At 42.9% G+C, this 72,089-nt stretch overlaps 1 long non-coding RNA gene across 1 annotated transcript; it reads left to right on the top strand.

Moving 5' to 3' along the window:
- The first annotated feature begins 35,544 nt into the window (after positions 1 to 35,544).
- On the top strand, positions 35,545 to 64,542 carry LOC138745741 (uncharacterized). Its single transcript, XR_011346471.1, has 4 exons — positions 35,545 to 37,955; positions 43,107 to 43,248; positions 50,601 to 50,741; positions 63,187 to 64,542. It is a non-coding gene; the product is annotated as an uncharacterized lncRNA (long non-coding RNA).
- Positions 64,543 to 72,089: the final 7,547 nt, after the last annotated feature.

Raw genomic sequence — 72,089 nt, 5'->3', positions numbered from 1 at the left:
CGCTGATAAGGGGCCAGCGAGCCGGGTTAAAATTTGACACTGTCTCTGGGGAGTTGTACATTCTTCCTGTGTCTGCGTGCATTTCCACAAGTTGCTCCTGGTCCTTCCACCATTTAAAACGTACCGGGGTTTGTAGGTCATTGGTGTAATTGAGTGGTTGTGGCTCAGAGGCTGAAAGGGCCTGTTCCCGGGCTGCATGTGTCAATCTAAAATCTCCATCTAAAATGATAGTCCTGCCCGTCATGAATTATTTAAGGATTCAACTCAAAAGTGTGGACAAGATAGACAACGAAACCATCCTTTTGGCCCTTCTTTTCTGATGGCCAAGCTGCTTGCAAACAGTCCATATCCCTCTCATCCTTTTCATTCCACGGACCCATTCAACTCGCATTGCATTGTCAATCTCACGGCCTGTTAGAAGAAGTTATTTCCCTGTCTGGCAGCCTGATTTTGTTCCTCCATATCTCCTTCCTGATGGTAGTGGGTCAAAGATGCTGTGTGCTGGATGTCTGCGGGTCTATTTACAGGCCCCATCCCTGGACAATCAGAGGCCCCTTGTCTCGAAGTCCCATCCATGTGGCCCCTCACTCATCAATTCCTCGTCGGAACACAACTACCCCCTCCTTACCTACCTCTACCAGCCCTTAGTATCCTCATGACAGTTCCAGGCACCTGTTATGTCGACCCTTGATGACCTGCGCCAGCTCTAATTTGGACCCTGGCCTCACCTAAACCATTGGAATAACCTGCGCCTTCTACCCTCCAGAGCCCGAGGGAATCTGCACCCTCAGCAGTGTCCTGTTGGTGCACCATCGAATGCCCTCCATCCCCTTCCACAGGTTCCCTGCTGTTATCATGCTCCTGGATGGACCCCACCCTGGCAAAACTACCCATATTGTCACTGATCCCTCTGTGCCTCTACATTCCATCCAGGGGTCAGGGTTGTGCTGTGGGACTGGTGGAGAATAAAACAACAATATCAGGAGACAGGGAGCAGTGTAGAGACCCCCAGATCTGCAAGATGGGGACAGTGCAGAGACCCCCAGCTCCAGGAGACAGGGAGCAGCACAGAGACCCCCCAGTTCTGGGAGACCGGCTGAGTTGTACACAAGTGTGTAAGTGGCTGGACCAGGAAGTATACAAATCTATGTTCCAGGGTAAACTGGAACAAAAGCGAGGAATGCAGTTTGGTAAATCAGTCCGCTGTCCTCTTCACAGTCAGATCTGACTACCTGAAGGTGTTGGGGATCTGGCTTGGAGGGGCCAAGGCATGCAACAAAAAAATGGTCAGAGCCGATTGTAAAGGTCCACCAGAAATTGGGTCTGTGGGAATGACATTCCCTCTCAGTAATGGGGAAGAACCTGGTCATCAGGTGCAAGGTGTTCTCGGTACTGCTGCGTGTGATGCAGGCGTGGCCCATCCCACACACCTCTGCCCTGGCTATTACCAGAGCAGTTTCCCTCTTCATGTGGGGATCCAAAATGGATGGAGTGGGAAGGAGATCCATGTACATCGCCAGACTATGGTGTTATGAGCCCAAAGGACCCCAAACCCAGCAGCAATAGACATTCACCAGGACGAGTAGTTATATAAAGATAAGTTGTTTCTAATTATCTTTAAACATGAAAACAGAATCAAAGTTTAACTTATCTCTATTAACTTAACTAACCTTAATCCCCTTCTAAGTCTAAGTGCACGTGTATGATGTGTGTGTAAATTTAATAAAAGTTATTTGGTTCACAGTTCAATCTCACTTCTCATTCTTCCAAGTTCATTGGTTGTAGGCAATTCTGATACTGTGCACGGAATTGAACATGTATAAAGTTCACCAAACTTTGCCACCCAGGAAAGTTTTGTAGGGTTTGCAGAGAGAGGTTTGTTGTTCCAGGATTTTCACAACTGCCATTGTTCCAGGATTTCCACCATTAGTCAGCTCAATGTGTCGCTGATAAAACTTGGCCCATCAGGGTTCTATAGATGATAATATCTTTCTTTCAGGCTAGCACAGTGGTCCTTCCTGTTTCAACTAGAGTGGGAGCAGTGTTCGATCTGTTGTTTGGGAATGCAATGGGGCAGGTGACAGAGGTGAGCGTTAGGGAGAACTTTGGATCCAGTGATCATTTTGACATACTCTTAAGAACTTGAAGAGGGAAATTAGAAAGGCAAAAAGAAGGGATGAGGTGTCCATAGCTAATAAGGCGAAGGTGAATCCTCAGGATTTTTTCAGATATGTGAACAGTAAATGGAGGGTTAAACATAGAATAGGTCCACTGGATGATGGGACCGGTGAACTATGTAAGGAACCGTATGAGATGGAGAAATATTGAACAAATTTTTCTCGTCTGTATTCACGAGGGAAACGGACATTGGGCAATACAAGATAAGAGAGGCAAAGGGCTTAGTTATGGAAAGGATAGGGATTAGTAAAGTGAGAGGTTTGGAGCTTCTTGGGTCAATTAAAGTGGATAAGTCTCCTGGTCCTGATGGGATTTTTCCCAGGACTTTAAGGGAGGTCAGGGAACAAATAGCGGGGGCACTGACAGCGACTTTTCAAAGATCACTGGAGGAGGGTGTGGTGCTGCGGGATTGGAGGGTTGCAAATGTAGTTCTGTTGGTCAAAAAAGGCAATAGGTGTAGGCCAAGTAATTATCAGCCAGTAAGTTTGACTTCCGAGTGGGGATGGTTATGGATGGTATACTTCGAGATAGTATGTACAAATATCTGGATAGGCAGGGATAGGTCAGGGGCACCCAGCATGGGTTAGTGAAGTGTAAATCATGTTTGATGAATCTTGTTGATTTTTTAAAGAGGTAATAAGAAAAGTGCATGAAGGTAGGGCGGTTGACGAGATCTATTTAAATTTTAGTAAAGCTTTTGATAAGGTACTGCATGTAAGGTTAGTTAGGAAGGTTCAGTCACTAGGGATTAATAAATAGTGAGATGGGTTCAGAAGTGGCTGGGAGAAAGATAGCAGAGAGTCATGGTGGACAACTATATGTCATGTTGGAAGCCTGTGACAAGTGGAGTGCCTCAGGGATCGATGCTGGGTCCCTTGTTGTTTATCATTAATATTAATGATTTAGAGGAGGGTGTGGTTAACTGGGTAAGCAAATATGCGGACGATACGAAAATAGGGGGAGTGGTGGACAGTGAGGTAGATTTTCTTGGAATAAAGGATTTGGTTTGTTTGGAAAAGATTGCAGATGGAATTTAATGTTGACAAGTGTGAGGTGCTGCATTCCGGAAAAAAAAATACAAATAGAACATATGCAGTTAAGGGGAGGGGGTAGAGGAATGAAGAGGAACAGAGGGATCTTGGAGTTATGGTACAGAGTTCACTGAAGGTGGGTTCCCAGGTAGACAGGGTGGTTAAGAAGGCATATGACATGCTGGCCTTCATAAATCATAGCATAGGCTAGAGTGCAGCTGTTTAAGGCATTGGTGAGGCCATGTTTGGAGAATTGTGTTCCGTTCTGGTCTCCAAATTATAGGAAGAATATAGATAAGGTGGAGAAGGTGCAGAGATTTATAAGAATGTTGCCTGGCTTACAGCATCTGGATTACAGGGAGAGATTAAAGAGACTGGGACTTTATTCATTGGGACGTAGACGAATGAGAGGGGACAATATAGCTATTTAAAATTATGAAAGGAATAGATAGACGAGACATAGACAGACACTTTCCCGTGAGGGAAGGGAAGGTTGGAACAAGAGGCCATGAGTTAATGGTAAGGAGGCAAAACTTCTGGAGAAATTTTAGAGGATGCTTCTTCACTCAGAGAGTGGAGGCAGAATGGAATGATCTTCCGAATGAGATAGTTGCGGCAGGGTCCCTTCTGTCATTTAAGAGAAGGTTGGATGTGTAAATGGAGGTGAGGGGGTTGGAGGGATATTGACGGAAATCGGGAGGATTGAGCTAGTGGAGTTGTTCTAGTGAACCGGTGCAGTCTCAAAAGGCCGACATGGCCTGTTTCTGCTCTGTAAATGGTTATATGGTTACATGGTGACACAGTTTTCATTTCAATGTCCCATCTCTCGTTACACAACTCTCTGCTCTCCACGTTCATGCTGCACATTTCTTCACTGCAGTTATGGCTGGACTCAGAAAATGTTTTTGATATTTATTCAACTTCAGTTTTGTATCTGCTTCATATCTCTGACCAAGCACAAATATTCTCACATTCTTTTGTATTTTAATCTTCATAATTTGTCCTAATAATAGACTGAAATCCTTCCACTTTTACACAGGTCCAAACCGAATGGAAAGAAAAGTCTCAATCACCTGATTACATTGAAAACATTTCTCGGAATAATTGGCGATAAGTCCACTTAATTTATATGTAGTATAGCAGAATTGATGTGGAGATTTTTATTTTTATATCTGGCATTAATCATATTTGTAACACTCTTGACACAATCCTGACCCTTTTTCTTCTTGAATTTGTATATTTCAATCTTCACACCACTCTGAACAGCTTTTTTCTGAAATCGTTACATCCAAGCCCGACTCCCATCTTTCGCCTGACGTCTGCTATCCTGGTTTTGGATTTTCTCTCTGGAGAGCATCGTACATTTCATTGATAACTTTGGGTGTATTTCCCATCCAACTCTTTGTTCCATTTCACTAATTTTAGGTGGAGTCAATGTTGGTCCCTATCTTTCCCTTAAGAATGATCTAAGCGGGAGAAAACAGAAGAAGGTCCCACTTGCCTCTCCGTATTTGTGTTTAATTGTTTGAAGAATTTCTTCAATGTAGCATCTTCAAAGTATCTTATACTCTGTCATAACATAAATTTAATATTCTATTGCCTCTGTTCATAGGCAATAACACATTTTGACATACTTTGCTTCCCCTCTTCCATTGTTGTCACATTCGTGTGGGTCCCACAGATTAAGAACCAGACCAAAGCGGAGGTACAAAGCACACATTTATTTCGGGGATGGAAACAGGACAACAGGGTTGATATGTTAGGCAAGCCTCTACACTTCTAATTAGGAGGGAGAGACCGACAGAGACGGGGAAATTACATGAACATACACATTCAACATTCAGGATCAAGGTGATAAAAGGTGAGGAGGAATGCAGTGGTCATTGGGGACTCCATTGTCAGAGGTACAGACAAGAGATTCTGTGAACCAGATAGGTATACCCGCATGGCGTGCTGCCTCCCTGGTGCAAGGGTACGGGAATATCTCAAATCGGGTCCAGAGTATTCTGAAAGGAGACTGTGAGCAGCCTGATGTCTTGGTATATGCCTCATTGGGTACCAATGACATAGATAAAAAGAGGGAGGAGGTACTAAAAAAGGATTACAGAGAGCTGGGATAGAAGCTCAGAAAAAGGACCGCCAGGGTGGTGATCTCTGGATTGCTACCTGTGCCAAGTGCAACTGAGGACAAAAATGGAAGGTTAAGACAAATGAATGTGTGGCTGAGGGGCTGGTGTAAAAGACAGGGTTTTGGCTTCTTGGATCATTGGGATCTCTTTTGATGAAGTCATGACGTTTACAAGAAGGATGGGTTACACCTAGACCCAAAAGGGGTCAATATATTGGCAGCTAGGTTTGGTACAGCCGTCGGATGCGGTTTAAACTAATTTGGCAGGGGGATGGGAACCTGTATGATAGGGCAAAGGACAGGAAAGATAAAATAGGAAAAGTTAGGTTGGGCAGCGAAAGTAAAAAAAATCAGAAAGAGCAGGGAAGGTAAAAAAAGCACATTTGAAGGCTTTATATCTTAATGCAAGAAGCATTCGGAACAAGGTAGATGGATTGGCTGTGGACATTGAGACAAACAAATATGATTTGATTGGGATTACAGAAATATGGCTGCAAGGTGGGCAAGCCTGGAAACTTAACATCCCAGGGTATACGATATTTAGGAGGGATTGGCAAGAAAGAAAAGGGGGTGGGGTAGCATTGATGGTGAGAGAAGGGACCGACACGATTGACAGAAAGGATATTAACTCGGAAGATACCAAATCTATATGGGTAGAACTGAGGAATAGCAAGGGGCGGAAAACGTTAGTGGGGGTGGTATATAGGCCTCCAAATAGTAATGTAGAGGTGAGGGAAGGCATAAAAAGAGAAATTAGATAAGAGAACAGCTGTCGGAGACTTTAATTTACATATTGATTGGACAAGCCAAATTTGTAAAAATACTGAGGAGGAGGAGTTCCTTGAATGTTTACGGGACGGTTATCTCGACCAATATGTCGAGGAACCAGCTCAGGAGCAGGCCATTTTAGACTGGGTATTATGCAATGAAAAGGGGCTAATCAGCAATCTTGTTGTACGAGGTCCTTTGGGTAGGAGCGATCACAATATGATCGAATTCACACTCGACATGGAGAGTGAAGAAATTAAAACCGAGACTAAGGTCCTGAATTTAAATAAAGGGAATTATGATGGTATGTGATGGGAGTTGAGTAAGATTGATTGGGTGGTGTTTATGGGGGGCGGGGGGGTTGACGGTGGATAGACAATGGAAAGCATTCACAGATCTAATGGAAGAATTGCAGAAATCGTTTATACCGGTTTGGCATAAAAATAAACCAAAAAAGGTGACTCAACCGTTTATAACAAGGGAAATTAGAGACAGCATTAGGTCCAAAGAGAGAGCATATCAATTGGCCAAAAAAGTACCAAATCCGAAGACTGGGAACAGTTCAAGATGCAGCAAAGGAGGACAAAGGGATTAATCAAGAGGGTAAAAATAAATTACGAGAGTAAGCTTGCGGCAAACATAAAAACCAACTGCAAAAGCTTTTATAGATATGTCAAGAGGAAAAGATTGGTGAAATCCAGAGTAGGTCCTGTTAGAAATAGAAGTACCTTTAAAGAAATTGCTCGAGACAAATATTGAGAACAAAGAACATTTATTACAACAACAATGCAAAGTTGGGTGCTTCTCCTTACCCTGGAAATACACACATACACTGGGGATCACCCAACTTTTATACAGTAAATTTCAGTATCAGAATACCCTCCCCCTTCCATTCTTCTTCCCCCTGGATGGGTTTGGCAGAGGCAATCCTTCCTGCCTACATGCAGTTTCAGTATACTTGGAGGACCAGGGGGTATCCTGTCGGTGTCTTCTTATGCCATTAGTCCCATTGTACTTATTCACATCATAGCCCTTGTCCCCATTCACACCTTCCCGACTCCCAGGGCTTCAGTCCCTTCATCTGCAGGGTTCGTTAATCTTGTCTAGGGTTTACTAGTTAAATACGCATACTTGAAAAATCTGTTGTATGGCTTACTAATTATAGATGTATAACTTGCTAATACTGTCTAAGGTCTTCTAATTATTTATGCAAGCCTTGCTAATTCTATCTGGGGCTTGGCGACCCTTATCTCGTTCAGACTAACTCTACTTCTATTCTCAATTGTCTGTCCTTCTCTCCTTCATTCAGTGAACTTGCTGGTGTAGGAGATTCTTATCTTACTCAGACAGTGTCAGCTTCCTGCCTTCTAATATCCATGTCTCATGTTGTTTGCACTGACTTCATTCATTTACTTATGTATCAATATTATTTTCTTCATTTCTTCATGTTCATATTGCAATGTCAGTTTTTCTCATCTCTCACAATCCTCACTTTTCTTTTAGATCAGTAATACTGATCTCACACAATGATCAGTGTTACTGATCTCAGTGTTACTGGTCTCTCACAATCCTCCGTTTTCTTTTAGATCAATATTACTGATGCGGTAAAGTGGAACTTGTCGGTTTTCCCAGCTGGTCAATAAACGGATAGCAGTTTCTATGTCCTCAGAAAGATGTTGGGAATTGTACATCCTTTGGGTGTAAGTGTTCTGACGAAAGGGTTGATGAGTTAAACGATGTGTACCAGTCTGTATGTAGGGAAGCAGTAAGATGGTGAGAGTAATGAGTCCAGCTGTTAAAAGGGTTGCGAGTATCAGATTCCAGTAACCTGTGAAAAGTCCAGTCGATCCTGCAGAGGACCGAGGTGGCAAAGTCTGTCCCTGGGCATGGGAAATTTTTTGACGTCCTGAAGAAGTGTTCTTAACCGCCAGCCCATTGTGAGTAGTGTCTTTAAGGAGTCTTTCACAAGTGCTGCGTTCAGCAGCGAAGCTGTAATCGAGAGGCAGGCGGTGTTGTTGAAGTGTGTCTGCTAAACGTCGTTTATCTTCAGCCCGTAACCTCAGGGTCATTGTGTTGTGTTGGATGATAATGCCCAAGGCTGCATGGAGTCTGATTAGATGTTTCAGGTGGCAAGGAGCGTTAGCGATCTGTAGCCGCTGTTGCCGTTTATAACTGGAACTTCCCTTAACGATGCAGTAGTAAGGATTGTAAATGCCGGCGGAACCCAAAGGATGTTTGAGAAAAGACCAGTCTGGGGAGGATTGTGCATTACGATTAGAGATGTGTGTAACAGTCTGAGTAGAATTGAAGTTGTGAGTCGAAGCCTGTCTGTGTACATTAGCAAACGTCTTCTCTCTCTCTCTCTGACAGGTGCATTGGTTACTAACATTCAGTGTGTCTGTGTCATATCGCTCTCTTTGTGCTACAGGTTTAGAACTATTACCTTTAATATCTATGTGGGAAGTTAAGTGATGGTCTCTACAGCTGTTCTGGTCCCCTGGTCCGTATTGGAATCCCTTATTAAAACATATCTTACTATGGCTAAAAACTAAATCTACACCTTGTCTAAACTCTAAAGGAAAAAAATTGTGACCTCTGCTGCCCCTATTCCAGGAGGACTTAATACATTGTGAGTAATTAAGTGATGTCCCAGAAATGGAGAAGCAACAATTAAACAATACAATAAAGAATAAAAACAACATTACAGCACTTTTTCACGGCGTAGTGTAAGTTTCAGGTCAGATGGATGAGGCACTGCACGCCAGGTGGAGGGTTGAGTTTGAGTGTCTTGATCCTGTGGTTTGGTAGCTGGTTTAATCCGTTGGATGTGGGTCCAGCCTTTTTCTCTTGTTCGCACGGCAGCGTCAGAAATCAAAAGGACACAGTAGGGACTATCCCAGGCAGGTTTCAGTTGGTTATCTTGCCATGCTTTGACATAAACCCAATCACCAGGTTTAATAGAATGGATAGGAAATTCCAGGGGTGGAGTTTGGGCTAATAATCCCTTCTGTTTCAGGTCATGTATAGAAGTAGAAAGACCCTGTAGAAATTTTGAAATGTATTGATCATTAGCCTCAGGGATAGGGATATCAGTGTGGAATCCCATAAATGGAAGTCCAAACATCATTTCGTATGGTGAGACTGCAAGGTCTTTACGAGGGGCTGTGCGAATTCTAAGCAGGGCTAATGGTAAAGATTTAATCCAGGAGAGGCCAGTCTCTTCATGAAGTCGAGTAAGTTGATTTTTCAAAGTTTGATTCATTCTTTCAACTCGACCTGAACTTTGGGGGTGCCATGGGGTATGTAGTTGCCAGTCTATTCCCAGTTTCTTGCAGACACCCTGGAGAACCTGAGAGGTAAAATGTGTTCCTCGGTCTGAATCAATGGTTTGAATCAGACCATATCTTGGAATCACAGATTCAATAAGTATTCCGATTACAGTGATAGCTCGATCATTCGGGGTGGGGAAAGCTTCAACCCATCGTGTAAAATGATCTACCATGACTAGAAGGTATTTGTAAATACCAATTTTAGGAAGTTCTGTAAAATCAACTTGTATGCGTTGAAACGGGCGAACTGCGATGTTGCGACCGCCAGGCATTACAGGGCGCATAGATTTCTTATTGATTCTCTGACAGATCGGACAGCTGCGAGTAGTAAGTTTAGCAATTGTATATATACCGGAGCAGTATAAAGATCGTTGAAAGGCATCAACAAGCGCCTGAGTTCCCCAATGTGTCTGTTGGTGTAGCTGATCTACCACTTGGCGGGCTAATGCTTTGTTAAGGACTTGACGTCCGTCTGCTGTCCACCACAACCCGTCGGCAGTTTGGCGAAATCCCTGATCTTTCATTGAGACCTCCTCTTCCCGTGAAAAGATGGGGGTTTTTTAAATCTCTAGTGGTGTGGGCAGTAATAGGTGGATGTGAATCTTTTCCGCAAGTGCAGCCTGTTTGGCAGCTGCATCAGCCTGTCTGTTGCCGTTCGCTTCAGGACTGTCACCACTTTGATATCCTTGGACATGTACTACGGCTATTTCAGTCGGGAGCATCAGAGCATCTAGGGATTGGACAATTAAGTGTTCATGGGCTAACTTCTGTCCTTTACCAGTTATCATTCCTCGTTCTTTCCAGATCTTCCCAAAGGTGTGGACTACACCAAAAGCGTACTTAGAGTCAGTGTAGATAGTCTCTATTTTGTTCTCTAAGCCGTGGAGTGCTCTACATAGGGTGTATAATTCACAGGATTGCGCTGACCAATGACCAGGGAGGCGACCGGCTTCAATCACTAGTCCTTGCTTCCCATCCACTACACTGTACCCACTATAGCGAGTTCCTGCAATGCATCGTGAAGAGCCATCAATAAACCATCTTTCACCTTCTTTTAAAGGGACATCAGTAAGATCTTCCCTAATTTTGGTTTGTAGATCTATGACTTCTAAGCACTCATGTTCTAATTCATTTGTGGAATTGTCCAAATTTGGAGCAACGAGGAAGGCTGCTGGGTTAAGGGTTTTAGTCGTGAGCAAGGTCAAATCATCCCTATCCATTAGGATCGTTTCATATTTTAAAATTCTAGGGTCCGTGAGCCATCTCCCAGCACGTTGTAAGAGAATATTGCGGACTGTGTGAGGGGTGTGAACTATCATAGGGGTGCCGAAAGTAATTTTCCGTCCTTCCTCAACTAAAACAGCAGTGGCTGCTATGGCTTGTACACATTCTGGACAGCCACGACAAACGGGGTCTAAAATCTTTGATAGAAAAGCCACTGGTTGTCTATAGCCTGCCCTGTCCTGGGTTAGTACTCCGGTGGCTACACCTCCTTTGGCATTAGTATATAAATCAAAAGGCTTATTTAAGTCGGGTAGTGCCAAGACTGGGGCACGCGTAAGGCTATGTTTAACGAAGTCAAAATCTTTAATCTCATCGTCTGTCCAGACTAGAGCTTCGGTTTCTATAATCGTGAGTTTATCGTAAAGAAATTTGACAAGGCTAGAATAATTTTCCATCCAGATTCTACAGAATCCCACTAAGCCAAGGAATTTCCTAAGTTCCTTGGCATTTTTGGGAGGGGGAATCTGCAGAATACCACGTATCCTCTCTGGACTTATTTTCCTAGTTCCCTGACTTACCAGATGACCTAAGTATTTAACTTCTGATTGAACAAATTGTAATTTGGATTCGCTCACTCTAAGACCTTTTTTTTCTAAAAAATTTAAAAGTGCAACAGTAAATTCTTTAGCCAATTCGTATGTTCTTCCAATAATTAACAAGTCGTCTACGTATTGTATTAGCTGACAATTGTCTCTCCGAGGAGACTCATCTAGTATCTGTTCCAGGACGTGACCGAATAAATTTGGAGATTCTGTAAAGCCCTGAGGAAGGACAGTCCACTGGTATTGATTTTTACGTCCAGTAAAAGGGTTTTCCCATTCAAAGGCAAACATGTCTCTGCTTTCTGTTGCTAACGGGCAGGTCCAGAAAGCAACTTTGAGGTCAATCACACTAAACCATTTACTATGGGGATCGATTTTACTCATGATCGTATAGGGATTAGGTACAACAGGGTGACGGGTAAGAATGATTTTGTTCAACTCCCTTAAGTCCTGTACTAATCGATAGGTACCGTCTGGTTTCTGGACAGGTAAAATCGGGGTATTAAAGGGTGACATACAAGGATCGAGTATACCATCCTTAAGCAGCTGGTCAATTACGGGCTGCAGACCTTTGCGGCCAGCCATAGGAATTGGGTACTGTTTTCTTCTAATTGTTTGTTGCGAGTCTTTTAAAGTAACTTGGAGGGGAGGAATGTCTAAAACCCCTCTATTGCCTTTTTCTGCCCATACTCTTGGATTGATAAGTTCTCGATCTTCCTCGCTTAAAATATAAAATTGAACCCCGATGCCTGATTCTAGTGGTCTGGTACCGATAGCCAATTGGTCCTGTAAGTCTCATCCTAATAAGCATACTCCAGCCTGGGGAAGTAGTAGAAGATCCTCTACTATTACCTTATTTCCCATTTGGATTCTGACCTCTCTTAATACAGGGACTGTGAAGTCTCTTCCTCCCACCCCCGAAATTATCATTGTCCCTTCTATTTTAACCCCCTTTGGTTGGTGTAAAATACTAGATCGGGCTTCTCCAGAATCAACTAAAAATATCATGTTGTCACTGTGGGGTCCTATGCATAAATTAACTAATGGTTCTCCGTGCAGCCCCACAGTGTGTATTGACTGAGAACCGTGACCCCCCTATTCATAATCTGCTTCCATCAGGGCATAGGATCGTGTGTCACTGGCTCGCAGTGGGCAATCCTTTTTAAAGTGTCCTTCCTTTTTACAATGGAAACAGACAAATGTTCCCGTTTCCCAATCTCTACCTAGGTTTCTAAGGTCCCCGGAATCCTCCTCTACTCCTCCATCCACTGGGGTCCGCACTTCCCCACCCGTGGCTTCCCTCACCGCATACAGGAGCTGGCACACAGTCCCTATCCTTTTTATGTCGCTCATCTACTACCTCTCTGACTGCTTGGATTAATGTTTTTGCCTTCCCTATTTGCTTATCTTCAGACCTCTGGACAAATGCTTTCTGTGCAATCTGTAGTAGCTGGGTAATTCCTTGCTCATGCCAATTTTCTGTTTTTTGTAATTTTCTTCTAATGTCTGGGGCTGAGTTGGTAACAAAACCAGTTAGTACCAATTGTTGCCCTGCTGGGGATTCTATGTCGAGACCCCCATATTGCTGTATTGCCGTGCGCAATCTATTCAGAAATGCGGAGGGGGTCTCGTCGGGACCTTGGGGAACCTCAAAGGCTTTCTTGAAATTCTGTCCCTTTGGGACAGATTCCTTGATTCCTCTTATCAAATTAACCCTGTACTCTTCCTTCAATACCCGACCGTCATTGGTATTTTTATCCCAATTAGGTCTTGCCAAGGGAAATTTAGTTTCTCCGGGTACCGCATCTAGTCCCCCTTGGTGATCCCTATCCCAGACTTTAATCCCTGCCTGGCGGATCATTCCACGCTCATCCAAAGTAAACAGGGTCCTAAAGACAGATGTTAACTCCTCCCAAGTATATAGATTTGGTCCCAAAAATTGGTCTAACTGTTCGGCACATCCCTGGGGATCTTCTATCAGGGAGGTGAGTTCTTTCTTAAAGTTACACACTTCAGTACTGGTCAGGGGCACATTTATGAAACCGAGACCCTCTCCTACGGGAACTTCCCGCAGAGGTCGCATCCAGTTGGTTTCTGGCTTATTAAGTCTGGGTTCCTGCCCCCTGGGAGATGGATTGGGGGGCTCTGCCCTTTCTTCCTGAAGAGTCTCACACTGTTCTGAATTAAAGTTTCCTCTCTCTCCTGTCAACAGGGGTGGTAATCGAGTGCTTTGTGAGCGAGTCATCATACCACTCCTGCTCTCTTCTCTCTTCTCTAGTGGTGGGGGAGGTGGGGAAGGTGCAGAAGGGTAGGTTATAGGAGGGGGAGGAAAGATAGGAGCTGGCATAGGAGGAACATAAGGTGGAGAGAGGGAATGTAGCACATCCCACCCTTGTGGTTCAGGGACAAAAGGTTCCTCATCTCTCTTGTCCCTGTTCTCTTTTTCTTTCAAAACCAATTGATCACACGATCCCCTAAGCCAGCAGGCTGCATATTCCTTGCTCTCTAGGTTCTCTCTCTGGTTTTGATAGAGCCAGATGTTCAAAGCTTGACACATCCAGTCATCCTCGGATCCGAGTTTTGGCCAGTACACGGAGCTCCCTTTTATCGGGTATTTAACCCAGTCCCTACAACAATACCTGACCATGGTCAGTTTGTCCTTTCCACGGGTCCTTCCCGTGCCCCAGTCAGATAACATCAACCCAAGCGGGCTGTGTGTAGTTATCTGATCCTCACATCCTTTACCAGGACTCTCTTCCTTGCTACCCATATTTCCCATACTGATAGGCAAGTAAAATTCCTCTTACCGGGTTCCAGTAGCAAGGCTCTAGCGCGCTTCCTTAACGTTCTTCCGTTGTTTGTTCTCAATGCTTCTTCTCGGATATCACTCGCTTCTTCCACTGACCAGCCACCCGTCGTCCGTGAGTCCAGCTGAATCAGCTGGGATGCACCTACTCTCGTCGTCGGGCACTCTGTCAGTGGAGGGAGTGTGATCCCGGATGAGCCCCCATTTGTTAGAAATAGAAGTACCTTTAAAGAAATTGCTCGAGACAAATATTGAGAACAAAGAACATTTATTACAACAACAATGCAAAGTTGGGTGCTTCCCCTTACCCTGGGAATACACACATACACTGGGCTCACCCAACTTTTATACAGTAAATTTCAGTATCAGAATACCCTCCCCCTTACATTCTTCTGCCCCCTGGATGGGTTTGGCAGAGGCAATCCTTCCTGCCTACGTGCAGTTTCAGTATACTTGGAGGACCAGGGGGTATCCTGTCGGTGTCTTCTTATGCCATTATTCCCATTGTCCTTATTCACATCCTAGCCCTTGTCCCCATTCACACCTTCCCGACTCTCAGGGCTACAGTCCCTTCATATGGAGGGTTCGTTAATCTTGTCTAGGGTTTACTAGTTAAATATGCATACTTGAAAAATCTGTTGTATGGCTTACTAATTATATATGTATAACTTGCTAATACTGTCTAAGGTCTTCTAATTATTTATGCAAGCCTTGCTAATTCTATCTGGGGCTTGGCGACCCTTAACTCGTTCAGACTAACTCTACTTCTATTCTCAATTGTCTGTCCTTCTCTCCTTCATTCAGTGAACTTGCTGGTGGAGGAGATTCTTATCTTACTCAGACAGTGTCAGCTTCCTGCCTTCTAATATCCATGTCTCATGTTGTTTGCACTGGCTTCATTCATTTACTTATGTATCAATTTTATTTTCTTCATTTCTTCATGTTCATATTGCAATGTCAGTTTTTCTCATCTCTCACAGTCCCTTGCGGTCAGAATCAGGGGAATATATAATGGGGAATAAGGAAATGGCAGACCAATTAAATTCTTACTTTAGTTCTGTTTTCACAAGAGAGGATACAAATAACCTCCCAAGGATGTTGGGAAACATAGAGACTAATGTAAGGGAGGAGGTGAAAGAAATCAGTATCTCTAAGGACATGGTCTTGGGGAAATTGAAGGGATTGAAGGCCGATAAATCCCAAGGGCCTGATAATCTACATCCTAGTGTACTTAAGGAAGTGGACATTCTGAATTATTTTCCAGAACTCAATAGACTCAGGATCAGTGCCCATGGATTGGAGGGTAGCTAATGTTACCCCACTATTTAAAAAGGGGGGTAGAGAAAAAGCAGGGAATTATAGGCCGGTGAGGCTTACATCAGTAGTGGGCAAAATGATGGAATCCATTATTAAGGATGTAATAGCGGAGCCTATGACTAGCAGAGAAGGGATCGGACAGAGTCAACATGGATTTACAAAAGGAAAATCGTGCTTGACAAATCTATTGGAATTCTTTGAGATGGTGACAGGTAATATAGATGGGGGAGAGCCAGTGGATGTGGTGTACCTGGACTTCCAAAAGGCCTTCGATAAGGTCCCACATAAATGTCTGGCATGCAAAATCAAGGCTCATGGGATTAGGGGCAAGGTATTGATGTGGATTGAGAACTGGCTGGCAGATAGAAGACAGAGAGTTGGGATAAATGGCTCATTTTCTGAGTGGCAGGTGGTGACCAGTGGGGTGCCACAGGGATCTGTATTGGGACCCCAACTGTTCACAATTTACTTTAATGATCTAGATGAGGGGATTGGATGTAATATCTCCAAATTTGCAGACGACTCTAAGCTAGTGTGCACTGAAGATCGGGTCAGGAAGCTCCAGTGTGATTTGGATAAATTGGGGGACTGGGCAGATACATGGCAAATGCACTACAATGTGGATAAATGTCAGGTTATCCACTTTGGTAATACAAACCGGAGGGCAGATTACTATTTGAATGGCAATAGATTGGGAGATGGGGAAGTGCAGAGAGACCTAGGGGGTTCTTGAGCACCAGTCACTGAAGGTGAGCATGCAGGTACAGCAGGCGGTTAAAAAGGCAAATGGTATGTTGGCCTTCATATCAAGAGGGTTTGAGTATAGGAATAAGGAAACCTTACTGCAGCTGTACAGAGCCTTGGTGAGACCCCACCTGGAGTATTGTGTGCAGTTTTGGTCACCTTATCTAAGGAAGGATTTTCTTGCAATGGAGGGAGTGCAGAGGCGATTCACCAGGCTGATACCTGGAATGGCAGGAATGACTTATGAGGAAAGATTGCGCAATTTGGGATTGTACTCGCTGGAGTTTAGAAGATTGAGAGGGGATCTCATAGAGACATATAAAATTCTGGCAGGACTGGACAGAATGGATGCGGAAGGGATGTTTCAAATGGTGGGGGAGTCCAGAACCCAGGGCCATGGTTCGAGGATAATAGGCAAACCATTTATGACTGAGATGAGGAGGAATTTATTTACCAAGAGGGTGGTGAATCTGTGGAATTCATTGCCACAGAGGGCAGTAGAGGCAGGTTCATTGAATATATTTAAGAGGGATTTAGATATATTTCTTCAGTATAAGGGAATTAGGGGTTACGGAGAGAAGGCGGGGACGGGGTACTGCACTTTAAGATCAGCCATGATCTCATTGAATGGCGGAGCATGCTCGAAGGGCCAAATGACCTCCTCCTTCTCCTATCTTCTATGTATCTATGTAAGCTATATGGGGAAAACACCACTGTCAAGTCTTCTGCCTTAAAGGAGTAATTATATTCAAATGGGCAGTGGATCAAGAGATGGAAACAGTGAAATCAGTCAGAGGTGAGTCGCTGCTTAAAATTAGAAACATTCGTGTTCATGCTATAGAGTTTAAGGCTGCCCAGGAGGAATATAATGTGTTTTCTTTAAGATTGTTTGCCCTCACCTTGGCGAAGGATGGGGCCAACAGACATGTTGCAGGAAGGGTTCGAGAATTGATATGGTAGGTCACAGGAAGCTCAAGTTTAGATCCACAGAGCACAGGTGTTTAGCAAAATGGCCACCCAGTCTGTATTTGGTCTTGCTGATATTGAGGTCAACTGAGTCGACCAAATGTATTAGATTAGGTTGGATGGGGTGCATGTGAAACTCTGCCTCACCTGGAAGGCCTGATTGTGGCCTTGGATGGAGGTGAGAGGAGATGTAGGGACAAGTTTGGCAATTTCTGCAGTTCCAATGGGGAGTGCGTCAGGTGGAGGTGGGTGGAGAGGGAAGTGCCGTCGAGGGAGTCACAGAAAGACGTGCACCTATGAAAAAAGGATATGAGTGGAGCGGTTTAGATGTAGCAGGTTAGAGGATGGTGCTGAAGTTGGAAGTGTCCAAGGATAACGTGTCAGATGTGGCAGCTGATGGGTGGTAAGTGAGAAATCTGCGGGATTCTGTTCGTGTTCTGCCGGAAAGGAGGTGGGGTAAAGGCAAAAAGATAATTGGAGATATGGGTGCAGGGTTTATCAATGGGGGTCGGCAATTATTGAAGAAATAAGACATTTTGGGTACACTGGTATGAGGACCTAAACTTGGGGTTGTTACAGGTCCAGAGGACCCCAAAACCTAGCAGCAATAGAAAATCACCAAGACAAACAGATACTTCAACAAATGTCTTTTTAATTTCCTTGAAACAAAAAAACAGGATGAAACTTTAAACTATCACTATTAATGTAACTGCCTAACATTAACCCTTTCTAATTCTAAGCACAGGTGTATTTAATGTGTATAAAGTTCTTTGACACTCCTACAAGTTCACCGGTATCTATCAATTCTTATACTGTGCACAGCATTCAACATTTATGACTTTTCACCAAGCTCTGGTGCTTAAAAGTAAATGTTTACCCTCCAGGAAGGCTCTTGTTGGTTTCAGAGAGGGATTTCTTGCTCATTGGACACACAAAAACTGATTCCCTCTGATCAGCCACTTTGGTGTCTTGCCAAAGAAACTTTCACCATCAGAGTTTTCCAAATGATAACCTCTTCTGCAGGTCACCATTGAGTTCCTTTTGTTTCCCTTATTTCAGGTGAAACACCATTTCTAGCCAGCCATTTCCTCTTGTATGTAGAACAAGGTTTTTCAACAGGCTGAACTGAGAACTCACAACCCGTCTTCAAAATGGGGTTTCAACAAGATGCCAGCTTGCCATCTCTCTCTCTTTTAGCAAAAGGCCTATTTGGTGTCTCCTCTCTGCTTGCAAAAGCACATGACCTTCTTAGAACAGTTAACTTCTGAGTCCAATAATATGTTGTTTTAAAAACAATATTCCATTTTGCACCTGCTTTTGAAATTATTTAGCTAAACAGTCTTTGCAAAGGCTCTCGGCGGCTCTCAGCGCCTGCATGACTCTCTCTCGGCAAAGCTCTTGCATTTTACGTAAGAGCTGTTTTGCAAAGTGTTTGTATTTGTTTGTGACCTACACGACTCCTACAATCTATCCTTCAAAAACATATCTACATACAATATAAAATATAGATAATCTGTCACAGGACAGATGCAGCAGAGGAGTTGTGATAAAATCAATGGTGTCCTTGCAAAAAAATAAGTGGGAAGAGGTATAATCCAGGTAGCTCTGGTGAGTGGAGTTTATAATAGTTTGAAACTTGAACCTCTCTCTCTATTTCAGGAGACAATTTACTCTCATGTATTTAAAATGTGTCATAACACACAAAATTGTTTTTTTCTTGCTGAAAGACAGACAGATTCGCCATTGGCAGAAATTGCCTGAAATGCCTCTTGCAGCCAGAGAAGGAAGGAAATGAGAGTCACTCTCCCCCACCCCCACCATCCCGAATCCTGGGCCAAGTCACTGAGGGTCTGTGGATTCTCTTTCAGTGCTCACAGATCAATCCAAGCCATTGGTAATGCGAGCGTCAGTTTTGAACCTCTGACACGATTAGGAATCTTCAGCACCCACTCATATCCCAGGTCTGACACCCTTTTAGCCAGTCTTCAACCAGTCTCTAGGAATCCATGACCTGGTGTGAGTTCCTTGACTGCTTCTTTACACAGCCTGCGTGGGTTCCTCTCCTCAAGTCACCAACAGCCTGTCACCTGTGTGGGTCCTTCAGCTGCAGAACCCCTCACTGGTCTGCTTCCATTGTCACTGACCTGTGGATTGAATCCTCTGCTTCTAGATGTTGATGGGGTTTGGTCTTCTTGTTTTCTGGTGCCCTGCGCTAGTCCTGCGCTTCCCTAGAGTTCGCGGTGCCGAGGAAATTTAACACATCTAAATTAAAATTTTACAACTTAGAGGAGAATCTCCCATGTCTAGAGGCATGGAAAGGGCATTATTACAAATTGAAGCCTAATATTGGAATATTCATGTGCCAAATTTGGAAAAGCATAGAGTATATATTTCTCAAGCTATATGTAATTTTTTCCAAAAGAATACAACTTTGAATGTTTGCATGTCATCTTGGCATCCCTAAAAATATATCTGATTTCCAACTAATGAAATACATTTCCTCATCACCACTAAGGCTAATTTAACAAATTTCAATTGATATATTAATAGTTTTAATTTGGGTCTTGTTCATTCAATATTTCCTAATAAAAATAAAGTTTGATTTTGCGGAAAAACATCTCCTGTAGCTTGTTCCAAAAAATTTATAATTCTCCCTAAAAAGATCTTACATTAGGACAAAGATAAGTTGAATGCAAGAAAGTTGCTACATCTTCACCACACTTAAAACATTGATCTGATAATTCTGATTTTATTCTAATCAATTTCTCTAGTGTAAGAAGTAACTGTAGAAGAAAAACTAGTTGTGAATTCCTTCCTCACTGCTGTAGTGTGGAACTCTGGTCAATAGTTCCAGACTGCTGAGTTGAAGTGAATTAATACATCTCCCCTGGATCACGTGATCCCTATTGCCAAATCAGCTTCCTGCAGTGCTTTTCATATCCAACTGCGTGACTCACCTGATTCTAGGTGTAGCTTTCAGAAAAAATCCTTGCTGACATCTGGTACATGACTAATGTAAAAACAATTATACTGAACTAATTTATATCATACATTACTACAACATTCAAATCCATTTCCCACATTTGTCTAGACTTATGAACTCCTCATTTAAAAATTCCTACTAGTAATAAAGAATACATTATCGAAGTAAACATTTTAACAATACCTCTTTATAAGGAATTTCTATTTCAGTACAACATGGTTGGTCCTAACATATCCTTCAAATATGTCCTTAGTTGGAAAGAGCAAAAAAGATTGCGATGAGTTATACAATATTTATTTCTCAGTTGCTCAAATGACATTATTTTACCCCTTTCATCACAATCTTCAACATTTATAATCCCCTTACGAAACCAGCTATTCAGAAATTGATGATCCTTCGAATAAGAGACGAGGATTTGTATATCCACTTACACCAATTTCATAATTTATTTTATTCCATATATTAATCAAATGTTTCAACAGTGGTTTATCTTTATCACCAACCATTAATTTCAATTCCCACTTGGATATAAATTCTTCTGCTTTTCCTCTCTCCTATTTTATTTGATTCAAATTTAACCCATGGCAATTTTTTCCCTTTCAAAAATAGAAGCAAGAAATCTCATTTGAGCTGCTCGATACTAATTTTCAAAATGAGGAAGCTGTAGTCCTGTCAATGTAGAATTTGCATTGAGAGAAACGCAGCTGTCTTTAGCTATCTTATTGAATTGGCTAAAATGGCATAACATGAGAGCAAATATCCTGGAGGAGTGTGGGTCACTTGTAGCATGCGATTCAATCGGAAATGTGTTCACATGACATAAACTCATGATGCAGACTGTTTTCTAAGAATGGAAAACAAGAGGAAGGTTGTCTAGGTCTCCAGCAGGATATAGATCACAAGATAAAGGAGTAGAAGTACGCCCTTTGAGTCTATTCCACTATTCTTGCATTCAGCCCCACTGCCCAGCTCTCTCCCCATTACCCTTGATTCCTTGACTAATCAAATACCTTCAATCTCTGCCTGAAATACGCCCAATGACCTCAATTCCACAGATTCACGATCCACTGACAAAATAATTTGTTCCACATTTGTTTTAAATTGACACCCTTTTATCCTGAAATTATGCTCTCCTGTCCTAGAATCCCCTACCATGGGAAACATCATTGCCATATGTACTCTGCCTAGGGCATCCAGCATTTGAAATTCTTCTGAGGTCCCCCGTATCCTTCTGTACTCCAACTAGTACAGTCAAAGAGTCGACAATTGTTCCTCATACACTAACCCTTTCATTCCTGATATCATTCCAGTAAATCATCTCTGACCTTCTCCAACACCAGCACATCTTTTCTCAAATACGGCACCCAAAACTCTAAACCTGATTGAATGGAAAGGGAATTCTCCAACAACACAGACACAACAGTTACATGATATTATGTCTTGTTGATATTTACAATAATTATTGAAAAGTCAATTAATAATTTGCAAAAGATGCCGGGTCTCTTTTTTGGACTATTATCATAACCGGAAGCTTGTTGCTGAGTTACGAGACCAGAGGATCCCAAAACACAGCAGCAATAGATATTCACCAAGACAAATGGTTGCTTAAATAAAAGTTGATTTTAATTATCTTTAAACATGAAAACAGAATTACTCTTTAACTTATCACCATTTTACTAACTTACTTTACCTAACTTACCCCCCTTCTAATTCTAAGTGCACGTGTGTGTAATGTGTGTGTAAGTTCAGAAAAGTTCCTTGATTCACAGTCCAATCTCACTTCTCATTCCTCCAAGTCCACTGTATGCAGGCCATTCTTATACTGTGCACAGAATTGAACATATCAAAAGTTCACCAGACTTTGGTGCTCAAAAGGTGAATGATTACCACTCGGGAAGGTTCTTGTTGGTTTTCAGAGAGAGGTGCGTTGTTCAGGGAAGCATTAGTGTTTATTTGTGCTCAACGAATCAGCATCTGAAAACCGTTATATCATCAGAAAAGCTCTCATAGCTTTAGCATGGAGCAGAGCTGATCCAGGACTTTGCAGGTATTTAAGGGAGTGTGTGGGCAGGGTTTGTTCTGGACCAACAATCTCACCAAATGACACTGCTTGAAATCAAGATTCAAACCATTTTGAGGAATACAACAGGAATTGTTCAACAAGAGGCTGGTGTTCCCTGAGGAGTTTTCTTTCAATAGTGGAAATGATTTTTTTTTTAAAAAGCCCATTAATCTTCCTGATGCAAATCTTTGTATTTAACTTTCAGGTTGCTCTCTGTTGTTAACTTGGAGGCCTTTAATGTGGTGACAGGGTGGAATCTTTGCTTTAACCAAGCAGTTTTCTTGCAATTTTCCAGCTGTAGGATGCGGTGCAGTTGCTTGCAAGTTTAACAAGTGGGATTATGATGTGAAACTGCAAGTCACAGCGTGATTTTTGTTTTTGAAAATGCAGATGTGAAAATGTTAACTTTGGTCTCCTTGGTTTGATTAAGTTTACAGAGGAGACGTTGGGTCAAGCTGAGAAGACAGAGTTGGATGCCCATTAGGCGAATCTGCTGGGCAAAGCAGAAAGCACAAAACAAGGGACTGAAAAAATAATGAAGCAGACTGAAGTGACGTTGAACCAAACCCAGGTAAAGAATTTAATTTTGTGCAGTGTACTTAAGAGACCAAACAATTTGGGCTTTTAGTGGTGACCTATTTAAATGAACAAAATCTGATTAGAATAGAAGTTTATGGAATGTTTAGAAGTTGCCACAAAAAAATGGAGCATATAAATTAGATGTTGTAATTAAGATAAATGAACAATACAATGAGCCTGGTGTCACAGCATCTGACTCACTACCATACATCACCATTAAACCTTCTCCCCAATATGAACTTGATGACTGTAGAGCTTATTGAAAGAATCAAAGACTTGTTGATCCAAACCAAGGCTTTTATTAGCAAAAGACAGGAGCTCTTCACAGGTGGCCGACCAGTCCGGAATGATCTGACCTGGCTAGGGACACAACCCTTTAAGGCCCAGAGAGTAGGCGTGGCTAAGCTCTTAGCCAATCGCTGTAAGTGCAGTCTAGATACTGTAACTATATACACTATGTATATTGGTGATAGATCTGTACCATCACAATGTCAAAGTATATGCCAGAATTTATTGTACATCACTGTTAAACCTTCTCACTCCAGTGAATCTGGTGTCAGCATTATCTGTCTAAGCCTAAGTTAACCGTTCAACATTCTTCCCACTCTGAACCTGGGGTTACAGTATCTAACAGAGTTTATCGTGCAACACTGATAAACCTTATTAACCCTGTGAACCTGGGGTCACAGTATATTCCACAATTTATCGTACATCACCGCTAAACCTGCTCCCCACTGTGAACCTGGGGTTACAGTATCTTTTACAGTTTAGCGTACATCACTGATAAACTTTCTCCCAATTGTGAATTCGGTGTCACAGTATCTGCCTCAGTTTTCCGTACATCACCATTAAACCTCTCCCCAATGTGAACCTGGTGTCACTTTATCTGCCACATTTTATTTTACATCACCGTTAAACCTTTTTCTTACTGTGAAACTTTCGTCACTTTATCTGCCACAGTTTATTTTTTTTTTATCACCGTTAAACCTTATTCCCGTAGTAAACCTGCTTTCACAGTATCTGCCACAGTTTATTTTTTTTTATCACCGTTAAACCTTATTCCCATAGTAAACCTGCTTTCACAGTATCTGCCACAGTTTATTGTACATAAATTTTAAACCTTCTCACTACTGAAAACACGGAGAAACAGTATCTGACTCAGTTTACCGTACATCATCGTTAAACCTTATATCCACTGTGCACCTGGTGCCACAGTATCTGACACAGTTTATAGTACATCACTGTTAAACTTCTCACAAATGTGAATCCTGTCTCACAGTTTCTGCCTCAGTCTACTGTACATCACCATAAAACATTATCCCCACTGTGAACCTGGTGTCACAGAATCTTCCACGGTTTATCGTACATCAGTGATCAACCTCTCCCCATTGTGTCAAAGTATCTGCCACAGCCTTCCATACATCACTATTAAACCTGATATCCACTGTGAATCTGGTGTCTCGTTAACTGACAGTTTACTGTACATCACAGTTAAACATTCTTACTTCTGTAAACTCGGTGTCAGAGTATCTGCTAAAGTCTACCTTACATTACCATAAAACCTCCTCCCCGCTGTGAACCTGCTGTCACTGTATCTGCCTCAGTCTACAGTACATCACCATTAAACTTTATCCCCACTGTACACCTGGTGTCACATTATCTATCTCAACATACCATACATCACCGTTAAACCTTATTCCCATGTGAACCTGGTGTCACAATATCTACCTCAGTCTACCGTACATGACCGTTAAACTTTCTCCCCACTGTGAACCTAGTGTCACAGTATCTGACACAGTTTATCGGACATTACTATTCAACATTCTCACTGCTGTGAACCCAGTGTCACAGTATCTGTCTCAGTCTACTGTACATCATCGTTAAACCCTCTACAACTCTGAACCTGGTGTCACTGTATCTGCCTCAGTCTACAGTACATCACCATTAAACCTTATCCTCACTGTGCATCTGGTGTCACATTATCTCCCTCAACATACTGTACATCACTGTTAAATCTGATCCCCCTGTGAACCTGGTGTCACAGTATCTGACACAGTTCATAGTATATCACTGTTAAACCTTCTCACAAATGTGAATCCTACTATAAAATAATACTCCCCTTCTAAGTCTCGCTGTATTCGAATCCCCACCTATTTTAAAAATTCCAAAAAAAAGAGAAAAATCAATCCCAAAACAAACTAATCAAAAGTAGTAGCCCCCTAAAAATCTGGGTGTGGTAAAGTCCATAAGTGGGAGGTGACTAAAGGACTCAGTGTCACCCACCCCCAGTCAGACTTTCACAAAGTCCTGAAACAAAAACATTCAACCCAGTGATTCCAGTCCCAATGATTTTTCCGGATCTTCAATATCGAGAAGACTTTGCGTCAATTCAACTTTTTTTCCCATTCTTTCCATATTTTCCAATCTTCCCATTTCCATTCCCATTGACCCTTCCCTTCGATGACAATGGTGACGATCGCCCATTTCCTCGTACTTCTGGCAATGAATTAGAAAATATTAAAGCATCATGGTCATTTTCAAAAAACTGAGATTGAAAATTCCCATAAAAATCTTTCAATACTGCCGCATAACGAAAAGCAAATTTATATCCCTTTTGCCACGATACTTCTTAGGCTGAATTAAATTCTCGGTCTCTTCTGATAATTTCTTGACTCAGATCTGCATTAAAAAAAACCCTATTATTTTGAACCATCAGTGGAGCTTGATTTTGCCGTGTTTTCTGCACCACCAAACGGAGGATCATCTCTCTATCTTGATATTTAAAACAGCGAATCAAAACTGCTCGTGGTAATTGGCCTGGAAACAGTTTCTTCCTTAACGCTCTGTTTGCTCGATCTAATTCCAGTCCATCTGGAACGAATTACCTGCCCTACACTTCTGGGATCCATTTCTTCAAAACCTTTATCGGATCCGAACCTTCCATATCTTCCAGAAGACCCACTATCTTAACATTATTTCTACGACTTTGGTTTGCTAATAAGTCAAATTTCTTCAATAATTCCTTCTTCTGAATCCCCTAATCTACAAAAGGATCTTCCACTATTTCCATTTTTTCTCTATTACGCTCCACTTGACACTTGCATTCAAGAAAGCCTCCTCAATCTTTTTAACATGATCTTGCACAGTATCCACTGATCGTGTCCATCTCGTAACATCACTCTTAACTACATTAATATCTTGCTTCATAAAAGTTATCTTTTCAAACACAGTGTTCATTTTAGTTTTCATTTCTGAAAATCCTTAACTCATCTGATGAGTCATCTGCATTGATATATTTGCCATATCTTCCATGAGCTGATCAATCCCTTCTAGAATTGGAAACACAGAATCCAGTCCAGGATCCATCACCTCCCTTTGAGGCCGAACATCTTTTGCCTTAGTCCCCAGTTCTTCAAACTCAAATGAAGTTGAGCACTCTTCTTCCTCCAAAGCAGTAGGTCCTCTTCCAGTGCGGCTGCAGGTCTGGACACCCGACAACAGCATGCCTACCTCATCAGCTGGCATCACTTGGGTCCCCCATAGCCCACACCTTCTCCAAAGTTTCGTGGACACTCGACGCATGGAGCATGCCTGGTAGGGCCACCCACCGTGCAGGTGCATCTTCCGACGCTATACTGTGCACCCCCGGACCACCAGGCAATGCTGCAGGCACGCAGGCCTGTCCTCACTCAGCTGGCCCGCCCTCACGCCCGAGTTAACGAGCGTATGAGTTGAAACCGGCCGAACTCATCACTGAGCCTGCACCATCTTGCGATTCCACAAGATGGCGACGGTGTATTACTAAGTCGGGCAGGAGTCTTCTGAGGCTTGGGGACTCCAGTGAACAACTCCGTTGCTTCAACTTGAACTAGGCCTCGATTCTTCAACAATTTTGTAAGGTAATTTCTTCTGTAACTGTGTTTTCACTTTTTTTCACATTTGCAGCTATTTCGATCCTCCACTATTCCCAAGTCTATAAACAGTATTTTTAATCACTTTTACAACTTTTAAAATTGAGCATTTAATAGTCTAACTGGGGAAGGTTGGAACCACATGTCTACCCTCTGCGCCATCTTGTCACAGTATCTGACATAGTTTATAGTAAATCACTGTTAAACCTTCTCATTCCTCTGTTTCTGCCTCAGTCTACCTTTAATCAACATTAAATATTCTCCCCCTGTTAACTTGGTGTTAAAGTATCAGCCTAAGTTTACCACACATCACCATTAAACCTTCTTCCCAGTGTGAGACCGTTTTTACTGTATCTGCCATAGTTTATTGTAAATCACTGTTATACCTTCTCACTACTGTGAACTTGGTGTTACAGAGTCTGCCAAAGTCTACCTTACATCATCAGTAAACCTTCTCCCAAATGTGAGCCTGGTGTTATTGTATCTGCCACAATTTATTGTACATCACCGTTAAACATTCTCCACCATGTGAACCTGGTGTCACTGTGTTCACGAAAGGTTATCGTACAGCTCTGTAAAACATTTTCCCCACTATGAACCCAGTGTCACAGTAACTGCCTCAGTTTCCCATACATCACCAATAAAGCTTTTTTTTCCTACTCTGAGCCCAGTATCAACGTATCTACGTAGTCTCCCGTACATCACCATTAACCTCCTCCCCATTGTGCACCAGATTTCACAGTATCTGCCACAGTTTATTGTACATCATTTTAAAACCTTCTCACTACTGTAATCCAGGAGTCATATAATCTGCCTTATTCTACCGCACATCTCTGTTAACCCTTCTCAATACTGTGAACACGGTGTCACAGTGTCTGCCAAAGTCGACTGTACATCACATTCACCCCATGTTGACCCATTTTTCACTGTTTTTCCCACCATTTATCGTTCATCAGAGTTCAACCTTCTCCCCACTGTAAACTTGGAGTCACAGTATATTCCACAGTTTATTGTACATCACTGATATACCTTCTCCTCATTGTGAATGCAGTGTCACCGTATCTGCGTCAGTCTTCCGTACATCACCATAAACTTCTCCCCAATGTGAACTTGGTGTCACTTTATCTGCCACAGTTAATATTACATCACCATAAAACATTGTTCCAACTGTGTACCTGGTATCACGGTATCTACCACACCTTATCATGCATTACTGTTAAACCTTCTCACTACTGTGAACTTGATGTCACAGTATCTGCCAAACTCTACTGTATATCACTGTTAAATATTCTCCCCATTGTGAACCTCATGTCACAGTATCTGACACAGTTTATTGTACATTACTGTTAAACCTGCCGGATAAGCTCCAGATAGTGAAAGAGGACTTCTCGCATCTGCAGCAACTGGGGCCTCGCCGCTCCACCTGGTCCAGAGCCTCTGGTGGCTGGCGCCCCTGCAGAGATTATCGATGGCTTAATGACATGACAGTATCTGACCGTTACCCCATCCCTCTCATTCAGGATTTTACGGCCAATCTGCATGGCGCGAGGTTATTCTCCAAGGTCGATCTGGTGCGCGTGTGTCATCAATCCCATTGTCGCCTGAGGACATCCCCAAAACAGCCATCATCACCCCCTTCGGCTTGTTCAAATTTCTACGCATGCCTTTGGAGCTCAAAATCATCACCCAGACATTCCAGCACCTCATAAATACGTGGCGCAGGGATTTGAATTTCATGTTCATTTATCTGGATGACATTCTTGTCGCCAGCAGAGACTGGGCACAAATCAAGTCTCACCTGCACACCCTCTTCTCCCTACTGGCCGAATCTGGCCTAACAATCAACCTGGCCAAATGCCAGTTCCGGAAAGAGTCCATGCAGTTTCTGGGCCACATCATCATGGCCGAAGGAGCTACACCAGCTGCTATGAAGGTCACTGCATTCAGAGATTTTCCATGCCCGGACAACCACAAGGGGCTACAAGAGTTTGCAGGTATGGTCACCTTCTATAACCGATTCATTCCAGGAGCTGCACACATCATGCAGCCACTCTTCGCCAAGGACAAGATACTCGCCTGGACTCCAGAGGCCAACAGGGCATTCAAAGCCACGAAAGTTGCCTTCATGAAGGCTACCCTGCTCCTCCACCCACGCACCGACCTTCCTATGGTGCTCTCCATCGATGCCTCTGCCACTGCCATTGATGCAGGTTAAGGGACAGTGGAAACCACTGGAATTCTTTAGCCAACTTCTTCATCCGCCAGACCGCAAGTATAGTGTTTTCAACCGTGAGTTTCTGGGTATGTACCTTGCTGTGCCTCATTTTCGCTATTTCTTGGAGGGGAGGCCTTTCACAATTTATACCGACCACAAACCCCTCACTCAAGCTCTCGCTATAGCTAGAGATCCCTGGTCGGCCCACTTACACTGTCACCTGTCCTTTGTATCGGAGTTCACCACCCACATTCAGCACAAGGCAGGGAAAGACAATGTGGTGACTGAAGCGCTCTCCCAACCGGCCATTTGCTCGCTGATACCCAGCCTAGACTATGACCAGCTTGTCCCAGATCAGAAGTCCGATGAGGAGATGCAGGCCTTCAGGACTGCCATCATGGGCCTGCGGTTCCAGATCCTCCCGAATCCTCTCAGTGATGAGCACCCTGCGACCAATGGTTCCCTAGCAGTGGCGCAGGCAATTCTTTACCATATCCACGAGCTTTTCCACCCTTCCATCAGGTCCAAGGTTCATATGGTGGCAGAACACTTCGTCTGGCACAGGCTTCGAAAGCAGATTGTGGACTGGGCCAGAACCTGCACCCATTGCCAGCTTTCCAAGGTACACAGGCACACCAGAATGCCCGTGCAGGATTTTGAACACGTCCGAGAACGTTTCAGCCACATACATGTGGACATTGCCAGCTCCTTACCCGTTTCCCGAAGTAACTGTTACCTTTTCACAGTGGTAGACTGCACCACTCGTTGGCCTGAGGTGATCCCGATGCCAGATGCCTCCACGGACTCATACTCCCAAGCACTTTTGACAGGTTAGGTTACCTGGTTTGGCGTCCTGGCCCACCTCACCAGCGAATGTGGCACGCAGTTCACCTCTGCACTCTGGGCACAGCTCATCAACAGACTGGGAATTGAGCTGCATCACACAACGGTCTATCACCCACATACCAATGGACTGGTCGAACGATTGCATCGCCACCTTAAGTCGGCACTTGTGGCCTGCGTCACCGGCCCCAACTCAGTGGATAGGCTGCCTTGGGTAATCCTGGGAATCCGTTAGACACCCAAAGAAGACCTGCAGATGTCATCTGTTGATCTGGTCTACGGTAAACCACTAGCCCTACCTGGTGACTTTATCAATGCACCTCACAACCTGCAACAGTCACCGCACGATTTATTTCTCCGACTCCGGGCCCAGTTTGACTCATTCACACTCCCACCACCGCCCAGACATGGCACACAGGCCTCTTACATCCCCAGTGAGGCCCTTCCACAGCACTCCTTCAAAGACCATATGAAGAGCCGTACAGAGTCATCCATCATTCGGGATCAACCTTCACACCAGACATCAGTGGTAAGAGGGAACTGTTTACTGTGGACAGATTAAAGACAGCATACCTCGACCCCAACGAGCCAGTGGTCGCGGCTCAACCCAAGAAGTGAGGCTGCCCGGCAAAAAAGGCCATTGGTGCTGGTTCTGGGGGTCTGTGTGGCGGCAAGCCATGACGCAGGCAATCCAGCCCCTCATGTCACGCACGTGGCGGGGCAGCCAGCCAAAGTGGCGCTGTCGGGGGTTTCTCCCTGACCTCGGCACCAGACTCAGAAGCCCGCATCCTGCAGCCCACGTGACCCCCCCAGCGACGTCCGGTCCCCCGGTGTGCTTCTCAGTCAGGTCCGGGCTGGGAGCATAAGACCAGCCAGGCAGACCTGAATAAAGGAGTTTTTGCTCACTGAACTCAACCCATCTGGTTGTGAGGTCATTCAGTAACAGAGTAGCCGCCGCTACAGTAGTATCTTAATTTCTTTTCCTTTCTTTTCTCTTTTATATGTTATATACATATATTTGTAAACACTGTAACATTGTGATTTGATATTAATTGTTATAATATTTGATTTAAAGGAGGCTGGTCCAAAAAAGGCATAAAAAAGATTTTAATATGGGGACAGGAATAAAAGAAAAACAGAGGGTACTGGTGTGAGGGAGGGAAGGGTAATATTGTTGTGGGGTAGGTTCAGATGGGTCAGCTGAAGGGACTCGACCGATCCATCCATGATTTGTCCAGCATCTTCCTGCCATATAGTGGTGAACCAGGGCTTTGCCTGATGGGGACACGGTCCTCTGAGCTCTGCACAGATAGACTGTGCTTTTCTCGAAAACACACTTCTTCAGGTAAAGCAGAGGAAGTGTGTAGGGGTAGGGAGGGGGTGATGGGGGAAGAGTTGGGACCCTCCAAAATCATTATGATCAGGCCTCGGAGACAGCATCTCTATCACTCGTATTTCTCTTCCCAGGAGAAGGAGCGATCTCAGAGACAAGACACGAGTCCAGAAGAACCTCACATCCCAGATGAACAGAGGTCGGACAACATCATGATGGCCTGAATCTCTCCCCTTCTTCTCCCTCTGGGCCTGCCAACCCCATTCCCTGCATCTTCCATGTCCCTTCACCCATGCCCCCTTTCTTCCCTACCCCTCCTCCATCCCAACACCCTCCTGCTTACCTTCCCCTTCCCTCACACCTATGCCCTAATCCAAGCCCTCCTCCCTTCACCTCCCCTTCCCCCTCCCCCTTTCCCCTTACTACCCTAACCTAGGGGAAGGAGTGGTAGGGGAAGGGGGTAGGAGAAAGGGGGTAATGGAAGTGGGGTGAGTAAGGGGTAGGCTTGGGGGTGTGGGTATGGGATAGGGGTAAGGGGTATGGTTTGGGGAAGGGATAGGTGTAGGGTATAGGGGTAGGGTTTAGGGTTGGGTTGGGTGAGAGTAAGGGTTAGGGCCGGGATAGAGGTAACATCATGGTTAGGGTTAGGAGACATGGGCTAGGATTAGGTCTAGGTTTAGGGTGAGGTTTAGAGTTTGGGGATGTGGGTTTGTGATGGGTTTAGGGGAAGGGGGTAGGAGAAGGAGGTAGAGGTAGGGTGAGTGTTTGGGTTAGAGGAAGGTGGGTAGAATTAGGGTTGGGGTTAGGGGACAGCGTAGGGGTAGAGATAGAGTTAGGGGATGGGGTAGGGGTAGAGTTAGGGGACGTGGAATAGTGATGGGGGTATCGGTAGTGTTAAGGTTAGGGTTTGTTAGGGGTTAGAGTTAGGAGTAGGGGAATGGGAAGGGGGAGGGGAACTGGGAGGTGAAGGGGGAAGGAAATGGGGAGGGTAATGGGCAGGGGAATGGGGAGGGGAATGTAATGGAAGATTAAAACCGTTTTTTTTTACTTTTGCAACCTTTGCTTCTGCAAGGCTGAGAACCTGCTTGTTTTTTAGAATCTGCAGACTTAAGCTAAATTCCACCGAGGGGCCAGAGATGCAGTTATCTGACAAAAGGACATCTGTGTACCAAGAACATTTAATCTTCCTGCTTGTTTTGGTCACAGGCTGTCAGAGGCCTAGCCTTGATGCAAAATAACCATTGTATTCAAAGTGTTGGAAACAGAAGTACCTTCACAGAAATTGCTTGAGACAAACATTGAGAACAAAGAACATTTATTATACAACAGTGCAAAGTTGGGTGTTTCCCCTTAGCCTGGGAATATACACACACACTGGGGCTCACCCAACTTTTATACAGTTGATTTCAGTATAGGAATACCCTCCCCCTTACATTCTTCTGCCTCCTGGATAGGTTTTGCATTAGGCAATCCTGCCTGCCTACATTCTGTTTCTGTGAACTTGAAGGACCAGGGGGTATCCTGTTGGTGTCTCATCATGTCATTATCCTCATTGCCCTTATTCACAAACCTGTCTTTGTTCTAATTTACACCTTCCCAACTCTCAGCGACAACCTCTTCATATGTAGAACTTGCTAATACTGTCTAGGCCTTACTAATTACATATGCAAAACCTGCTAATTCTATCTAGGGCTAGGAGACCCTTATCTTATTCAGACTAACTCTGCTTCCTACATTCTATTATCTATTGTCTATCCTTATCTCATTCATTCGGTGAACTTGCTGATTCTGTCTAAAGGCTAGAAGATTCTTATCTTATTCTGACTAACTCTGCTTCCTACATTCTAATATCCATTTCTTATCCTGTTCATACTGGCTTTATTCATTTACACATATATCTATATTAGTTTCCTCATCTTCATATATTTATATCAGTTTTACTCATCTCTCACAATCCTCACTTTTCTTTTAGATCAGTGATACTGATCTCTCAACTGAAATGTATTACTTGCAAACTTGGTCTTTTTCCCAGCTGGTCAGTAAACGAACTGCAGTTTCAGTATCATTAGACAGAATTAGGGAAACATACATCCTTTGGGTTATAGTGTTCTGATGAGGGGTTCGATTAATTAAATACTGCACACAAGTCTTTAGGCAGGGGAGCACCATAATGGCCAGAATAGCGAGTCCAGCTGCTCTAAGGGCTGTGGGTATCAGACTCCAGTTACCAATAAAAAGTCTAGTTCATCCCACACCGGACCAATGTTGCCAAGTCTGAACCTGGGCATGGGAAGATTTTGGAACTCCTGAAGAAGTGTCTTTAACCGCCTGACCGTTGTGAGCATTGTCATTAACCAGTCTTTCACAAACGTTGCCTTCAGCAGGCCAACGAGTAATCGAGAGCCAGGCGGTTTTGTTGAACTGTGGCTCGTATCTGTCGTCTTTCTTCAGCCCATAAATGCAGGGCCATCGCTGTCTGTTCAGTGATGATCTCCAAGGCTGCCTGGAGTCTGATTAAACGATTTAAATGCCAAGCAGCTTTAGTATTCTGGACAGCTAAAGTCATTTACAACTGGAACTCCCCTTACAGTGGTGGTTTTTTAACATTCCGAATGTCTGTGTGACCCAAAAGATGCTTTACAGGAGACCAAGTTGGGGAGCGGTGTTTCTTGTCACTTAACCTGTGAGTTGCAGCTTGTCTGTGAACATTAGCATATGTATTAACTCTATCTCTGCCACATGTACCATCCTGACTACCATTCTGCCTGTCTTTGTCCCACCATCTCCTTTGTGCTATCCCTTTAAAACTCCTCTCTTTAATACCTGTAGAGGCCAAAATACAAATCAAATCTACTCCTCTAGAGCTGTTCTGTTCCCCTGGTCCATGTTGGGATCCTATATTAACCCATACCCCACTATGACTAGACTCTATACCTGCGCCCTGTCTACATTCTAAAGGTAAATAATTGTCACCTCTGCTGTCCCTGTTCCAGAAGGACTTAATACACTGTGAGCAATTTGGTGATTTCCCAAAAATTGGGAACCAACAAGTAAACAAAACAGCAAATGGTAAAAACAGCATTACAGCACTTTTTCCCGGCGTAATGTAACTTTCAGATCAGAAGGATGAAGGTCAGCACGCCAGGTGGAGGGTAGATTATCAATGTCGTTAGTCTGTGGTTCAGCAGCTCGTTTAATTTGTTGGATGTGGCTCCATCCCTTTTCTTTCATTCGCACTGCGGTGTCTGTAATCAAAAGTACACAATAGGAGCCATCCCAGACAGGTTTTAGTTGGTGATCTTGCCATGCTTTTACATATACCCAATCACCAGGTTTAATAGAATGAATAGGATACTCCAGGGGTGGGCAGTAACAGCTGCATGTCTATTTTCTCCGTGAGCGCAGCCTGTTTGGCAGCTGCATCTGCCTGTCTGTTCCCCTGTGCTTCAGGACTGTCACCACCTTGATGGCTCCGTACATGAACTACAGCTATTTCCTCAGGTAATGTAAGAGTATCTAGAGATTGGACAATTGAGTTTTCATGGATCAACTTTTGTCCTTCTCCAGTTATAATTCACCGCTCTTTTCAGTTCTTCCCAAAGGTGTGCACTACACCAAAAGCGTACTTTGAGTCTGTGTAGATCGTGCCCACCTTGTTCTCTAGACCCTGGAGAGCTCTACAGAGGATATACAATTCACAAGATTGTGCTGACCAATGACCGGGAAGGTGACCGGCTTCAATCATCATTCCTTCTTTCCCATCCACTACACTATACCCGCTATAGCAAGTGCCATCAATGCAATGGGAAGATCCATCAATAAACCACCTTTCACCCTCCTGTAAAGGCTTGTGAGAGATGAGGAAACTTGACATAAAATATGAAAGATGGGGAAACTAGTGCAGACATGTGGAGTGATGGATTAAACCAGTATGAACAGGCTAAGCATGGAAATTAGAATGCAGGAAGCAGAGTCAGCCTATGTCAGATAAGAACCTTCTAGTCTTTTCCACAGGATCAGTGAGCCCACCGTATGAATAAGATAAGGAGAGGTAAGGAATAATAGAATGTAGGAAGTAGAGGTAGTCTGGATGAGATAAGGGTCTCCTAGCCCTAGACAGAAGTACCAAGTTCTACATATATAATTAGTAAGCCTTACACAGATTTATCAAGTTATGCATATTAAATTAGTAAACCCTAGACAGGATTAGCGAACTCTGCATATGAAGAGACTGTAGCTCTGAGAGTTGGAAAGGTTTGAATGGGGACAAGGGCAAGGTTGTGATGATAATGACATGATGAGACACCGACAGGATACCCCCTGGTCCTCCAAGTTCACAGAAACTGCACGTAGGCAGGAAGGATTGCCTAATGCCACACCCATCCAGGGGGCAGAAGAATGTAAGGGGGAGGGCACTCTGATACTGAAATCAACTGTATAAAAGTTGGGTGAGCCCCAGTGTATGTGTGTATTCCCAGGGTAAGGGGAAGCACCCAACTTTGCATTGTTGTTTAATAAATGTTCTTTGTTCTCAATTTTTGTCTCGAGCAATTTCTGTGAAGGTACATCTATTTCTAACAAATGGGACCTCGTCCGGGATCACACTCCCTCCACTGACAGAGTGCCCAAAGACAGGGGTAGCTGCACCCCAGCTGATTCAGCTGGACTCACGGACAGAGGGTGACTGGTCAGTGGATGAAGCGATTGATATCTGAGAAGAGGCATTGAGAACAAACAACGGGAGGACGTTAAGGAAGCACGCTAGGATTAGCTACTGGATCCCGGTAAGAGGAATTTAAGGTACTTCTATTTCTAACAGGCTCATCACTTAAATCCTCTCTAATTTTAGTCTGTAAATCTATTACCTCTAAACATACATGCTCTAACTCATTTATGGTATTGTTAGAATTTGGAGAAACCAAGAAAGCTGCTGGATTGTGTTCTTTATTCGTAATCAGGGTCAAATCATCCCTATCCATTAGGATCGCTTCATATTTTAAAATTCTAGAGTCTGTGAGCCACCTTCCAGCATGTTGTAAGAGAATATTGCGGACTGTGGGAGGTGTGTGAACTATCATCGGGGCACCAAACATAATCTTTCGTCCTTCCTCAACTAAAATAGCAGTGGCTGCGATGGCTTGCACACACTCTGGCCAACCACGACAAATAGGGTCTAAAACTTTTGACAGAAAAGCAACTGGCTGTCTATAGCCTGCCCTCTCTTGTGTTAGTACTCCGGTGGCTACACCTCCTTTCGCATTGGTATATATGTCAAATGGCTTATTTAGGTTGGGTAAAGCCAACACTGGGGCACTAATAAGGTGCTGTTTCACCAAGTTAAAATCTTTAATCTCTTCCTCTGTCCAGACAACAGCTTCGCCCCCTAGAATCGTGAGTTTATCATAGAGAAATCTGACCAGGCTAGAATAATTTTCAATCCAGATTCTACAGTATCCCACTAAACCAAGGAATTTCCTAAGTTCTTGGGCATTCTTGGGAGGGGGGATCTGTAGAATACCACGTATCCTCTCTGGACTTATTTTCCTAGTTCCCTGACTTACCAGATGACCTAAGTATTTAACTTCTGATTGAACAAATTGTAATTTGGATTCGCTCACTCTGAGACCCTTATTCTCCAGAAAATTCAAAAGTTCAACAGTATACTGTTTAACTAATTCGTAAGTTTTTCCCATAATTAACAAATCATCAACATATTGTATCAACTGACAATTCTCTCTCCGAGGAGCCTCATCTAGTATTTGTTCTAAGACCTGACCGAATAAATTTGGTGATTCTGTAAAGCCCTGGGGAAGGACTGTCCACCGGTATTGATTCTTGCGTCCAGTAAAAGATTTTCCCATTCAAAGGCAAAAATGTCTCTGCTCTCTGTTGCTAACAGGCAAGTCCAGAAAGCATCTTTGAGGTCAATCACACTAAACCATTTACTATGGGGATTGATTTTACCCATTATCGTATAGGGATTAGGTACAACTGGGTGACGGGTGAGAATAATTTTGTTCAGCTCCCTCAAGTCCTGCACTAATCGATAGGTACCATCTGGTTTTTGGACAGGTAAAATTGGGGTATTAAAAGGTGACATACAAGGTTCGAGTATACCATCTTTCACCAACTGGTCAATTACTGGCTGCAGCCCCTTTCGGCCAGTTATAGGAATTGGATACTGTTTTCGTCTAATTACTTGTTCAGAATCTTTTAAAGTAACTTGCAGGGGAGGAATATCTAACACTCCTCTATTGCCTCTTTCTGCTCATACGCCAGGATTTATTACTTCTCAATCTTCCTCGCTTAATACATACAATTGAACCCCGATACCCTATTCCTGCGGTCTGGTGCCGATAGCCAATTGGTCCTGTAAATCTCGTCCTAACAAACAAACTCCAGCTTGGGGAACTAGTAAAATATCCTCTGTTATTACCTTTTCTCCCATTTGTATTCTTACATCTCTTAATACAGGGACTGTAAAGTCCCTTCCTCCTACTCCCGAAATCATCACGGTCCCCTCTATCTTAACACCCTCGGGTGGTTGTAAAATACTAGACTGGGCTGCCCCAGAATCTACTAAAAAGGTCATCTTGTCACTGTGGGGTTCTATGCTTAAATTTACCAGTGGTTCTCTGTGCAGCCCCACGGTGTGTATTGACTGAGAACCGTGACCCCCCCCATTCATAATCTGCTTCCATCTGTCGGACTCTGGCTTTACCCTACCCTTAATTTAGTCTATGTGTCGTCTGAGTCCAGCATGCTCGTTAAATGAAGTGATAGGAGAATCAGTTTATTACACAGCATAAGAATAAAGCTTAACAGAGCTCTGGTTCAGTTGTTAGTTCATAGCAGGGAGAGGAGAGGAGAGGAGAGAAGAGAAAAGGAGAGAAAAGGAGAGAGGAGAAGGACAGAAAAGAAAAGAGTCTGCGGCAGGTAAGAAAACTTTTTTAAAAGTCTCTTACCAGGGTCTGCGGGGAGGAGTCGGCGTCGGAGGCGGCCATTGGTTGAGCGAGCGTACAGGAGAGTGTGACGGGAAGATAAGGTCTTTTTAAAGACTCGTACTGGGGACAGAGCCTAGCAGTAGGGAGGGGAGAGGAGAGGAGAGAAGAGAAAAGGAGAGAAAAGGAGAGAGGAGAAGGACAGAAAAGAAAAGAGTCCGGGGCAGGTAAGAAAACTTTTTTAAAAGTCTCTTACCAGGGTCTGCGGGGAGGAGTCGGCGTCGGAGGCGGCCATTGGTCGAGCGAGCGTACAGGAGAGTGTGTAGGGGTTAATTGGTAAAAGGCCAATAAATAAGAGGGACAGCGAGCGGCCCAGCGAGTGAGTGGCACAGTGAAGGAGTGGGACTTCCAGGCTTTGGCTCCTCAGGCTTCGGCGAAAGCAGGCGGAGAGAAAGCTAAGATAGTCTTTATTACTACTTCATTGGGGTAAGGGATGAGTGTTAAGGCTGTGTGTTGTCGGGAGTGCCGGATGTGGGAGGTCCTGGAGTCTTCCAGACTCCCGGATGTCCATATCTGCACTAGGTGTGTCGAGCTGCAGATTCTCAGGGACCGTGTTAGGGAACTAGAGCTACAGCTCGATGACCTCAGGCTGGTTAGGGAAACAGAGGAAGTCATAGACAGGAGTTACAGCCAGGTGGTCACGCCAGGGCCACGGGAGGATGAAAGGTGGGTAACTGTTAGGAGAGGGACAAAAGAACGTAAGGTGCCAGAGAGGAGCCCTGTGAATGTAACCCTCAGCAATAAGTATGCCTCTTTGAGCACTGTTGAGGGGGACATCAAGGTTGGGGGGAGTGACAGTGGCTGTGCCTCCGGCACGAGGTCAGCCCCTGTAGCTCAGAAAGGGAGGGAAAGGAAGAGGAGGGCAATTGTGGTAGGAGACTCCATAGTTAAGAGGACGGATAGGGGATTCTGCGGACGCTGCAAGGAGAACCGGATGGTGGTTTGCCTCCCTGGTGCCAGGGTCCGAGATGTTGCTGCTCGTGTCCCAGATATCCTAAAGTGGGAGGGACAGGAGCCAGAGGTCGTGGTACATGTAGGTACCAATGACATAGGGAGAATTAGAGAAGAGGTCCTAAAAAGTGAGTACAGGCAGTTAGGTAAGGAGTTAAAAAGAAGGACCGCGAAGGGGGTAATCTCTGGATTACTCCCTGTGCCACGTGACAGTGTGAATAGAAATAGAATGAGGTGGAGGATTAACACGTGGCTGAAGGGGTGGAGTAAGGGGCAGGGTTTTAAGTTTCTGGATAACTGGGACCTTTTTTGGGGGAGATGTGACCTGTACAGTAAGGACGGGTTACACTTAAATCCCAGGGGGACCAGAATCCTGGCAGAGGTATTTGCTAGGGCTACTCAGGATCCTTTAAACTAGAATGATTGAGGGGAGGGAACAAAATAGTACAGAGCAGTAAGGAGAAGGTTAGAATGCAAACAAAGAAAGTTTGTAGTAAGTATTTGAATATGGATGGGCAGGTGATAGAGAAGGGAAATGCTCTGGAAGAAGATGAAGGGCAATTGGCAGGAAAAGTAAATAATGTTGTTCTTAAAGATGAGGGAAAACAGGGATTAAAAATTGGGAAATCCCTGAAATTCATATATTTTAATGCCAGGAGTATTGTAAAAAAGGTGGATGAGCTGAAGGTGTGGATTGATACTTGAAAGTATGATGTGGTAGCGATTAGTGAGACATGGTTGCAGGAGGGATGTGATTGGCAACTGAATATCCCTGGGTTTCGTTTTTTTAGGTGTGATAGAGTCGGAGGGGCAAGAGGAGGTGGGGTTGCATTGCTTGTCAGGGAAAATATTACAGCGGTGCCTAGGAAGGATAGATTAGAGGGCACATCCACGGAGGCTATTTGGGTGGAACTGAGGAGTAGGAAAGGAGAGGTTACACTTGTAGGGGTGTATTATAGACCACCCGGAGGGGACCGAGACCTAGAGGAGCAAATTTGTAGGGAGATAGTAGATATTTGTGATAAGCACAGGGTTGTAATTATGGGAGATTTTAATTTTCCACATATAGATTGGGAAACACATTCTGTGAAAGGAATGGATGGGTTAGAGTTTGTGAAATGTGTGCAAGATAGTTTTTTACAACAATATGTAGAGGTGCCGACCAGAGAAGGAGCAGTGTTAGATCTACTGTTGGCAAATGGGATGGGTCAAGTGACGGAGGTTAGTGTTGGCGAGCACTTCGGGTCCAGTGATCATAATGCCATCAGCTTCAATGTCATTATGGAAAGAGAGAAATCAGGGCCAAGGATTGAGGTTTTTGATTGGGGAAAAGCTAGATTTGAGGAGATGCGAAAGGACTTGCAGGGTGTGCATTGGGACAATTTGTTTTATGGGCAGGATGTAGTAGAGAGATGGAAGTCTTTTAAAGATCAGATTTTGAGAGTGCAAAAGCTTTATGTTCCTGTTAGGTTAAAAGGAGGGGCAAAAGGTTTGAGAGAGCCGTGGTTTTCAAGGAATATTGGAAACTTGGTTCGAAGAAAAAGGGAGGCGTACATTAGATATAAGAAGCATGGAGTTAAGGAGATGTTTGAAAGATACATTGAATGTAAGAGGAATCTTAAGAGAGGAATTAGGAAAGCTAAAAGAAGGTACGAGAAAACTATGGCAAGCAGGGTGAAAACTAATCCAAAAGAGTTCTACAAATATGTTAATGGTAAGAGGAAAGCTAGAGACAAAATTGGTCCCTTAGAAAATCAGAGTGGAAAACTGTGTGTGGAGCCTAGAGAATTGGGGGAGATATTGAACAGTTTCTTTTCTTCGGTATTCACTAAGGAGAAGGATATTGGGAGATGTGGGATAAAAAAAGCAAATTGGGTAAATATGGGGAATATAGAGATTACAAAAGGTGTAGTTTTAAGGCTTTTGAAGAATATAAAGGTGGATAAGTCTCCGGGACCAGACGGGATCTTCCCCAGGACATTGAGAGAAGTGAAGGAGGAAATAGCAGAGGCTCTGGCGGTAATTTTCGAAATGTCATTAGATATGGGGATAGTGCCGGAGGATTGGCGCATTGCGCATGTGGTTCCGTTATTTAAAAAGGGTTCAAGGAGGAAGCCTGGCAACTATCGGCCTGTAAGTTTGATGTCTGTGGTAGGTAAATTAATGGAGAAAATTCTTAGAGATAGTACTTATAAACATCTGGATAGACAGGGTCTGATCAGGAGCACTCAACATGGATTTGTGGGAGGAAGGTCATGTTTGACCAATCTGATTGAATTTTTTGAAGAGGTGACTAGGAATGTGGATGAGGGTAGCGCAGTGGATGTTGTCTATATGGACTTCAGTAAGGCCTTCGATAAGGTACCACATGGAAGGTTAGTTAGGAAGGTGCAGTCTTTAGGTATAAATTTTAAGATAGTCAAATGGATTGAACATTGGCTGAAAGGGAGAGGCCAGAGAGTAGTAGTGGATAATTGTCTGTCAGGTTGGAGGCCGGTGACCAGTGGTGTGCCTCAAGGATCTGTATTGGGCCCATTGTTGTTCGTTATATACATTAATGATCTAAATGATGGGGTGGTGAATTGGATTAGTAAATATGCAGACGATACTAAGATAGGTGGAATAGTGGATAATGAAGAAGGTTTTCAAGGATTGCAGAGGGATTTGGGCTGCTTAGAAAAGTGGGCTGAAAAATGGCAGATGGAATTTAATGCTGATAAGTGTGAGGTGCTTCATTTTGGTAAGAAGAATCAGAATAGGACATATGTGGTAAATGGGAGAGCATTGAGGAATACAGAAGAGCAGAAAGATTTAGGAGTAACGGTACATCGTTCCCTGAAGGTAGAAACTCATGTGAATAGGGTGGTGAAGAAGGCTTTTAGTATGCTGGCCTTTATCAATCATTGCATTGAATATAGGAGTTGGGAGGTGATGTTGAGATTGTATAAGACGTTGGTGCGGCCTAATTTGGAGTTCTGTGTGCAGTTCTGGTCGCCTAATTATAGGAAGGATATAAACAGAGTGGAGAGAGTGCAGAGAAGTTTTACCAGAATGTTGCCTGGGTTTAAGCATCTGGAGTATGGGGAGAGATTGGACAGATTGGGTCTTTATTCTTTGGAGCGTAGAAGGTTGAGAGGGGATTTGATAGAAGTATTTAAGATTATGAAAGGGATAGACAGAATGGATGTGGATAGACTATTTCCGTTAAGAGGAGGAAAGATTAAAACAAGAGGACATGAGTTAAGAATTAAGGGGCAGAGGTTTAGAGGTAACATGAGGGGGAACTTCTTTACTCAGAGAGTGGTAGCTGTGTGGAATGATCTTCCGGGAGAAATAGTGGCGACGGAGTCAATTGTATTATTTAAGAAAAGGTTGGACAGGTATATGGATGAGAAGAAGATGGAGGGTTATGGGCATTGTGCAGGGAGGTGGGACTAGAAAGGGGTGTTTGGTTCGGTGCGGACTAGAAGGGCCTAATGGCCTGTTTCCGTGCTGTAATTGTTATGTTATGTTATGTTAACTGATAATTAACTAATAGTTTAATGAATAATTCTGAAAATGAGGCCATTGTCGTCTCAAAGCATATTTCCCTGTCAATGTTTGCAATAATACTCTAGTCAATATACTTTTCTATAAAAATATTCTGATTGCTGCATAACTCTTTAAAAAAATATGTTTGGAAGTGAATATGGAATTGATTGAAAAAGATATTGAATACAAGGAAAAATATTCATTTTAACACACTTCACATGTGTCATTTATGTCAAAGGAAGACCTTTCCTTTTAATTAAATCAGCTTTAATTTTTGTCTTTAGTAAAACATAATTCAACGTACACAAATATTGATAAGCTGCATCAACCAATACCCATAAATATTTAATTTTCTTAGTCCATCTAAGCTGTGTAATCTGTTTACCAGCAGTATAATCTTCCTCTGTAATTGATAATATGTTCCTCTTATCCCAATTAACCTTATAAGCAGACATTTCTCCATATTGTACCAAACAGGTTTGCAGATGTCATAATGATTGCTGAGGATTTGTTAAATATATTAGTACGTCATCTGCAAACAAATGAATCTTACATTCCTCTTCATTTATTTTAATCCCACTAATTTTATCATTTTATCTTTTAGCCTGGGCTACCGGTTCTATCACCAATGGCGACAAAGGACAGCATTGCCTTGTGGAGCGTGTTAAATTAAACGTATCTGAAATTTGTCCATTCGTCACCATACTCGCCAAAGGATTTTTATACAAGGCTTTAGCCCAAAAAAGGTAAAAAAGGTCCAAACTTAAACCTTTCAAGTATTTTAAATAAAAAATACCTTTCAACTCGATCAAAGGCTTTTTCCGCATCTAATGCCACTATCACTGATTGATACAAACAATGTCTTGACACATTAATCAACGTCAAAAGTCAAACAATATTTTCAGAAGAAAATCTATTCTTAATGAAACCTGCTTGATCAACGTATTAAACGTGTCAAATACTTTGCAAGTCTATTAGCTACTATCTTATAATCTACATTTAAAAAAGAAATTGGTCGATATGAGACAACTTTCAATGGGGCTCTTTCTTTTTCCCGAACCAACACCAGCCTATTCCTGTTGGGCATCTCAGCTACTTCATTGCACATTTGCTCTTCTAGTTCCCTCTTCCCATTTGGCGGCCTATACTATACCCTTATAATAATAACCTCACCCTTCTTATTTTTTAGTTTTACCCACACTGCCTCCCTCGAAAAGCATTTCTGTCAAAGAAGGATGAACACGCTGTCGGGCGGCAAGAATGGTGTTTTTACCATCGCCATTGGGGAGAAAATGCCCATAAATGTGTCCTGCCATGTACCTATTACAGAAGAAAGGCAGGAAATGAAAAACCAGCTTCTATTATTGGCTTCGGCAGCTGGTACAAGAATGGGCCTATTTTATCTTCAAGATGACATTTTTCTTGTAGACACAAGTGCTGAGGTCCGTTTGCTCCCACCCAACCTATTTTGAAATATAAACCACATCAATAACAACACCTGGCTCTTCAAACAGCAAATGGGACGATAAGTCCCTGCTTTGGCACATGACGGGTCATGTTTGGGATAGGAGGTGTGACATTCCATTGGAATTGCGTATTGGCTTCCATTGCACAACCCATTATGGGTGCAGATTTTTTAAGCTCCCATGACTTGCTAGTAGACGTGAAGTGGAGGAAATTAGTTCACGCTACCACTTTTCAAACATACCCACTGGTCTGCAGCAAAGGGAGAGTTTCCATCTCGGGGTCCAGACCCTGCACAAAGATGCCTACGCTGCCCTGCTCAATGAATTTCCCGGTATTATCTCTCCGAATTTCAATACCTCGAAAACAGTACATCGAGGGCCATTGCCAACATCTCACATTCTTTAGCCGTCCTTTATGGCCATTGGAGATGAAATATCGTGCATTGTATCGAGCCACACGGCACTTCCAATTTGTTTTGGAGGGTCGGCATTTCACTGTGTTCACAGACCACCAGCCACTCATTTTTGCCTTCAGCAAAATAACGGATCCATGGTCAGCAAGACAGTGGGTGTTTTAGTTTCTGGTGACGGTTCTGTGGGGGGGATATAGCAGTTGTCTTGTGGGCCGAGTGGGCAAGGTTCTTTGGCATGCGCGTGAAGTCATAAGACAGATAGCTTGGAACTAATTCATTTAATTCACTGCCCTAACTGCCCACGCGTGGTGCTGTGTGCTGAGGAATGGCACATTGATCTGTGGATTCTCCTGCCGAAAGGCGTGGGACACTCTCAGGGCTTAATTTAAACCTGTGGTCCTGTGGATTGGCAGCAAACTCATAATGCCTTGAGCCCTATTTGAACAACACTCCCAGTAAATGTCATCTACAGAAGGAAGGGACACCCCAGTGATCCTCACAACTCTTTGCATCATTCCTGACTGATGCTTTACAGCTACTAGACCATCCAAAGGTTTAGCCAGACAGGAGACTCAACTGCGCTCCTGTAAAATCTCAGGATGAGAGGCGTTAGCCTTGACCTCCTCAGCCTCCTTGGGAAGTGTAGGCCCTTCCTGACCAATAAGGAGGAGTGATTGTTTGGTGTAGTAATACGTGTGCTGTGTGGATAAGAATTTTATGTGATTGTATTGACTATTCTTGCTCTTTAACAATCTTTAGTGGATAGAAGTAGTCATTGTACTTTAGGATGTACAATCATGTACAGATTGTCATAAAATAGCCATTTGGCCCAGATGTCTATTCAGTCCAAGAATACTTTCGACCACAGGCAGATTTTGAACAATAACACCATTCATTCTGCAACAACTGCCACTTAATTTTGCCAGTTGTTCAATGGTAAACTATATGGGGAAAACACCACTGTCAACTCTTCTACCTTAAAGGAGTAAATATATTCAAATGGGCAGTAGATCAAGAGGTGGAAACAGTGAAATCAGACAGAGGTGAGTGGCTGCTTAAAATTAGAAACATTTGTGTTCATGCTATAGAGTTTAAGGCTGCCCAGGAGGAATATAATCTGTTTTCTATAAGTTTGTTTGCCCTCACCCTGGCGAAGGATGGGGCCAACGGACATGTTGCTGGAAGGGTTCGAGAATTGATATGGTAGGTCACAGGAAGCTCAAGTTTAGATCCACAGAGCCCAGGTGTTTAGCAGAATGGCCACCCAGTCTGTATTTGGTTTTGCTGATATCGAGGTCAACTGAGTCATCCAAATGTAGGAGATTAGGATGGATGGGGTTCATGTGAAACTCTGCCTCAACTGGAAGGTCTGATTGTGGCCTTGGATGGAGGTGAGAGGAGATGTAGGGACAAGTTTGGCAATTTCTACAGTTCCAATGGGGAGTGCATGAGATGGTGGTGGTTGGAGAGGGTAGTGCCGTCGAGGGAGTCACAGAAAGATGTGCCCCTGTGAAAAGTTGATATGAGTGGAGCGGGTTAGATGTTGCAGGTTAGAGGATGGTGCTGAAGTTGGAAGTTTCCAAGGATAACGTGTCAGATGTGGCAGCTGATGGGTGGTAAGTGAGAAACCTGTGTGATTCTGTCCTTGTTGTGCCGGAGAGGAGGTGGGGTAAGGGCAGAAAGAGAATTGGAGATATAGGTGCAGGCTTTTTCAATGACAGTATGGGGGAATTTGCATTTATTGAAGAAATAAGACATTTTGTGTGTTCTGGAGTAGAAGACTTCATCTTGGGACTGTTACAGGCCCAGGGGACCCCAAAACCTAGCAGCAATAGAAAATCACCAAGACAAATGGATACTTAAGCAAACGTAATTTTTAATTTTCTTTAAACAAAAAAAACAATCAACCTTTAACTTATCACTATTAATGTAACTGCCTAACATTAACCCCTCCTAATTCTGAACGCAGGTGTATTTAAAGTGTATAAAGTTCTTTGACACTCCTACAAGTTCACCGGTATCTATTAATTCTTATACTGTGCACAGAATTCAACATTTATGACTTTTCACCAAGATCTGGTGCTTAAAAGTAAATGGTTACCCTCCAGGAAGGCTCTTGTTGGTTTCAGAAAGGGATTTCTTGCTCATTGGACACACAAAACTGATTCCCTCTGATCAGCCACTTTGGTGTCTTGCCAAAGAAACTTGCCCCATCAGGGTTTTCCAAATGATAACCTCTTCTGCAGGTCACCATTGAGTTCTTTTTGTTTCCCTTATTTCAAGTGAAACACCATTTCTAGCCAGCCATTTCCTCTTGTATGTAAAACAAGGTTTTTCAACAGGCTGAACTGAGAACTCACAACCCATCTTCAAAATGGGGTTTCAACAAGATGCCAGCTTGCCATCTCACTCTCTCTCTCTTTTAGAAAAAAACCTATTTGGTGTCTCCTCTCTGCTTGCAAAAGCACATGACCTTAGAACAGAAAATTTCTGAGTCCATGTATTTGTTGCTTTAAAAACAATAATTCATTTACACCTGCTTTTGAAATTATTTAGCAAAACACACAGTCATGCTCTCCCCCACTACCCCAAACCCTGGGCCAAGTCACTGAGGGTCTGTGGATTCTCTTTCAATGCTCACAGACCAATCTAAGTCATTGGCAATGTGAGCTCCAATTTTGATATTCTGACACGATTAGGAACCCATTAGGACCCACTCTTATCCCAGGTCTGATACCTGACACCCTTTTAGCCAATTTCCAACCAGTATTTAGCAATCCACAGTGTAGTGTAGGTTCCTTGACTTCTTTGTCCAGAAGCCCACAGCCTCAAGTTACCAACAGCCTGTCACCTATGTTGGTCCTTCAGTTGCAGAACCCCTCACTGGTCTGCTTCCATGGTCACTGACCCGTGTATTGAATCCTCTGCTTCTCAAATGTTGATGGGGTGTGGTCTTCATGTTTTCTTGTGCCCTGTGCTAGTCCTCTACTTCCCCAAAGTTCGCAGTGGCAAGGAAATCTAACACACCTAATTAAAAAATTTACATCTTAGAGGAGAATCTCACATGTGTGGAGGGATGGAAAGGGCATTATTACAAATTGAAGCCTAATATTTGAATATTCATGTGCCAAATTTGCAAAAGCATAGAGTATATATTTCTTAAGCTCTATGTAATTTTTTCTAAAGGAAGACAATTTTGAAATTTTGCATGTCATCTTGGCATCCCTAAAAATTTATCTGATTTCCGATTAAGTTCAATACATTTCCACATCCCTGCTAATGCTAATTTAACAAATTTCAATTGATATATTACTAGTTTTAATTTGGGCCTTATTCACTCAATATTACTAATAAAAATAATGTTGGATTTTGCAGATAAACAACTGTAACTTATTCCAAAAAATTTGTAATTCTCACCAAAAAGATCTTGCATTAGGACAAAGCTAAGTTGAATGCAAGAAAGTTGCTACATCTTCACCACACTTCAAACATCGATCTGATAATTCTGATTTTATTCTATTCAATTTCTCTGGTGTAAGAAGTAACTGTAGAAGAAAAACGAGTTGTGAATTCCTTCCTCACTGCTGCAGTGTGGAACTCTGGTCAATAGTTCCAGACTGCTGAGTTGAAGTGAATTAATACAACTCCCCTGGATCAAGTGATCTCTGTTGCCAAATCAGCTTCCTGTCGAGCTTTTCAAATCCAACTGCCTGAGTCAACTGACTCCAGATGCAGCTTTCAGATAAATCCTTGCTGACATTTGCTACATTACTAATGTAAAAACAATTATGCTGAACTAATTTGTGTCAAACATTGAGAAACTTATATGGATCTGCCCATATTTGCCAATCAACTACAATATTCAGATCCATTTCCCATATTTGTCTATACTTATGAACTCCTCATTTAAAAGTTCCTACTTGTAATCAAGAGGACATCATAGAAGTAAACTTTTTAACAATTCCTCTTTATAAGGAATTTCTATTTCAATACAACATGGTTGGTCGCAACTTATCCTTCAAATATGCTCTAAGTTGGAAATAGCAAAAATGATTGCAATGAGTTATACGATATTTATTTCTCAGTTGCTCAAATAACATTAATTGACTCCTTTCATAACAATCTTCAACATTTATAATCCTCTTACGAAACCAGCTGTCCAGAAATTGATGATCCTTTGAAAAAGATACGAGGATTTTGAATCAAAGCCATTCTGGGTGATGTACATCCACTTACACCAATTTCATCATTTATTTTAATCCATATATTAATCAAATGTTTCAACAATGGTGTATCTTTTTCAATTCCCACTTGTATATAAATTCTTCTGCCTTTCTCTCTCTTATTTTATACATTTTAAAGGCAATTTTTCCCATTCACAAAAAGAAGCAAGAAATCTCATTTGAGCTGCTCGATAACAATGTTTAAAATGAGGAAGCTGCAATCCTCTGAATGCAGAATTTGGTTTGGGTCACATGTAACATGGGATTCAATCAGAAATGGGTTCACGTGATGTAAACTCATGATGCAGACTTTTTTCTTAAAATGGAATACAAGAGGAGGGTTGTCTAGGTCTTTCACAGGATATAGATCACAAGATAAAGGGGAAAAGTAGGCATATTGAGTCTGCTCCACCATTCTTCCACTCACCCCCACTCCCCAGCTCTCTCCCCATTACCCTTGGTTCCTTGACTAATCAACTACCTGTCAATCTCTGCTTTAAATACACCCAATGACCTCAGTTCCACAGATTCACAACCCACTGACAAAATCAATTTTGCCACATCTGTTTTAAATTGACACCCTTTTATCCTGAAATTATTCTCTCCTGTCCTAGAATCTCCTACCATGGGAATCATCTTTGCCATATGTACTCTGTCCAGGCCTTCCAGCATTTGAAATGCCTCTGAGGTCCCCCTTATCCTTCTGTATTCCAACTAGTACAGTCGAAGAGTCGACAATTTTTCCTCATGCACTAACCCTTTCATTCCTGATATCGTTCCAGTAAATCATCTCTGACCTTCTCCAACACCAGCACATCTTTTCTCAAATACGGCACCCAAAACTCTAAACCTGATTGAATGGGAAGGCAATTCTCTAACGACACAAACACAACAGTGAAATGATATTATGCCTTGTTGATATTTACAAAAATTATTGAAGAGTCAATTCACAGTGATGTACAATAAATTCTGGCCTATAATTCTAGCCCATTAATGGACTATTATCATAACCTAAAGAATGAGGGTTGTTCTGAAGCTTGGTTCTGTGTTACGAGACCAGAGGATCCCAAAACCCAGCAGCAATAGATATTCACCAAGACAAATGGTTACTTAAACAAAAGCTGATTTTAATTATCTTTAAACATGAAAACAGATAACACTTTAACTTATCACTATTTTACTATTTTAACTTACTTTATCTAACTTACCCCCCTTCTAATTCTAAGTGGACGTGTGTGTAATGTGTGTGTAAGTTCAGAAAAGTTCTTTGGTTCACAGTCCAATCTCACTTCTCATTCCTCCAAGTCCACTGTTTGCAGGCCATTCTTATACTGTGCACAGAATTTAACATTTATCAAGTTCACCAGATTTTGGTGCTCAAAATGTGAATGATTACCACTGGGAAGTTTTTTGTTGGTTTTCAGAGAGAGGTGTGTTGTTCAGGGAAGCATTAGTGTTTTTGTGACTCAATGTACCAGCATCTGAAGTCCGCTATCTCTTCAGAAAAGCTCTGATAGCTTTAGCATGGAACAGAGCTGAACCAGGACTTTGCAGGTATTTAAGGGAGTGTGTGTGCAGGGTTTGTTCTAGACCAAAAATCTCACCAAATGACTCTGCTTGAAATCAAGATTCAAAGCATTTTGAGGAATACAACAGGAATTGTTCAACAAGAGCCTGGTTTTCCCTGAGGAGTTTTCTTTCAATAGTGGAAATGATTTTTTTTTAAAGCCCATTAATCTTCCTGATACAAATCTTTGCATTTAACTTTCAGGTTGCTATCTGTTGTTAACTTGGAGGCCTTTAATGGGGTGTCTGGGTGGAATCTTTGCTTTAACCAAGCAGTTCGCTTGCAATTTTCCAGCTGTAGGATGCGGTGCAGTTGCTTGCAAGTTTAGCAAGTGGGATTATGATGTGAAACTGCAAATCACAGCGTCATTTTTGTTTTTGAAAATGCAAATGTGAAAATGTTAACTTTGGTCTCCTTGGTTTCCTTAAGTTTACAGAGGAGACGTTGGGTCAAGCTGAGAAGACAGAGTTGGATGCCCATTTGGCGTATCGGCTGGGCAAAGCAGAAAGCACAAAACAAGGGACTGAAAAAATAATGAAGCAGACTGAAGTGCCGTTGAACCAAACCCAGGTAAAGAATTTAATTTTGTGCAGTGTACTTAAGAGACCAAACGATTTGGGCTTTTAGTGGTGACCTATTTAAATGAACAAAATCTGATTAGAATAGAAGTTTATGGAATGTTTGGGAGTTGCCACAACAAAATGGAGCATATAAATTAGATGTTGTAATTAAGATAAATGAACAATGCAATGAGCCTGGTGTCACAGTATCTGCCTCCCTCTACCGTATATCACCATTAATCCTTCTCCCCAATATGAACCTGATATCACAGTATAGACGAGAATTTATTGTACATCACTGTTAAACCTTCTCATGACAGTGAATCCGGTGTCAGAAGTATCTGTCAAAGTTAACTGTACACCACCTTCAGCATTCTTCCCACTCTGAACCCCGTTTCACAGTATCTGCCACAGTTTATCGTACATCACTTTTAAACCTTCTCAGTACTGTAAACCTGGTGTCACAGTACCTGCAACAGTTCATTGAACCTGACTGTTAAACCTTCTCATGAATCTAAATCCTGTCTCATAGATTCTGTCTCTGTCTATCGGACATCAACGTTAAACTTTCTCCCCCCTGTGAACCTGGTGTAATAGTATTTGTCTCAGTCTACCGTCCATCACCGTTTAACATTCTCCCCACTGTAAACCTGGTGTCACAGCATCTACCTCAGTCTCCCATACATCACCCTTAAATCTCCTCCCTACTGTGAACCTGGTGTAAATGTATCTGCAATAGTGTTATATGCATCACTTTTAAACCTTCTTCCCACTGTGAGCCTGGTTTCACAATATCTGCCACAGTTTATCGTATATCACTTTAAAACCTTCTCAGTACTGTAAACCGGGTGTCACAGTACCTGCCACAGTTCATTGAACCTGACTGTTAAACCTTCTCACTAATGTAAAATGGTGTCACATTATCCTTGTCACACCTCCATACATCACCGTTAAAGCTTCAACCCACTGTGAACCCGGTGTCCACAGTATCTACCACAGTTTATCGTACATCACTGACACAACTCCCTACTGTGAACACAGTGTCACAGAATATGCCTCAGTCTACCGAACATCACCATAAAACCTTCTCTCAACTGAGAAACCGGTGTCACCCGATCTGCCACAATTTATCCTCCATCAATGTTAAACATTCTCCCCACTTTGAACGCAGTGTCACAGTATCTGCCTCAGTCTCCCATACAGGACACTTAAACCTTCTCCCCACTGTGAACCTGGAGTCACAATATCCGCCTGAATATACCTTACATCACCCATAGACTTTCTCTCCACTGTGAACCTGATGTAACAGTATCTGCCTCAGTCTCCCATCTATCACCATTAAACATTCTCTCCACTGTGATCCTGTATATGCCAGAGTTTATTTATACATCACTGTTAAACCTTTTCACTGCTCTGAAACCGGTGTCACAGTTTCTGTCCCAGTCTACTGGACATCAGCATTAAACGTTCTCCACACTGTGAACTCAGTGTCACATTATATGCCACAGTTTATTGTACATCTCGTTAAACATTCTCCTCACTGTGAACCTGGTGTCACAGTATCTGACACAGTTTATCGTACATTAATGTTAAACATTTTCACTCCCGTGAACCCATTGTCTCAGTATCTATCTCAGTCCACCGTACATCACCGATAAAATTCTCCCCCCAGTGAAGCTGGTGTCAGATTATCTGCGTACGTCTATCGTACATCACCATTAAACATTCTCCCAACAGTGAAAACAGTGTCACTTTCTCTGCCACAGTTTATCATACAGAACTGTTAAACGTTCTCCCCAACGTCAACCCCGTCAGTGTCATAGCATCTGCCTCAGTTTCTCGTACATCACCAGTAAACCTTTTCCCCACTGTGAGGCTGGTTTTACTGTACCTACCACAGTTTATCGTACATCACCATTAAACCTTCTCCTCACTGTGCACCTAGAGTCATGGTATCTACCTCAATTCACCATATATCATCATTAAATCTTCTCCCCACTGTGAACACAGTGTCACAGTATCTGTCTCAGTCTTCCGTACATCACTGTTAAACCTTATTCCCCACTGTGCACCTGGTGTCACAGTATCTATCTCAATTTACCATACATCACCATTAAACCTTATCCCCAATGTGAACCATTTGTCAAAGTTTCTGCCAGTGTTTATCGTACATCACCGTTAAACCTTCTCCTCACTGTGAACACGGTGTCACAGTATCTGCCTCAGTCTACCATATATCTCCCGTATATCTCAATTAACCCTTTTCCCATTGTGAACCTGGTTTCACAGTATCTGACACAATTTATCGTACACTGTTAAACATTCTCAAAACTGTTAACCTGGCATCAAAGAATCTGCCTTACTCTATCGAACATCACTGACAAAACTTCTGCCCACTACAAACCCAGTGTCACCGTATCTGCATCAGTCTACAGTATATCACCATTAGAACTTCTTTCCACTGTTAACCTAGTGCCACAGCATCTGCTATATTGTTCATCAATGTTAAACTTTCTCACTACTGCTGGAAACCAGGTGTCACAGTATCTGCCTCAGTCTGCTGTACCTCACCGTTAAACCATCTCATTACTGTGATCTCGGTGTCTGATTACCTGCCTCAATCTACTGTACATCACTGTTAAACATTCTCCCCACTGTGAACCTGGTGTCACATTATCCACCACAGTTTATTGTACATCATTGATAAACTTTCTCATTGCTGTGAACCTGGTGTTACAGTATCTGCCACAGTTTATCGTACATCTCTGATGAACCTCCTCTCCAGTGTGAACCTAGTGTCACAGTATCTGTCTCAGTCTACCGTACATCACTGTTGGTCTATCTCTCAACTGTTAATCCAGTGTCACAGTATTTACCACATTATATTGTACATCACCGTTAAACCTTTTCCCCACTGATGACCTGATGCCACAGCATCTGCTGTAGTTTATTGTACATCACTGTTAAACCTACTAATTACTGCTGTGAAACCAGTCACACAGTATCTTCCTCATTCTTCTGTATAGCACCGTTCGCACATCTGTTTTAAACCTTCTCTCTTCTGTGAACTAATTTTCATGGTATCTGCCAAAGTTTACCATACATCACTGTTAATCCTTCTCACTACTGTGAATGCGGTGTCACTTTATCTGACCCAGTTTAATGTACATCACTTTTAAACCTTCTCCACACTGTGAACCCAGTGTCACAGTATCTGCCTTAGTCTCCCGTGTATCACCATTAAACCTTCTCATCTCTGTGAACCTGTGTCACATTTTGTGCCAGAGTTCGTTGTACATCACTGTTAAACCTTCTCCCCACTGTGAATCTGGTGTCACAGTATCTACCTCAGTCAACCATACATCACCATTAAACCTCCCTTCTGTGAACCCAGTGAAATAATATCTGCCTCATTCTCGAGAAAACACCATTAAAATTTCTCCCCACTGTTTACTCTATGTCTCTGTATCTGCAACATTGTATAGCGTGTCACCTTTACACCTCTTCCGCACTGTGAACCTGGTGTCACAGTACCAGCCACAGTTAATTGAACCTGACTGTTAAACCTTCTCACTAATGTGAACCCGGTTTCACAGCATCCGTCTCAGTCTCCCATACATCACACTTAAACCTTCTCCCCTCTGTGAATTCATTAAAACAGTATATGCCCGAGTTTATTATACATCACTGATAAACCTCCCCACTGTGATCCGGGTGTCATAAATCTGTCTCCATGCACTGTACATCAGCATTAAAGCTTCCCCCCACTGTGAACCTCATGAAACATTATCTGACACATTTTATCATACAACACTGTTAAACCTCTCATTGCTATATAACCATATAACCATATAAAGCACACAAAAGGCCAGTGTGGCCCTACTAATCCATGCCGGAACAAAATCTCCACCCTCCTAGTTCCACTGACCAGCACCTGGTCCATACCCTCCAAGTCATCATCCAGTCTTTCCTTAAATGTAAATAATGTCCCTGCTTCAACCACCTCCGCCGAAAGCTTATTCCACATCCCAACCACCCTTTGCATGAAGAAATTTCCCTCTCATATTCCCCATATAATTTTCCCCAGTCAACTCAAACCATGGCCTCTGGTTTGAATATCTCCCACTCTTAATTGAAAAAGCCTATCCATGTTGACTCTGTCCCTTTTAAAATCTTGAACACCTCCATCAATCCCCCCTTCAATCTTCTATGCTCCAGAGAAAAAAGCCTCAGGCTGCTCAACCTTTCTCTGTAACTCAAACCCTGACATCCTGTCAACATTCTCGTGAACCTTCTCTGCACTCTCTCTATTTTGTTTATATCCTTCCTATAATTTGGTGACCAAAACTGCACACAGTATTCCAAACTTGGCCTCACCAATGCTTTGTACAATTTCATCATAACTTCCTAACTCTTGAATTCAATACTCCAATTTATGAAGGCCAACATTCCAAATGCCTTCTTCACCACTCTATCTACCCGAGTATCAACTTTGAGGGTACTATTTACCATAACTCCTAAATCCCTTTGTTGCTCTGCTCTCCTCAATTGTCTACCATTCAATGTATATGACCTATTTAGATTTGCCTTTCCAAAATGCAACACTTCACACTTATCTGTATTAAATTCCATCAGCCATTTCTCAGCTCATTCCTCTAGCTTTCCTACATCTCTTTTTAAGCTATGGTAATCTTCCTCACTGTCCACAATACCACTAATCTTTATATCATCTGCAAACTTACTTATCCAATTCACCACCCCTTCTTCCAGATCTTTAATATATATAACAAACAATAGTGGACCCAGGACCGATGCCTGAGGAACTCCACTAGTCACCGGCCTCCAATTTGACAAACAATTTTCTACCACTACTCTATGACACTTCCCATCCAACCATTGCTGAATCCATTTCACTACCTCCTTATTTATACCTAATGCCTCTACCTTTTCACCTAACCTCCTGTGGGGAACTTTGTCAAAAGCATTACTAAAGTCTAAGTAGACAACATCCACAGCTTTCCCTTCATCAACCTTTTTTGTAAGCCCCTAGAAAAACTCTATAAGGTTTGTTAAGCATGATCTACCCCTGTCAAAACCATGCTGACTACTACCTATCAATCCCTGTTTTTCCAAATATTTGTAAATGCCATCCCTCAGAACACTTACCATTAACTTACCCACCACAGACGTCAGAACTAAGTGGGAAGGAGGATGCAGGGCATTCGATAGCAGGACATTGTGAGAGAATGGATTCCTCGAACTCTTGAGGGGAGAAGGTGCGGATCGATCCATCGGTTTAGGTGGGGCAGGGTATAGACATGGCAGCTGACTGGAATTGTCAGCGGGTTACTGAGACCTGGGAGAGGAGGGGAAGGAGGGTGCAGTAGTATTCTGACGAGAGAGTGCTGAGGGAGAGGCAACATGGGTGGAACCTCAAGGCAAGGGACCCTTGATTGTTTGCAAGGATGGGATTTGTAAATAGATATCCAGCACAGAGCCTCTTTGTCCCCCTGCCATCAGGAAGGAGATATGGAGGAATAAAATCGGGACAGCCAGGCAGCTTCCTCCCACAGGCCATGAGATTGACAAGGCAACATGAGCTGGCTGGGAGCAAAGAATGAAAAGGGGGAGAGGAATATGGACTGATTACAACAGCTCAGCCAGCAGGAGAGAGGGGCTGAAGGGCCTGTTTCTGTGTTGTCTATCTGGACCAGCATTTTGAGTTCAAGCTTAAAAAACCCAACCATTTTTTAATTTAATAATAATGGTACAGAATGAATCAAGAGACAAGATGTCTGTCCAGCAGCAAGCATCGAAGGCACTTTCTGAAACGGAGGCTCTGAAACCACAGGGAGATTCTGGCTGGAATGAGGCCCGACTTCTGCTAGAAGGAGGAGAGGAGAAGCAGGGATAATGTAGGGGAAGGGGTGGGGAAGGGAGGGGGTAGAGATACCTTCCTCCATTCACCTCCCCTTTCCTCCACCCTGTTCCCTGTCCTGGGTAAACTTGTACCTCTCACTTTGTTCGTTTGAGATTGGTCACAGTGTTTGAGCTACCATAAGAAAATAGACACCCACACTGAGAGCAGTTCAGTTTAAACAAATGTTTATTACAAATTCAAAAGCTGATTTCAAACTAAATTATGCAAGCCCTTCCCAATTATACTTATCAACGCCTGGACTGGTCCCAACTGCCGAAGCAAGGCAATGACTGCACACGTGTCATAGGTTGTCGGGGAACCGATAGCAGCTTCTCCACCTCCCTCGACCGGGACGTTAGCTGGACTCTAGAAGTTCTTCTTGCTGAAAGATGTTGCCACCTCTCGGAGAGTCTCTCTCTTCAGCAGCGGGACCATGGCTTATATTACCCAAAAACTGCTTACCCAAGCACCTATTCCCAGCACAGTAAGAAAGATAAGCGAGCAAGCTAGCATGCTAGGCTTCTAGCAAATAACATAATTTTCAGCTTATCACTTTGAATACAATGGTTATTTTGCATCAAGGCTAGACCTCTGACAGTCTGTGACCAAAACAAGCAGGAAGATTAAATGTTCTTGGTCTACAGATGTCCTGTTGTCAGATAACTGCATCTCTGGCCCCTCGGTGGAATTTAGCTTAAGTCTGCTGATTCTAAAAAACAAGCAGGTTCTCAGTCTTGCAGAAGCAAAGGTTGCAAAAGTAAAAAAAAAAACACGGTTTAAATCTTCCATTACATTCCCCTCCCAATTCCCCTCCCCATTTCCTTCCCCCGCTCACCTCCCGGTTCCTCTCCCTCTTCCCATTCTCCTACTCCTAACTCTAACCCCTAACAAACCCTAACCTTAACACTACCGATACCCCCTATCACTACTCCACGTCCCTTAACTCTACCCCTACCCCGTCCCCTAACTCTATCTCTACCCCTACTCCGTCCCCTAACCCCAACCCTAATACTACCCACCTTCCTCTACCCCAAACACTCACCCCACCTCTACCTCCTACTCCTACCCCCTTCCCCTAAACCTAATACAAACCCACTTCCCTGAACTCTAAACCTAACCCTAAACCTAGACCTAATCCTAGCCCATGTCTCCTAACCCTAACCATGATGTTGTTAGAAATAGAAGTACCTTAACAGAAATTGCTCGAGACAAAAATTGAGAACAAAGAACATTTATTATAACAACAATGCAAAGTTGTGTGCTTCCCCTTATCCTGGGAATACACACACACACACTGGGGCTCACCCAACTTTTATACAGTGAATTTCAGTATAGGAATACCCTCCCCCTTACATTCTTCTGCCCCCTGGATGGGTTTGGCATAAGGCAATCCTGCCTGCCTACGTGCTGTTTCTGTGCACTTGGAGTATCCTGTCAGTGTCTCATCATGTTATTGTCCTTATTCACACCTTCCTGATTCTCGGAGCTACAGTCCCTTCATATGCAGAGTTCGCTAATCCTGTCTAGGGTTGACTAATTTAATATGTATAACTTTGTAAATCTATGTAAGGTTAACTAATTATATATGTAGAACTTGGTACTTCTGTCTAGGGCTAGGAGACCCTTATCTCATCCAGACGACCTCTACTTCCTACATTCTATTATTCCTTACCTCTCCTTATCTTATTCATACGGTGGGCTCACTGATCCTGTTGAAAAGACTAGAAGATTCTTATCTGACAGAGGCTGACTCTGCTTCCTGCATTCTAATTTCCATGCTTAGCCTGTTCATACTGGTTTAATCCATCACTCCACATGTCTGCACTAGTTTCCCCATCTTTCATATTTTATGTCAAGTTTCCTCATCTCTCACAATGTTACCTCTATCCCGGTCCTTGCCCTTACTCTCATCCAACCCAAGCCTAAACCCTACCCCTATCCCCTACACCTAACTCCTTCCTCAAAACATACCCCTTACCCCTATCCCATACCCACACCCCCAAGCCTACCCCTTACTCACCCCACTTCCATTACCCCCTTTCTCCTACCCCCATTCCCCTACCACTCCTTCCCCTAGGTTAGGGTAGTGTGAGAGATGGGAAAATTGATCTAAAATTATGAACATGGAAGAAACTAAAATTCATCAGTTAATGGCTGTAACCAGTACAAACAGGATAAGCTTGGGGGTTAGGATGCAGGAAAGCAGAGTCAGCACGATTAACATAAGAATCTTCTAGTCTTTGTGACAAGAGCCACCATAAGACTAAGAAAAGGAGTGGTAAGGAACAATAGAATGTAGGAAGTTGAGGTAGTCTGGATCAGATAAAGGTCTCCTAGCCCTGGACAGAAGTACCAAGTCCTACATATCTAATTAGCTAACCATACACAGATTTATACATATGAAATTAGCCAACCCTAGATAGAATGAGTCAACTCCGCATACCAAGAGATTGTAGCCCCGAGAATCAGGAAGGTGTGAATAAGGACAATGACATGATGGGGCACCCACAGGATACCCCCTGGTCCTCCAAGTGTACTGAAACTGCACGTAGGCAGGAAGGATTACCTATGCCAAACCCATCCAGGGGGCAGAAGAATGTAAGGGGGAGGGCACTCTGATACTGAAATTGACTGTATAAAAGTTGGGTGAGCCCCAGTATGTGTGTGTATTCCCAGGGTAAGGGGAAGCACCCAACTTTGCATTGTTGTTGTAATAAATGTTCTTTGTTCTCAATTTTTGTCTCGAGCAATTTCTTTAAAGGTACTTTAATTTCTAACAAATGGGGGCTCGTCCGGGATCACACTCCCTCCACTGACAGAGTACCCCGACGACGAGAGTAGGTGCACCCCGGCTGATTCAGCTGGACTCACGGGCGACGGGTGGCTGGTCAGTGGAAGAAGCGAGTGATATCCGAGAAGAGGCATTGAGAACAAACGACGGAAGGAAGCGCGCTAGAGCATTGCTACTGGAACACGGTAAGAGTAATTTTACTTGTTTATAAGTATGGGAATAATGAGTAGCAAGGAAGAGAGTCCTGGTTCAGGATGTGAACACCAGATAGCTACGTACAGCCCGCTTGGGTTGATGTTATCTGAGTGGGGCACGGGAAAGACCCGTGGGAAAGACAAACTGACAATGGTCGGGTATTGTTGTATTGAATGGGTTAAATACCCGGTTAAAGGGAGGTCCGTGTACTGGCCAAAGTTCGGATCCGAGGATGAATGGATGTGTCAAGCTTTGAACATCTGGCTCTATCAAAACCAGAAAGACAATGTTGAGAGCAGGGAATATGCAGCCTGCTGGCTCAAGGGACCCATTGAACAACTGGTTTTGAATGAGAAAGAATTCAGGGATAAGAGAGAGGAGGAACCTTTTGTCCCTGAATCACAGGGTTGGGATGTGTTACATTCCCTCCCTCCACCTTATGTTCCTCCTATGCCGGCTCCTATCTTTCCTTCCCCTCCTATGACCTACCCTTCTGCACCTCCCCCTCCTCCCCCACCACTAGAGTAGAAAGAGGAGAACCGGAGTGGTATGGTGACTCGCTCACAAAGCGCTCGATTACCACCTCCGTTGACAGTAGAGGTAGAACATTGTAATTCAGAACAGCGTGAGATCCCTCAGGAAGAAGTGGCAGAACCCTGCGATTCACTTCTCAGGGAACAGGAACACAAATCTAAGAAACCAGAAATTAGCTGGATGCGACCCCTGCGGGAGGTTCCCGTGGGAGAAGGTCTGGGGATCGTAAATGTGCCCCTGACCAGCACTGAAGTACGTAATTTCAAGAAAGAATTAATCTCCCTGATAGAAGATCCCCAGGGATGTGCCGAACAGTTAGACCAATTTTTGGGACCAAATATATATATAATATGGGGGTCTCGACATAGAATCCCCAGCAGGGGAACATTTGGTACTAACAGGTTTTGTTACCAACTCAGCCCCAGACATTAGGAGAAAATTACAAAAGACAGAAAATTGGCATGAGCAGGGAATAACCCAGCTTCTACAGATCACACAAAAAGCATTTGTCCAGACATCTGAGGATAAGCAGAAAGCAAAGGCTAACATTTTGATGCAAGCAGTTAAAGGAATAGTAGATGAGTAACATGAAAAAGGCAGGGACCGTGTGCCAGCTCCTCAATGTTGGGAGAAGCGTCGGGAGTGGGAGAGTAGAGACCAGAGATAATTTCATAAATCACGACTTCCCACTTCAGTCACTGACCAATATTGATTAAAATTCATGCTAAAAATTAAATGTCATAAATGATCGTTTTTCAATACTGTAGAATTAGCGAATTTAACTACCAGTTAATTCCAATTTATGAAATAAATTGTATTCAAATGTGATTTTGCACAGAGAGTACCTGAGAGTTGAGTGATGTTATAACATTTGCAGGGAGAAATGTTTGCGCAAATAGGGTGAGTTCGACACATCTTATTTTAAGTGTATGTAAGATAAAGAAAGGATCTGATGTGTAAAGTGGCTGGATCAGCCAGTTGAAGGGGGAGTGTGCATGTCCCTTTAAGTGCACTGTGGCACTTGAAACTGAGGCTCCAGGCTCCTCTCTTGCAGTTAGAGGTATTTCTTCTACACATTCAGCAGTCAAGGTCCGTGAGTTTAAAGATCACCCACCTCTGGAGAATAAAGATACCTCTGGGGATTCCTATGGGGATTCCTATAAGTTTAATCATTCATTTCTCTGGTGCATTTTCCTCCGGAGTGAAATTAATGCCTCAGCACAATTTCTCTGTATTGCCGCTGTTATTTAATTCATGATAACTTTCCCCATTCATCAGGTTTATATTTAAATCCGGTAGTGCGGAAGTTACATTGTAAATAATCACGGAGGTAAACCCTGCGCGACTGGATTCAGCTTAATGGAGAAATAAACCTGCGAACTGGTCTATGGTGGTGTGTGAGTACTGCAATAGGTGGAATATGATTTACATTGGTGGCATCGTTCAGAACAATTGGGCGCATAGGAATAATAATAGCATTAATTACTCACAGATCTTGTACCTGATACTATTCACTACGTCCCGGCTTCAGGACTGGGAAATTGGCATGGTACAGAGAAATTGGCATGGCACCAATATTTCTTGATTCACTAATGACTCCACAAGCTCCAGGATTCATGCAGCTAAACTTTAAGTGCAATATTATAGAAACTAGCCGGTACTTAAATGATTATGTGTGCAATCAACATTGGAAAAATATGAAAGGTAATACAGGTGCTCCCCTACTTATGATTTTACGATGACACAATAGCATGACTGTCATTTACTTTCATATAATGTGTTAAAGGTCATCACAAGCATCATTGATTTTTCCAATAAACTTTGATAATTTCTCTAAGGTGAATTTTTTGTAGCCTCGTTGGTTAATCACATTTTCGGAAAGCTTACAGGGACTGTTGGGAGAGAGCAGGGTAGTGAGATCAGTATGAGGACTGATACAGTGCTGTTAATGTTAGACAAGGTACGTCTCCAATTAAGATTTTTTTTCAACTTAAGCTGGGTCTGCTGGAACGCAACCCTATCGTAAATTGAGGAGCACCTGTGATGTTCTTCTATCTAAAGCCAGCTTTAGATAAACTCTTATCATTCTGACAAATCCAGGTCTAAGTCTAATTTTCCTCCAGCCTTTGAGCAAGCGCTTCCACTGCTGCATCTTACTGATCACCTCCTCACCAATGAATCAGGAGACCATGGTGTATGGCACTCACTGCACAAGCAGTCTGAAAATGTGTACAAGCCTGTTCAACTTCATTTTACAAAATCAACAATCGGTTCCAGGCTCCCCAATGCTCTCTGTGGAGAGAAAATTGCCAGATTTTTACCCTTTTAATGCCCTTGGTTATGTTTGCCTCTTCTCAAAGATTACATGGCTGCACAGAGGAGCAAGGCTGAAAATGCCTTGAAGTAATCTGTTGGCTGCACTTGTGACCTTTAGTCAGAAAATGCATGGGCTCTTGTCTCACTTTGGGTAGTGCAGCGGTTAGTTCAACTATATTACAGTGGCACTGATGAGTACATGGATGTGAGGGGGTTGGAGGGTTATGGGCAGGGAGTAGGTAGGTGGAACTAGTTGGAGTTTCATGTAAATCGGTGCGGACTAGAAGGGCCAATATGGCCTGTTTCAGTACTGTTATTGCTATATGGTTATTATATGGAATATGGTTGTGAGCTGTGGCACAAGGCATTTTACTTAAGGCAGAACTAAAGGTTGAATATGTTTCAAGTTCTCTTGCAGAGGCTCTTGTGCTACAATGTCTGTTATGTACTCTAACAAATTGGAGGGTTGTGCCCCATACAGACAAGCAGCTCCAACTGCATTTTAATAAGGTCTAACATATTCAAAACCCATGCAAATATGGTTTGTGTTTCATTTTACAATTTTTACACTAACACAAAGGAAAGTCAGATTGTTATTCATTTTATTAAAATCTAGTGATTGGTTATATGTAAAAGCATGGCAAGAGGATCAACTAAAACCTGCCTGGGATGGTCCCTGCTGTGTACTTTTAATTACAGACACCGCAGTAAGAACAAGAGAGAAAGGCTGGACCCACATTCAAAGAATTAAACCAGCTTCTGAACCACAACATCACGACACACAGATTCAACCCTCAACCTGGCGTGCAGTTCCTCATCCTTCAGACCTGAAACTTACACTGCGCCGTGACAACGTGCCGTAATGTTACATTTATTGTTGTATTTTTTAACTGTTTATACATTTATTGTTGTATTTTTAACTGTTTATTTTTTTAACTGTTTATTCATTTATTGGGGTATTGTTTGTTAACTGTTTATGTCACTTCATTACTCGCTATGTTTTAAGTCCTCCTGGAATAGTGGCAGCAGAGGTTACAATTGTGCTCCTTTAGAATGTAGACAGGGCATAGATTTAATGTATAGTCATAGTGGGATATGGGTTAACAAGGGATTCCAATACGGACCAGGGGAACTGAACAGCTTTAGTGGAGTACATCTAATTTGTTTCTTAGCCTACACAGGTATTAAAGACAGAAGTTTTGAGGCGATAGCACAAAGGACATGGTGGGACAAAGACAGACAGAATGGTAGTCAGGATTGTACATGTAGCAGAGAGAGAGAGTTAATACATATGCTAATGTACACAGACAGGCTGCAACTCACAAGTTCAATGATACCCATGCTAATGTTAGCAGACAAGCTGCAACACACAGTTAAATCACAAGAAACAATCCCCCCCCAGCTTGGTCTCTTTTCATCACCCTGTGAAGGGGAGCACCAGTTACCAACAACGTGAGCTGCTTGACACTGTGAGAGATGGGAAAATTGACCTAAAATTATGAACATGGAAGAAACTAAAGTTCATCAGTAAAATGGCTGAAACCAGTTCAAACAGGATAAGTTTGGGGCTTAGGATGCAGGAAAGCAGAGTCAGCACGATTAACATAAGAATCTTCTAGTCTTTGTGACAAGACCATAGGACTAAGATAAGGAATGGTAAGGTACAATAGAATGTAGGAAGTTGAGGTAGTCTGGATCAGATAAGGGTCTCCTAGCCCTGGACAGAAGTACCAAGTCATACATTTCTAATTAGCTAACCATACACAGATTTATACATATGAAATTAGCCAACCCTAGATAGAATGAGTCAACTCTGCATATCAAGAGACTGTAGCCCCGAGAATCAGGAAGGTGTGAATAAGGACAATGACATGAAGGGACACCGACAGGATACCCCCCCCGGTTCTCCAAGTATACTGAAATTGCACGTAGGCAGGCAGGATTGCCTAATGCCAAACCTCTCCAGCAGGAGGCAGAAGAATGTAAGGGGGAGGGTATTCCTACACTGAAATCAACTGTATAAAAGTTGGGTGAGCCCCAGTGTGTGTGTGTATTCCCAGGGTAAGGGGAAGCACCCAACTTTGCATTGTTGTAGTAATAAATGTTCTTTGTTCTCAATTTTTGTCTCGAGCAATTTCTTTAAAGGTACTTTAATTCCTAACAAATGGGGGCTCGTCCGGGATCACACTCCCTCCACTGACAGAGTACCCCGACGACGAGAGTAGGTGCACCCCGGCTGATTCAGCTGGACTCACGGGCGACGGGTGGCTGGTCAGTGGAAGAAGCGAGTGATATCCGAGAAGAGGCATTGAGAACAAACGGCGGAAGGACGCGCGCTAGAGCAGTACTGCCAGAACTCGGTAAGAGTATTTTACTTGTTCCTAAGTATGGGAATAGCGGGCAGTAGAGATGAGAGTCCTGACACAGGACGTGACCACCAGATAGCTACGTACAGCCCGCTTGGGATGATGTTATCTGAGTGGGGCACAGGAAAGACCCGCGGTAAAGACAAACTGACGACGGTCAGGTATTGTTGTAATGAATGGGTGAGATACCCGGTTAAAGGGAGCTCCGTGTACTGGCCAAAATTCGGATCCGAGGATGAATGGATGTGTGAAGCTTTGAACTTATGGCTCTATCAAAACCAGCCAGACAATGTTGAGAGCAGGGAATATGCAGCCTGCTGGCTCAAGGGATCCATTGAACAGCTGGTTTTGAATGAGAAAGAATCCAGGGATAAGAGAGAGGAGGAACCTCTTGTCCCTGAATCACAGGGTTGGGATGTGTTACATTCCCTCCCTCCACCCTATGTTCCTCCTATGCCGGCTCCTATCTTTCCTTCCCCTCCTATGACCTACCCTTCTGCACCTTCCCCACCTCCCCCACCACTAGAGAAGAGAGAAGAGAGCAGGAGTGGTATGATAACTTGCTCACAAAGCACTCGATTACCACCTCTGTTGGCAGGAGAGAGAGGTAACTTTAATTCAGAACAGCATGAGACTCTTCAGGAAGAAAGGGCAGAACCCATTGATTCATTTCCCAGGGAGCAGGAACCCAGACCTAATAAGCCAGAAACCAATTGGATGAGACCACTGCGGGAAGTTCCCATGGGAGAGGGTCTCGGTTTCGTAAATGTGCCCCTGACCAGTACTGAAGTGTGTAACTTTAAGAAAGAACTGACCTCCCTGATAGAAGATCCCCAGGGATGTGCTGAACAGTTAGACCAATTTTTGGGACCATATATATATACAATATGGGGGTCTCGACATAGAATCCCCAGCAGGGGAACAATTGGTACTAACAGGTTTTGTTACCAACTCAGCCCCAGATATTAGGAGAAAATTACAAAAGACAGAAAATTGGCATGAGCAGGGAATAACCCAGCTTCTACAGATCACACAAAAAGCATTTGTCCAGACATCTGAGGATAAGCAGAAAGCAAAGGCTAACATTTTGATGCAAGCAGTTAAAGTAATAGTAGATGAGTAACATGGAAAAGGCAGGGACTGTGTGCCAGCTCCTGAATGTTGGGAGAAGTGCAGGGAGTGGGAGAGTAGAGACCAGAGATAATTTCATAAATCATGACTTCCCACTTCAGTCACTGACCAATATTGATTAAAATTCATGCTAAAATTTAAATGTCATAAATGATCGTTTTTCAATACTGTAGAATTAGCGAATTTAACTACCAGTTAATTCCAATTTATGAAATAAATTGTATTTAAATGTGATTTTGCACAGGGAGTACCTGAGAGTTGAGTGATGTTATAACATTTGCAGGGAGAAATGTTTGCGCAAATAGGGTGAGTTCTATACATCTTAACTTTAAGTGTATGTGAGATAAAGAAAGGATCTGATGTGTAAAGTGGCTGGATCAGCCAGTTGAAGGGGGAGTGTGCATGTCCCTTTAAGTGCACTGTGGCACTTGAAACTGAGGCTCCAGGCTCCTCTCTTGCAGTTAGAGGTATGGAGCCCTATCAATAGATTTAGTACATTTCTTCTACACATTCAGCAGTCAAGGTCCGTGAGTTTAAAGAACACCCACCTCTGGAGAATAAAGATACCTCTGGGGATTCCCGTAAGTTTAATCATTAATTTCTCTGGTGCATTTTCCTCCGGAGTGAAATTAATGCCTCAGCACAATTTCTCTGTATTGCCGCTGTAATTTAGTTCATGATAACTCTCCCCCCCCCTCCCCATTCATCAGGTTTATATTTAAATCCGGTAGTGCAGAAGTTACATTGTAAATAATCACGGAGGTAAACCCTGCGCGACTGGATTCAGCTTAATGGAGAAATAAACCTGCGAACTGGTCTATGGTGGTGTGTGAGTACTGCAATAGGTGGAATATGATTTAAATTGGTGGCATAGTTCAGAACAATTGGGTGCATAAGAATAATAATATCATTAATAACTCACAGATCTTGTACCGGATGCTATTCAGTACATCTTGACTTAAGGACTGGAGAAATTGGCATGTTAGAATGAGATTGGCATGGCACCAATATTTCTTGATTCAATAATGACTCCACAAGCTCCAGGATTCATGCAGCAGAACTTTTAAGTGGAATATAATAGAAACTAGCCTGTACTTAAATTATTGTGTGTGCAATCTTCATAAGAACATCTTTTAACTTTTTTTTGGTGCCTGTTTTACAGACTGTTTTAAATAAGGCCAGCTCCTGTGAGCTGTGGCACAAGGCATTTTACTTAAGGCAGAACTAAAGGTTGAATATGTTTCAAGTTCTCTTGCAGGGGCTCTTGTGCTGCAATGTCTGTTATGTACTCTAACAAATTGGAGGGTTGTGCCCCATACAGACAAGCAGCTCCAACTGCATTTTAATAAGGTCTAACATATTCAAAACCCATGCAAATATGGTTTGTGTTTCATTTTACAATTTTTACACTAACACAAAGGAAAGTCAGATTGTTACAAAGTGCCGTAATTTAACATTTTTTTTCGTTTCTTTAATGGTTTATTCAGTTATTGTTGTATTTTACTTGTCTTTTGATTATTCAGTTATTGTTGTATTTTATTGCAGTTTTCAATGAGCTTTACATTTATTGTGTTTTATTCAGTTCTTATTGTATTTTATTGCAGTTTTCAATGAGCTTTACATTTATTGTGTTTTATTCAGTTCTTATTGTATTTTATTGCAGTTTTCAATGAGCTTTACATTTATTGTGCTTTATTCAGTTCTTATTGTATTTTAATGCTGTTTTTAATGAGCTTTACATGTATTGTTCATTGTTGTTTACTAATTTCTTTGGAATATTGTTCGTTAATGTTTTAAGCCCCCCTGGAATAGGGGCAGCAGAGGTTACAATTCAGCTCCTTTAGAATGTAGACAGGGCATAGATTTAATGTATAGTCATAATGGGATATAAGGGATCCCAATACGGACCAGGGGAATTAAACAGCTTTAGTGGAGTACATCTAATTTGTATCTTAGCCTACACAGGTATTAAAGACAGGAGTTTTGAAGCGATAGCACAAAGGACATGGTGGGACAAAGACAGACAGAATGGTAGTCAGCATTGTACATGTAACAGAGAGAGAGAGAGTTAATACATATGCTAATGTACACAGACAGGCTGCAACTCACAAGTTCAATGATACATATGCTAATGTTAGCAGACAAGCTGCAACACACAGTTAAATCACAAGAAACAATCCCCCCCCAGCTTGGTCTCTTTTCATCACCCCGTGAAGGGGAGCACCAGTTTCCAACAACGTGAGCTGCTTGACACTTTAATATCAGGCTCCAAACAGCCTTCGGAGATCGGTGGCCCTAGGGTTCGGGGCTGAAGAGGACATCAGATACTAGCCACAATTCAACGGAACCGCCTGACTACTCGTTCGCTGCTGAAGGCAGCGTTTCTCAGAGACTGCTACTTGTTCGCTGCTGAAGGCAGCGTCTCTCACAGACTTCGTCAGGACAATGCTTACAAAAGTCGGGTGGTTAAAAGACACTGCTTCAATGTTTCAACGTGAATCTGCCCATGCCCATGTTCAGACGTGGCAACTTCGGACTGATGTGGGATGGACTAGACTCTTTACTGAGAACTGGAGCCTGATACTCACAACCCTAATAAGCAGCTGGACTCGCTACTCTGACCTTCATGGTGCTCCCCTACCTAAAGACTTTACACAGACATTACAATTCGGTTATTGACCAGCTGGGTAAAACTACACCTTACACTTGAAAGATCAGTGTTACTGATCTAAAAGAAAAGTGAGGAAAGGGGGGGGGGGGATCAGTCACACTGACACTAGTAACCAAAGATCAGTAACACTGATCATGGTGAAAGATCAGTATTACTGATCTAAAAGAAAAGTGAGGAAAGGGGGGGGGGGGATCAGTCACACTGACACTAGTAACCAAAGATCAGTAACACTGATCATGGTGAAAGATCAGTATTACTGATCTAAAAGAAAAGTGAGGATTGTGAGAGATGGGAAAATTGACCTAAAATTATGAACATGGAAGAAACTAAAGTTCATCAGTAAAATGGCTGAAACCAGTTCAAACAGGATAAGTTTGGGGCTTAGGATGCAGGAAAGCAGAGTCAGTACGATTAACATAAGAATCTTCTAGTCTTTGTGACAAGACCATAGGACTAAGATAAGGAATGGTAAGGTACAATAGAATGTAGGAAGTTGAGGTAGTCTGGATCAGATAAGGGTCTCCTAGCCCTGGACAGAAGTACCAAGTCATACATTTCTAATTAGCTAACCATACACAGATTTATACATATGAAATTAGCCAACCCTAGATAGAATGAGTCAACTCTGCATATCAAGAGACTGTAGCCCCGAGAATCAGGAAGGTGTGAATAAGGACAATGACATGAAGGGACACCGACAGGATACCCCCCCCCGGTTCTCCAAGTATACTGAAATTGCACGTAGGCAGGCAGGATTGCCTAATGCCAAACCTCTCCAGCAGGAGGCAGAAGAATGTAAGGGGGAGGGTATTCCTACACTGAAATCAACTGTATAAAAGTTGGGTGAGCCCCAGTGTGTGTGTGTATTCCCAGGGTAAGGGGAAGCACCCAACTTTGCATTGTTGTAGTAATAAATGTTCTTTGTTCTCAATTTTTGTCTCGAGCAATTTCTTTAAAGGTACTTTAATTCCTAACAACACTTTAATATCAGGCTCCAGACAGCCTTCGGAGATTGGTGGCCCTAGGGTTCGGGGCTGAAGAGGACATCAGATACTAGCCACAATTCAACGGAACCGCCTGACTACTGCTACTCGTTCGCTGCTGAAGGCAGCGTCTCTCACAGACTTCGTCAGGACAACGCTTACAAAAGTCGGGTGGTTCAAAGACACTGCTTCAATGTTTCAACGTGAATCTGCCCATGCCCATGTCCAGACGTGGCAACTTCGGACTGATGTGGGATGGACTAGACTCTTTACTGAGAACTGGAGCCTGATACTCACAACCCTAATAAGCAGCTGGACTCGCTACTCTGACTTTCATGGTGCTCCCCTACCTAAAGACTTTACACAGGTGTTACATTTCGGTTATTGACCAGCTGGGTAAAACTACACCTTACACTTGAAAGATCAGTATTACTGATCTAAAAGAAAAGTGAGGAAGGGGGGGGGGGGATCAGTCACACTGACACTAGTAACCAAAGATCAGTAACACTGATCATGGTGAAAGATCAGTATTACTGATCTAAAAGAAAAGTGAGGATTGTGAGAGATGGGAAAATTGATCTAAAATTATGAACATGGAAGAAACTAAAGTTCATCAGTAAATGGCTGTAACCAGTACAAACAGGATGAACTTGGGGATTAGGATGCAGGAAAGCAGAGTCAGCACGATTAACATAAGAATCTTCTAGTCTTTGTGACAAGACCATAAGACTAAGATAAGGAGTGGTAAGGAACAATAGAATGTAGGAAGTTGAGGTAGTCTGGATCAGATAAGGGTCTCCTAGCCCTGGACAGAAGTACCAAGTCATACATTTCTAATTAGCTAACCATACACAGATTTATACATATGAAATTAGCCAACCCTAGATAGAATGAGTCAACTCTGCATACCAAGAGATTGTAGCCCCGAGAATCAGGAAGGTGTGAATAAGGACAATAACATGAAGGGACACCGACAGGATACCCCTGGTCCTCCAAGTGTACTGAAACTGCACGTAGGCAGGAAGGATTACCTATGCCCAACCCATCCAGGGGGCAGAAGAATGTAAGGGGGGAGGGCACTCTGATACTGAAATTGACTGTATAAAAGTTGGGTGAGCCCCAGTGTGTGTGTGTATTCCCAGGGTAAGGGGAAGCACCCAACTTTGCATTGTTGTAGTAATAAATGTTCTTCGTTCTCAATTTTTGTCTCGAGCAATTTCTTTAAAGGTACTTTAATTTCTAACACCATCATCTTATACAACCTCACCATAACTTCCCAACTCCTATTTTCTTTTTGTTAATTAATGAAGGCCAAGATGACAAAAGCTGGCTTTAGATCCCTGTCGTCCTGTGACACCACTTTCATGGAATTATGCAACTGTGTTTTATCTCTTGCTGCCGATTTCTATAACTTGGCTGTTCAATTTCATAATGTTGGCTTCTGGACTATTTTATTGTGCCCCTTGATCTAGAGAGTTCTGGCAGAACAAAGCAATTTTGTTTTCTTTTGTCAGGTCAAATTTTGTCACATTGATCCAAAAACAAATATTTTCACCATTCCTTCATTTCAGATTCTCTGCAGCTGTCGTATTGAACCTCACAGTGATGGCATCATGTTTGTCTTGTTTATCCTTTACCCCTCCATCCAGACAGATGTGCTGATCAACAAGTCGACTCCACTCATCCAGCACCACTGCCATTTCTGCTGCTCGGGCTTTTCATCCCACGTATTCAGTTTGTTATTTCTCCTCTTCTTTTTCTCAGCAAAGAGAATCAGGTTTGTTTGAATATCTTTCAGAATCCCAGTGAAAGGTTATCGACCTGAATGTTTTAACTCCGATTATTTTTCCAGTAGATGACCTGCTGAGTATTTCCAGCATTGAGATTTTATTTTACTTTCTTGGTGTATTACTGAGTGCTTTGAATGGGAGAAGAAATGTGGGTTGGGTTAAGTTGAGATGTCTCGATCATGGAGTGAATTTAGAAAAATAGACGTAAAAGTGGAGGGTGCATGGAAATTGTTCATTAATCTTTTCAAATTGATTTTGGAGCTATGATTGTTTTCTGATGTATGCACAGTGTTCAGAATTAAATTTTTTTGTGATGAACATGTCTCAAAATTTGTCATATTGTGGCAACAAAACAGGTGCAAATATTGTTCTAAATTACATTTTAAAAAAAGAAATTCATTTGTGCAAAATGAAGAGTAAGTGAGAGTGACTGTGTTTCCTTGTCCATTCGGAAATCTGATGGCAGTGGGGGAGAAGCTATGTTTGTACCTTTGGGTGTTCATCTTCAGGCTCCTGGACCTGTTTTCCTGGTGATCACAGTGTGAAGAAGGCCTGGTCTGGGTGGTGAGGGTCCCTGAGGATAGAGGTTGTTTTCTTGAGACTCCGCCTCTCGGAGAAGTCCTTGATACATGGGCCAGAAAGCGCGGGATACTCACATGGC

Source organism: Narcine bancroftii, chromosome 11, assembly GCF_036971445.1.
Source record: "Narcine bancroftii isolate sNarBan1 chromosome 11, sNarBan1.hap1, whole genome shotgun sequence".
Taxonomy (NCBI): domain Eukaryota; kingdom Metazoa; phylum Chordata; class Chondrichthyes; order Torpediniformes; family Narcinidae; genus Narcine; species Narcine bancroftii.
Note: the sequence above shows the minus strand (reverse complement) of the source record. Positions and strands in the feature narration are given on the sequence as shown.